The 72,089-nt window shown below is 42.4% G+C and overlaps 2 long non-coding RNA genes across 3 annotated transcripts; one reads left to right on the top strand and one right to left on the bottom strand.

Annotated features, from left to right (window-relative positions):
* Positions 1-41,779: 41,779 nt before the first annotated feature.
* Positions 41,780-57,656, bottom strand: LOC116667963. Of its 2 annotated transcripts, none has more exons than XR_004324968.1 (5): positions 57,524-57,656; positions 55,554-56,962; positions 53,480-53,541; positions 48,661-48,743; positions 41,780-41,818 (listed from the first exon to the last, which is right to left on the bottom strand). It is a non-coding gene; the product is annotated as an uncharacterized LOC116667963 (long non-coding RNA). The 2 variants fall into 2 exon arrangements; XR_004324970.1 differs by lacking the exon at positions 41,780-41,818 and adding an exon at positions 45,578-46,976.
* LOC116667962 lies at positions 56,799-60,422 on the top strand. Its single transcript, XR_004324967.1, has 2 exons — positions 56,799-56,931; positions 57,609-60,422. It is a non-coding gene; the product is annotated as an uncharacterized LOC116667962 (long non-coding RNA).
* The last annotated feature ends 11,667 nt before the right edge of the window (positions 60,423-72,089 follow it).

Raw genomic sequence — 72,089 nt, 5'->3', positions numbered from 1 at the left:
GCTGTCTCAGGACCACATTTTGGCTTACTATCCCTTCATCTGAATCTGCCTAGGTCCTTTTAAAGGATGTGATGCTTGCATCTTTGTAAGACAGATGTAGGAAATTCTAAAAACTCAACTTAAACATCCATCAGTGGAACACAATTCAGCAATTTAAACAAATGAACTTGATTTAAATGCACCATCACAGATCTTTTAAAAAAATCATGTTGAATGAAATCTAATTACAGTGAGATGAATATTATATGATAATATTTGTATAAATTTTTTCAAACTTCAGCACACAGTTTATGGATTAAAGATAGAAATATGTGATGGGTAAGTTATACATCAAATTCATCCTGTTTTGATGTACACATCAAGTTCATCCTAACAAATAATTGTATCTTGGGAAGGAGTGGGTAACATGGCATTGGACTAGGCAGGGAGCTTCAGCTTGACAGTAAGATTATTTTATTACCAACAACACGTGAAGCAAATATTGTAAAATGTTAATACCTGTTAATTACACATGGCAGGTACACAGATGGTTGTTAAATTACTCTCTTTCTGCTTCTGTATCTTTCAATTTTTGCTTTTCCAAAGAATAAAAGCATACCTGTTTGACAAGTTCACACTGAGCGCCAAGCACAACTGCTAGGGGAGCCTTGCTACATCCTAAACCCCAGATCAGGGAGGCCTTCCTCCACCTGCCTGCCTCAGGCTACCCAGCTTTGGCCACCCTCAGGTTTGAAGCAGTGCCCCCAGGGAGACCTCGGTGCTGGGAACCATGGAAGAAACACCAGGGACGTGGGAGACTATTGAGTCTTTGTCTGACTCTCCACAGAGAAGCCCAGAAATATTTCAAGGTGATTTGAAAGCAGTCAGGTACCTGTGGTGACTGCTCAAAATCAACAAGTTTCCTGGAAGCTCCCTCTTGTAGAATCTATAGAATAACAGGTAAGGTTTGGTCCAACCCATAGGTTAGACTCTCAGCAAGTACTTATTAAATTCTTCAAAGTAGTCATTGTTAACAATACACCAAATTTCCTTGATTCTGAACCCAAACTACCTTGTGAGGGGAGATGTGTATATTGAGAAACTAAAATTGTTAGGTTGTCATTAATGTTTTTGAGGAAAACTGTGTTGTGGGAGAGGGATTCCCATTTTGAACATTTAGATGTGTATCTGCCACTCATAAGGGCGCAGTGGGACATGCCATCTTCTCCCTGGCAAGTACCACTGCCCCATCTTTATGCTCGCTAACCTGTCTAACTTACACTCTCTCTTCAAGCCTGTGTCACCACCTCCAGGAAGCTTCAGCCTCTCCTGCCCAGCCCCGAGGTTTGCTTTGAGGAGTCATCCTAATGCTCTGTGAATATCTCCCTCTTAATATTTCTCAGATGACCTCTCTTTTTCCCACTGGCAGGGAATAGGTCAGCGGAAAGAAGTTTTTATCTTTTGAATATTAATGGAATTTTCCAAAGTTATTTCACAGTCATATATGCACACATTGATTTTATTGAATTGTCTTCTAAGTCTATGCTGAATAAAAGGAAATCACATTGTGTAACCTCTTGATGCCTTGAGTAGATGTGGCTACAGAAAGCCTGGTCTGCTGACACTCTTGTCTAAGGGGATAACCCATGGCCTCTCTTGACTAATGATTGTGACTGATGGGCCAGAAGTAAGCACTTGGCAAAAAGACAGCCTATGCTTAGACTGACCTCTGGTCTATGACCAGAACTGACACTAAAGAATAGCATTTCTTTATGGTTCAATATATACCACGGACTAGACTAAGCACTTACCATACATTATTTGATTCAGCCCTCACAACAGTTCAACGGAGGTAAGAGCCATAATTTTTTCTGTATGACTATGGGGAAATTGAGATTCTGAGGGTTTAGCAATTTGCTTTAGGTCACAGAATTAATAACTGTTGGAACTGGATTTTGATCTCAGGTCTGTGGGACTCCAAAGTTAAACTTGCATGGCCTGGTGTGAAAAAGATGAGCCCTGACATCAAATTCTTCTCTTACAAGTGTGGAATTGAGCAACATGGTGAGACTACAACCATTATGATGGAGTCAGAAGCTGAGAGGATGCCTTGAAGCGAAGCCATGTCTAGTGAGGCCATTGGGAATCAAGAAACAGTAGTAAATCTGCGCAAGCAAAGAAAAAGTTTAATTCTAAAGAGATAAGAGCTGAGAAGATGTGCAGGAAGGGTGCCAAGCTGGTAACAAGTGAGCATTAAGGAGATCCATGAGTTTATCCCACTAAGGATCCTGGGGCCATCTTGGATGAGGACTCAGCCCTGTCTGATTTCATCTAACATCTCTGTGTCACTTACTGTCCACATAGATGCATCATTCCAAAGACAGTTACCTTCAAATAGAGTGAAAAGGGCGTAGAGGAAATTCATACATCATTGCGTCTAACGCCTTCACGTCTGTGAGGTGGTGTTCACTACCACCACATCGCAGTCAACGAAACTGAGGCTCAAGAAGATCAAGTCACTCACTCAAGGTCATAATTCAAAGTTAAGAGTGACTGACTTTGAAATGTGTTTCTGTGGCTCCCAAAATGCCTTCTAAGGATGATCTAAAGAATAAGATGTTGGGGCACCCCTAGTTGAGATAAATGCTGTGAGATGGAGAGATCAGGGCATCTTTGCCCTGTTCTCATAAAGCAGGTGGAAGCTAATCGTGAGAGACTCTGGACCACTATGGCCAATGAGCACTGGATCGATTCAAGAGTGAGCAGGGCATGTATGAGCAGGTGGGTCCTGCATGTGTAAGCACATGACTGTGTGTGTTTCCCTATAGAAGTGTGAATACATGGATGGACCTGGATGTTTCTGTGGGTGAGTGTGTGTAGGAATATATGTGTGCACAGATAGAAGGAGTGTTTTTTTTTTTCATTTTAATCTATAAAATAAACTTAGTGATTAACACAATGAAAATCTGTTGGAAAAAAATTAAAATTTCACGTCAGTTAGAGATCTGGTCTAAACCCATCTCCCTGTGGTTTTGTAGAATACGTCAGCTATGCATTTGATAAGATCTTAGCCTAGATTAGATGCAAGAATTGCTCATTTCATTGACCTTGAACATTCCAGGGCTTTTTATCTTCTTGCTGAGATGTTCAATTGCAAAGAATTAGAAAATTTTCCAGGGACCCTTTTTGAACATCTAACAAAACGCAATATAGTAGCATCACTGTCACCCACACAGGGCTCGGTGGCCGACAGAGGACTTTCACTTCTACAGTGTTATCGGACCCATATAGCGAATCTATAAAGTAGGTATTTTAGAGTTGAAGAAACTGAGTGCTTAGGAACATTAAGCTGTGCAGCCAATGGGAAGTCTTGAAAGATATGGAGTAGAAATATAAATTTAAATTAAGCCTTCTTTCTCCCAGGCCTATATTCTTAAAAATGGGCCCCCAAAACGTTCTCATATTTTGCTTAATCCATTTCTGGTAATCCACTCTCTCCTTATTATTTTAAATCAGTTACTGCACAAGACTTTTATGTGTCTTTTATTCATGTACAGCTTCCTGTCCTGCATAAGAAAGTCTTTCTTATCTTTTCATTTTGTCATTGTGGCCTGAAGACAGGCCTTCAGCCTGTATATAAACTCCCACTGAAGGCTCCCTGAGAGTTTGCCTGGTTTCTATAGGTAGAACAGAGCTTCTCAAACTTGAGCAATGTACCGATTCCATCTGCAAGGAAAACGTTCTCATGGACCCCCTAGTGCTGGCTGCATAATTTTATTACAATACAACTTACATAGGCAGGCATATAAACTCATTATGATCACCTTATGCTTATAGCTCTTACACTGGTATAAAACCTGAAAATACTCACAATATCATCAAACCAAACTTAGAACCATTATGTTCCAAGGGTTCAACATTAGATTTACACGTTAGTTAACACCAATTTTGCTGAAACTAAAAGTGTTTGACATGTAAGTATTGTAATGGCTACCTTGGCAAAGTGTGTGTGTGTGTGTGTGTTCTATCTTTATTGATTTGATATAATTTAATAATTCAATTCTTCTGATGTATGTCTCTACGCAACTTGTTTTTGTGACTTGTGATGTCATTTAGTTTTTATTTAAAATACATGCATTATTTCCATGTTAAATTCTATTTTGTTTCTTTTTCCATAATAAAGGTAATACCAGTTGATGACAACACAATAAAAACTAAACAAACATGAGAAATAAAATCGCCTGGAGCATGCCATTATGAGGTGGTCCTCCAAGCAATCTAGAATAGACGAAAATTAATTTTGAAAACTATCTTCAAACTTACCACAAAAAATATTTTTTTTTAAAAACTGGTAACAGTCTTTAGAGAGAACACAAAAATAACTGTTGAAGAAAAACAGCTCTATTGAAATGAATACTGAAGTGTGTGGATTCCTAGAACCTCAGATAAGTTGGCCAAATGGATGAAGGCTACGCGAAGTACTTCCCAATCTTTTGCAATGTCTTTTTTTTTTTTAACATTTTTTATTGAGTTATAGTCATTTTACAATATTGTGTCAAATTCCAGTCTAGAGCACAATTTTTCAGTTATACATGAACACACATATATATATATATATTCATTGTCACATGTTTTTCGCTGTGAGCCACCATAAGAACTTCTATATATTTCCCTGTACTGTACAGTAGAATCTTGTTTATCTGTACTGCATTTTGAAATCCCAGCCTTTTGCAACGTCTTGAAGGTTCTGTGACACAGCTGTTTTATCACCACTTGCCTATCAGTTCCTGAGGAGTCATATAACATATCTAACCAAAAAGTCAGCAGATACCAGATCCAGAACCAGAGCCTGTCTGGCCCCAAGAGCATAGCGCAGAGCAAAGGCAGGTGTCAGAGGTCAGTGCAGCAGCTTAACAGACACGGGGTGGGGCTGCAGCCAAGGGCTTCCCGGAACTCTCAGACCCGAGTTAAGTCTAGGGACCAGTCCTTCTGGAAGGACTCCTTCAGAAAGAGCAAGGGCTTCACCCTCCCAAGGCTCCATCCCAGTCCTCCAGTGAGACTCAGGGGAGGCCGGAGAGGAGGCTTCATGGCAGGTACTTGAGGCATTTGTGCTGCAGCCCCAGGGGAGGGAGAGGGGTAAAGCAGGGAGACCCAGAGGAATGAGCACAACGTGGACAGGACTCCTGAAAGCTGGGGTGGGGGAAGTGGGCTACTCAGATTCACCTGGAGAAGAACATAAGCTTAAAAGGGCATGACTCGAGTCCCATTCATGGTTTGGCCAGCTCTCCAGAGTAGAAATCCAGAAAAAGAAGGAGGCTCAACTTCCAAAATGACAGGGGAAGGGCTCCTGAAAAGCCACTCTTCTAAAAAAGCAGTGAGAACATAGACAGAAGCTATCAAAATCCACTTTTTGTTTTCTTTTAGCACTTGGGCTTTTAACAATAAAAGGAGTGTTTATTCAGGAAAAAAAATGGCTGAGTCAAATAAGAACAGGGTGCCTCTGGAATTTCAAATTGCCCTAACACCACCACCCTCTCCCAGCTCTTGGAAGCCAGCAGCTTTGTGACCACAGTAGCTGTGAAAACCAGCAGCCTGTAAGCCAAGGGAGCAGGAGGAACAGGTCTGGCCCCTTTCCTCTATCTGCAAACGCAGCAAACCTGCGTCTCTTCGATCATTCTTTCACAGTCACATTGCCCTCAGAAACCCTGACTCCGCCACCCTCTTCCACTTTTAAGGACCTCAGCTGTGACATCGGTCCCTCCCCATTAATCAAGATAATCTCCTTATCTTACACTCAGCTGATTAGCAAACTTAATTCCACTTACAAACTTAAATTCCCTTCACCATGTAACACAAGCTGTTTACAGGTCCCAAGAATTAGAATATGCACTTCTTTGTGTTGCAATTATTCTCACTATCACACCATATGACTGAGGAGTTCCACTCCCAGGTATATCCAAGATAATTAAAAATATATGTCTGTAAAAAAGCACATGTGCAGGAATGTTTACAGCAGCATTATTGGTAATAGCCAAACAGAAGAAGTAACTCCAGTGTCATTAACTGATAAATGGACAAATTAAAGGTAATCTATCCATACAGAAGAAAATTACTTAGGCATAAAATATATAGTACAATTTGGATTAAATTTGAAAACATTCTAGTAAAATAAGCCATATGCAAAAGACCACTTGGTGTGTAACTCCGTTTATATGGGATCTCCAGAACAGGCAAATTGATAGAGATGGAAAACAGCTTGTTGGTGGCCAGGGAATGAGGGGAGGGAAGAATAAGGAGTGACTGCTCATTGGTAAGGGGTTTCTTTGGGGGGATGATGAAAATATTATGGAATTAGTGGTGATCAATGCACAACTTTGTGGATATATTAAAAATTATTCATTGTACACTCTAAAAAGGTAAACTTCATGGTTTGTTATTTCTATCTCAACAAAGATGTAACAAAAAACAAGATTAAAAAACATAGACACAGATTTGGAACCAAAGCCTAAATCGTTCATAAAAAGAGGGACTTTCTGTGTGGATTTGAGAGGAGGGTTTTGCCAAAGCATTTCTCCCTCAGGAGCCTACTGGAGAAACTCAGTATGGGAGCGCTGGTCATTTGGAGTCTCCCTCCTGCTCATCATCTCATCTTTCCACTTCTGTCTGCATTAAATCTGGCATCGTTTCCCTTATTTTGCAGGAAGAGGTGCCAGGCAGTCCGTCCAGAGCCACACAACTAACCAGCAGTGTCTGGGATTTGAATCTGGACTTGTTTGTCTCCAAACCTGTGCTTTTTTCCACTGAAAGAAGCAGCTTCTGAGCAATGGAATCATCACCTCATGCCAGGAACCCAAACTGAAATCGCATCAACAGGAACAAGACATCACAATTTTGCCACTAAAGGAGCACTTCTTCCAGCCACATGCCACTGGGGATTTGACCGTAATACAAATTAATGATGATGGAAGTTAATCGTATGCAACTCCATTCTGAGCTTAGCCTAAAGCCTTTCATTCGGCTCATGTTTCCATGATTCTCGTGCTAACTGAAGAGAGTCTTTGAGGGCTCTCAGAGACCCAGTCAGCACCGTACAGCGTTCTTGATAACTTTTTCAGCATGTCCCTTTATTGTCAATTAATATTTATAAGTGTCTAGAGGGTTCACATCCTAGTATTTGAGAAATGGTTTATGAAGTGACTTGGGTAGAAAACACAAACTGCATGTGCTTGCATGCAGCTCTTACATCTGAGGTTAATTTCTGAATTTATTTGATTCACATTTCATTAACCCGTTGGCAGAATGTTATATAAGGGTGCAACCTGGGTCCTCAAACCCAAGACTGAGATATTAGTATTCATTTATGATTTGGGTAGGTTGTCTAGGTGGAATGATTCTCTGTTGTCAGGCTGCAGGGATGACAGGCAATAAATGAATAAAACACAGTCTTCCAAGAGAATTCAAAAACGCCAGGCTTTCCCACCAGCAACAAAAGTAATGTGTCCATCTTGGGAAAATAGACGTTATCAATACTTCTGGCATTCCTTCAAAGCTTTTGGAACATAGACATTCTATAATGACTTCGCCTTCAAAAGTAATCTCTCCCAGTGTGATAAACATTCCCATTGCCCTGGACTGCGTGCTCAGTATTCTGGACCAAGTGAATCAGTCACCTGAATCCAGTAATCAGATTTTAGACCTCAAGTGGACATCTGAGAGGACCTGTTCATCAAACATTAGGGATCGTGATGGTCATCCAAAGTCTAACATCCTAATTAAATAGTTGAGGTCCAGAAAGGTTGACACCCATGTCTGAAGCTGTGTGTCTATTTAATGACAGAACTGGTTTATAATCTGTTTATAAACTTATTCCCCAAACATCCGTGAGCATCAGCTGTGTGCCAGAAGCTGGGGGTACTGGCTAGCTTCCAGGGCTCTACAGTGAACTGGGGAGACACCAGGCGAGTCAATATTCACGATGGCGAATCAACACTTCACAGGCTCCGGAATAGCCTGTCTGGGTTCAAATCTCAGTGAGTCCACTTACTAGACATGGTACTTGAGCTACAGCATCTGAAAAATGAGGGTAAACATTGCACCTTAAAATGCTGTATGAACTGATTCATGTAATACCTGTGAGATTCTTAGAGTAGCACCCAGCACACTGCAAGCAACCGGCGTATCTTGACTGTCAGCCTCCACACTGTCATCATCACTATATGCACCATGAGAAATTTAAATGCAAGGTTTCAAATCAGTATTCAGAGAAGAGGTTCATAATCCAGCCTGGAAAGCAGAGAGAGAGCTGGAGGAATAGAGCGACGAAGATGTTCAGGATAAATAATGAAATATATTTATATTTCACCAAATATATCAGGTCCTAATCCCTGGAATGTATAAATGCTACTTTATTTGGATAAATGATCTCTGCAGATGTGATGAAGTTAGGACCTTTAGATGGAGGGTTCATCTCTATTTCACACACGTTGCAGTAAATATAATCACAACTATCCTTCTAAGAGAGGCAGAGAGAGATTTGACAGAAAGATACTCAGAAGAAAAGGCAATGTGAAGATGGGACAGAGAAGAGAAATTGAAGATGCTGGCCTTAAAAATTGGAGCCATGTGATCACAAGCCAGGGGATGCTGGCAGCCACCAGAAGCTGAAAGAGACAGGGGCCAGAGTCTCCCCCAGGGCCCCCAAGGGGAAGGAGGCTTTGCCAACACTTTAACTTGGACTCAGTGATGTGGATTTCAGACTTCAGGCCTCCAAAACTGTATGAGAGTAAATGTGTTGTTTCAAGCCACCAAGTTTGTGGTATTTGTTACAGCAGTCACAGGACACTGATACACGAGACTTCCTGGAATAGAAGGCTTTTGAGATGTAGCCCACAGGGTGAGTAAAAGGTAGCTGGGCAGATAGAAGACGACAGGTTTAGTACACAGAAGGAAAATCTCTGAAGAGACTCTGACCTCACACTTTGGTAAAGCTGGGCTGACGATTATCTCTAGGAGAGGCAAAAGGTGAGGCCAGAGAGGAAGCAGAAGGAAGATGACCAAAATCCTTGAGTGCTTATTTCGAGTTTGAAGTCTGGACACATGGTGTTTGAGCACGCTCATTTAACAAAAGGTGAGGAATTCCCAAGACCGGTTTCTGAAGAAGTAAGAAGAGCCCAGTGACTCTCCTTGAAAAGGGGCAAGTGACCCCTGACCTTATAATGAACGAGGATGGAAGGGGACGTATTGCATATGGATACCTACCTCATCCAAATGACTGTCACTAGGAGGCTTCTTAGAAAACTGGGGCTGTTGGAGTCTCAGCAAAACAACAGCTATAAAAATAATACAGTACCCCAGAAACAGCGGCTTTCACAGCCAAATTTGAGAATAGCATCTATCTGGTGATGCCAAGTTAGGAAGAAACAGCTTTTGGTGCCTGGGTAGAAGGGGACGAAAACCATCAGGCAAGCACAACCAAAACCTCTGGTTAATTAGGAGAAATGGAGGCGATGCTTTCCTCCATGGTCTATTTTAAACTTAAATAGAAACAAAGTATGTGCCTGTTCTGGGTTCTTTCTATTTATTTATTCTTAAAAATTTCAGTTTGATTAAGAAAAAATAGTATTTAAGCATTGGAAAAAACTCACGGGATAGCGTCTGTGCTGTTTATATTTTCAATCTGCTACACTGCAATATTGGAACCCTCCATGTATGTATTTTTTAGTCCATTCCAAAAGCAGCATTTTTTTTTTAGAGGTTGTAATTTCTTTTAATTTAATAGGAACCAACCTTGTTCCCAGAATGACCTCTACTGGACTTGGAGTTGTGTTGCCAGAAGCAGGGGTTGATGCATACGTTAATCATGGGATGCAAAATCAGTGGGAAATCACTTGTTACGTGGCTGAGTTTTCCAATAACTACAGGTGTGACTCAGAAGACGCTAGGTGTTGGTCATGGCTCTGCTGGAAGTGAGGAAAGGAAAGATCACCTGCAATCTGCCAAGCCCTGCATGCGTGTTTCACACACATTACCTTAAATTCTCCCAGAGGTCCTACACTATGCTCATTTTATTATTGTATATTACAGGAATCCCACGCCTAAAGAAACATGCCAGTGTTCACACAGGTAACGATAGAGCTAGAATTCAAATTCAGGTATTATGTTTTGACTCCCACTGGTTGAAAGGAAACTATGGTCCTAAGTTTCTTTTGTCGGGAGTTAATGAAAAAAGACTGTCGAGTCCCAAAGCGGTGCCAGGCTGTGGTCCCTTGAGGTCCCATCACTTCTAAGAGTGCAGGACATTCCTGGGCTTGTGGCAAAAGACAAGAATGGTTCATCATGTTTCAGAACATAGGAGCACACCAGAGGTCTAACGTTACTCGTTATTTTTAGATTTGTTAGAAAGTATTTAAACATATACAAAAGTAAAGTGAATTGTCCAATAAATCTACAAATCTACTACCCAGATTTTTAACAGTTGTCAATTATTTTCCATAACTGATGAATCCGTTCTTTTTAAAAATTTGTTGCTGTAGTAAAGCAAATCCAAGACTCCACTTCATTCCTATATTTTTTTTTTTTTTTTTTTTTAGTATTCGCTGCCAAAAACTATGGACAAAATGGTACAGACTATAATGCCATGGTAGCACCTAATAAAATTATCATTAATTCCTTCTCAGGATCAAAACACTAAGGACATAATCAAATTTCTCTGTCTCCACAATGTCTTTATATGTGTGTGTATATATATATTATACATATATAATATATATATGTATTATTTTTTGTAGAACACATCCGCCAAATATCTGTTAAGCCCCTCTTTTTTCCTTTGATATTGATTTATGAAAAATATTATACTTGTCCTTTAAAATATTTATATTCCAAATAATATACAGTCCCAGTTTACATGGGACTGTTCTGCTGTGTATATTTTTTCAACCCTAGATAAAACCATTTGTAACTCAAGAAAATCCTCGTTTGGGCCATATGATCATCACATATTCTTTACTCATCTCTTTGCTTATTGTGATATTCAGCTGGTTTCTTTAGCTTCCTTTTTCTTGAAAATCAGTTCCAGAGCTCTGATTATATTAGGATTCAACCTTCCTTGGCACAGGTATCTCACAGGCGGTGCCACACCCTCCGTATTGCACGCAGTAGTGAGACGTGCCAAGTTCAGAGTTGCTAAACTGGACCAGTGGGTTCAAGTGGTAATTCTCGATTTCTTCATTATAAAGTTCCCTCATCAGCCTTTCCTCCAATGATTTCATTCTGAATCTTTTATTTTATTAGAGTTTTCAAATGGTGATTTTCTGATTTTATTTCCTCCACTTTTTAGCTTGAATTCATCTCTGAGGAACTTTTTAATGCCCTATAGGGCTATTTGATTAAACTTAAATACAAATCCATACACTAAAGACATGTTAAATGCTTAATTATTTTTTAAATTGCCAAATTTCTGAATAAGTACCGAGTAACCTAGTTTCTTCCAACAGTGTACAATAAACTTGATTGGTGGGGTGAGGGGTGTGGAAAGAGGGGAATGTAACAGTAGGGGAATGGAATTTCTTTATTTTCTGAGTGGGAAAAATTATAATGAACTCAAGAGTTTTAAATATTCCATGTAGCTCAATCAATTGAATTTATGCTCTATTTAATGCTCAAACTGTTCCTTCTTTTACTAGCTGGGACTCATCCTGATTGAGTTCTTGGTTCTTCTGAAAACTCCTGGTGCAACAAAATATTCAATGCTTGCCTTATATTTATTAACCATTTCTCCAAGGAGTGCTGGGTACTTTTAGTGTGAAAAGGTGATAGGGATCACCATTTGGGCAGTAAGTGTGCTTATTGATATTAGCATGTCATTGCTTCGACGTTTTTTGGTTGTAAAGGGTTTTCTTTTAACAAACAAACAAAATTAATGGCTTTATTCTTATATTCCTTTGCAAATGCAATATTTGATTTTTTTTCTTTTTTGCTTACCTAACTTCTTGATTTTAAATTCATGCCTCTTTTCTTTTATGCAGAAAATCTTGGTAACCAACAATATTAAGATAATTTCTTAATGCATTCTATGTATAACACTGCCAGTATCACGACTAACAATTAAACACATGTATGTATTTTAAGATTTCTTGACCAATCTCTTTGTCTTTGGAAAATATCCCATTAGACATGCAGAATTAAAATTTAGTTTCCTAAAATAACTTGAAATAATTATTTTTCTGGATGCAATTACATCACCAACTTGATAATACTTTCCTTTGTCTTAAGTTGTTTTGAAATTTTAGGAACTATTTTTGGTTTTTTTTTTTACTTAGTTTCATATTTTTGGATCTGTGAAACATTTTCTATTTCCAAAGCCAAAACTATACATGAAATACATAAGAGAGAATTTTCACTTCCTTCTATATAGATAACCATGTTTTGATCAGTTTTTAGTTTATCTTTACAGCGTTTAACAAATATAAGAGTGTACACACACACACATACATATGTATAATATTTTGTATTTCACATGACTTGTCTTTCTCAAGCACGCTCAAAACTTCGTAGGTCACCCTGCACTTTGAGCTTCTTGTGCTTAACAGTATCTCATGGAGGAGGCTCCACATCAGTACACAGCTTCCTCATACTTTTTTATCATTTCATTATGACTGTTCCGTTGTGTACACATAACATAGTTTATTCAACTGACACCAGACTGTTGGACATCTGGATAGCTTATTTATTTATGTTTACTTTTTGCTATTATAAATAGTACTTCAACAAGTAATTTTGTACATATGCATCAATTCATTTTTTTTCTGATGTATCTCGGGGTGAACTGTGATGTCACCTTTATCATAAATAAATTTCCCGTCACATGTAATTTTTGTTTAGAAATAAAAAGAAAGCTCGTGAAAAGGCTCTCTTCATATTCTCTGAGAAGTCTATTTCGTCCATTTATTCACACATTCCCTTTTTTGCAAACAGCTCTAATGTGCGCTTCCTGGGTTCAGTCATCATTTTAAGTGCTGTGTCTATACCAACAAACAAAAATGACAAAAAGCCTTCCTCTCCAAAAGCTTTTATTCTAGGTTGGAAAGGCAGACATAAATAAAATCATAAATGATCCATACAGGGCACTGAAGGTGATAAAAGCTATAGACCGAAATTATTTTAAAAAGGAAAGAAATGACGTGCTGGGTGTGTGATTTTACATAGAGTGTTCATGTAGGTCCTCAACCTTGGGAGGTGACATTTAGGAAAATAGTTAATGGAGGTGAGGAATCAGTCAATCTCCTAGTCAGAGAGAATAAAAATTACTAAGGCCCGTGGACCAAAAACACGCTTGTCAGGTTCAATGAGCAGAGGAACGCCAGTGTGGCTGATGTGGAATAAACCTGCGGGGTTAGAGACTTAACAGTGGTCAGATTACGTAGGGTCTAATAGGCTACTTCAAGGAGGTTTTATAAAGCAGAGACATGGCATGATCAGACTTATCTTGTAACAAGATCACTCTGGCTCTTGGGTTGGGGATAGATGGCAGGAGGGTGAAGATGGAAACAGAAAGATGCATTAAGAAGATATTGCAATAAGCAAAGCATGGACTAACCAGGCCTAAGCTGGTTAATATGGTAAATTGGTGAGAGGGAATCAAATTATGGACCTACTCTTTTGAAGGAAGGACTTAGGATTTCCTGATGAACTGAGTAAAATGCAAATATTCCTACAGGGTTTTGAGGCCTCATCAATTTATAGTTGGGGTGTGACTTTTTTTAAAATATAAGTTCAGTTATAATGTACATATCCTAAAATTCACCTGTTTTAATTAAGTTGTGCAACCATCACCACCAATTCAATTTTACAGCACTGTCCTCACGCCAAAAAGGACCCTCCTGTCTACGTGTAGTCATTCCCCGTTCCCACTCCCAGTCCCGGGCACCCACTCATGTTTCAGTTTCTGTAGGTTTGCCTCTTGACATTTCATATAAATGGAATTACATTTAAAAAAGAAAGAGAGAAAGAAAGAAATGAGAGAAGGCCGATACTAAGAGTTGTTTGTTTTTGTGTGTGTTTGTTTTTGGCCTGAACACCTGAAAAGAGTGAGTTTCCATTGTCTGAGACGAATAAGACTTACAGAGTCTCAGTGTGCTCAGAGGAGATCAGGAGTTCAGGTTCAGATTTGTTAGGCTGGAGATATCCATTTTATAACCAAGTGAAGATGACCAGTAGACAGTTGGACATATAAATTTAAAGTTCAAAGAAGAAGTCTGGACTAGAGATTTAAGATTGGGAGCCTTTGACACACAAGTGGGATCCAATACCATTAAACTGGCTAAAATCAACAAGTGAGTGAGTATAGACAGAAAGCAGACAAAAACCAGTGGCTGAGCCCAGAGTGGCTCCAGTGTCAGGAACAGAGAAAGAATCAGCAAGGGAGACGGAGGAGGAGGGATCTGGGACGTGGTGAGGAGCATCAAGGAAATGTAATGTCTTAGAACCTAACTGAAGACAGTCTTTCAAGGAAGAGGGGGTGACTACCCCTACTGAATGCTGCTGGTAAGTCAAATGGGAACTGGCCACAGGACTGAGCATCACAGAAGTCATTGATGAGCTTATGAAGGAGTTTTGGTGGAGTGTAGGAATGAACATCTCATTAGAGCTCATTAAAAAAAAAAATAATAGCGGGAGTGGAGAGACTGGAAACACTAAGTACAAGAATCTCTTTTGAGAAGTTCTCCTATAAAGAGGAAGAGAGGATTGTAAGAGCTGGGAAAATAAGTCAAGTCAGGAAGGATATATATATATTTTTTCAGTTGTAGAAACTATGATGTTTTCTATCTTGATGATTATGTTACAGGATAGAAGGAGAAAATGATGCAGAAGAAAGAAGAGGTAAACCCATGAAGTAGTGTCCTTGGAGAGGCACAAAGAGACCTAGGACACAAGGGGAGGGGTTAGCCGTGGAGAGGGACAGGGACAATTCACCTGTACAAGTTAGCAGGAGTGAAAACAGAGCTTATGAGTATGGATGATGGTAGCCGGATGTAATAGTTGAGGCAATTTGTTCATGAGTTTGTTCAAATCTTCTGAGTGTTCCTATTTTCTCAGTAAAATTAGAAATGTGATTAGCAGCTGAATGTCAGGAGGAAGAGATGTTGGAGGAATGAGGAGAGAGGAATTGGTATGAATGAACACCAATAGGATGCTTCTGTCCTTCACGTTATTATGCTCCAATAAGCAGTACGTAAGTGAGTGCATTTGTCCTCATCCAATATGAAGTGTCTCTGTCAGGAGGCCTGTTGCACGGTGACCTCATGAGTGGTTAGTATTGACAATGTCAAGCATATTCATGGTCACCTGAAAACTGTTCCACAGCATAATCAGTTATACCCAGAGTGGTGAAATTAAATGGTAAAAAGTTTGAGAATAGCAGACAAAAATACTGATGTGGTTAAGCCCTCAGAGGATGCTGTGATCAGGACCAAAGCCATGGACCATCCACTTCTAACATGGAACCTGTACCCTTTCTCCTGCACCATCCTGCCTCTCTCTTGTCAGTGTCTTTCTCACAGCTTCTGTTTCAAGACTTTTCATTGTAATGGAAGTCAACTTGAGCGGTTCTAAATGAAGCTTTCAGCTCCAGTGGAACTTGTCTTTGATCTATGGCCTCTTGTCTGAAGTGTCAGTGAGATGTGGTATCTGGGCATGTGGTTGAGCCTGCTGGCCTCCGAGTTCATGTGTGCTGGCTAATTAGGGAAAATGTTGAATGCACTACGAATCTCAGGTGGAATCCATGTCCAGTTCCATTGGCTCTCATTTGGCCTGCAGGTTGGAAGTTGGACTCCCAGGGTCTTAGAATGTGAGCTCCCATGGATTCCAGGTTGTCCACTTTCCTTTTGTTCCATTTATTTTTGCCAAAGAAGAAAAGTGAATCACACACTCTCAGTAATAAATAGAACCAGTCTATGACCCTGGTTAGGGAAGTTCCATCAATAATAGTTTCCAGAAAGTACATTTTGCCTGTTAATCTTCCTGGCAAAAAATTAAGAGCTTCCAAAGATGTGTTCAGAGATGAAATAACACACTGTGAATTTCAGAAGGAAACCATACCAGGGATGGAATGGCGACCAGGGAGAAGGGGTGGTCTAGTGCAAAGAGGAGAGCGGCTGGAAGACCTGGGGTGTGATTTCATGGAACGAGTATGTGACCTTAGTCACGCTGTGCAACTTTAGTTTTCTCATCTGCAAATAAGGATAATGCCTTAAACACCATCATGAGGACTTGTAAGAATCTTTTGAGATAATGCATGCAGTGAAAGCTTTCTCTAAATGTTTGTTCTATGGCCTCTATCTAAACTGTAAGCCATTGTCTTTGAAATTTCTTAGGAAGAAAGAAAGTACGGCAGGGGGGAGAGATCGGAGAGAGAGGAATAAAGATGATCAAAACGTGCTGTTACAACCAGCTAGATTTATAGTAATTTGTTACACCAGTAATAGGAAACTTATACACTAACCGAAGAGATCAAAACCATCGATCTATCCCAGGATTTTTCAGCATCACACATGGAGAAACAAATGCTTAGACTGGCCGAGAAACATAGTGAGGCATCCCTATGAGTGAATATCATCCCTTGTCACAGGAAAACAAATTGTATGGAAATAAATCAACTGAATCAGGAGCTTGGCAGGACCCCGAAAAACTCTGAAGAAGAGATGCTAAACCAGGATGATACTGGGGGGACGCTGGAGAGATAGGTCAGGGTTGCAGACTAACCACGTGGTAAAGCCACCAAAAACTCAGAGAGGAGGGAGAAGGTAAACAGAACACAAGGGACAGAGAAAGGAAAACCAATTTCAGTAATGCCAGGGAGTTGGCACGGATAGAATCTGGGGGCAGATCACAATGAGGACAGTGGCTAATCATTGGCCCTCAGGTGTGCTGGGCTCTGGCTAAAGCCTTCATGGGCATTAGAGCCAGGAATCTTCACCATCGATTCATCACCCGTGCTGTACCATGAATTCCGCACAATCACGCAGTGGGGTTAAGAGGAGGGCTGATGGGGCCATGTACTGACCTAGGAAGGAACAAGTGGTGAACTGAAACGTGCTTTAAGAACACCAACGCAAAGTTAATTGTTCAATGGAGAAGCTGCTTTCCTCGAAGGAGGACCTGGTGGGCTTCCGGTGGTGGGCAGGGAGTGTCCCGTCTCCCACTGCCTGCGTGAGTCTTCACTGCCACTTGGCTGTCACCTCGTTTTCACTCTTCCCACGTCTACCTCTTCTGCCCTGAGTTCCACTTTTGAGTTCTCTGCTGACTGACACTGTGTGTAACCTTCAGGAAGCTAATTAAACCCCATTTCTCAATTTCCTTGATTGGCTTAAATAGCAGTTAATTGATCAGAGGTTTCTGGAGATTAAAGAAAACTACCCATTAGTCACAAGGAAAAGGCTCCGTGATTAGTCTGATGACAGGAGGCTTTCTACATGTAAGGCACGACTCAGTTCCCTGACAGTCTTCCTGTCAGACGCCACGGCCGGCCTGGTGCCTTGGTGGACCGTCTCAGGACTGATTTGTGCTGACAGCCCCGAGTGCGGAGCAGGTTGAACAGGGAGGCGTTCCATGTGTGTCATTTAAAATACAAAGCCTCTCTTTTCATGACATCATTTCACCACTGAAACTTGGCTCAAGGGAAATCCATCTCTTCCTTCCTAGCGAATTCCTGTACATTTTTTTTTTTTTAGAGTCCCTTACTTGCATCATTCCAAGACTGTAAGGTGCTGTAAACCACCTTGGGTTGTTCTCCACTGAAAGTTTCCAGACCTGCTAATTCCAAAGCGCTGTGGCAACAGTAAGAATTTCCAGGATGAGACACGGGGTTTCTCAAAAAAAATAAATTAATTAATTAAAAAAAATAAATATAATAATTAGCAAAAATTTGTCCACCAGGCCTTGGTTAAGAACCCAGTATCACAGAAAATCCAACGGCTTCAATCTGAATAATTTATCTCTATCTCTGCTTGTATCTCCCTACTTATCTTGATGGTGGAGAATGAACACTGAACAAGAATCTATGTGCCATGTACCAGATCTTGGACTACAAATTTTAAGTGCTATATTTTATATTTAAGTTCATTTAATTCTCCCAAAAAGCTCTGAGTAAGCCCACAATGTAAGTGTCACTCTGTTTGTTCTGCATTTGTCAGACTGTGGTTGGGAAAAGTTAAGTCACTCATAGTCACGTTGCTGATAAGAAGCAGGTTTTGAGATCACATCTGTCTGATGCAGGAGTCTGGCCCTTTCCGCAATATCAGGTTGTTTCTAAACCACTGTCTAAGTCTGATATCAGAGTCGTCTGGGTCTTCAAAAAAAGAGAGGACTTTCCCAGGTCAGGGACTGAGGAAGAAAGCTGAATCATTCTTATATAAGATCCCGAGTAATTCTCAGAACAAACCTAACATGACAGCAATCTCCTAATTTTGCATAGGAGGAGGCTGGGGCTCAGAGAAGATAGGTTGTTTGCTTTTTGGGGGATTTCATTTTGTACAGAATCACCGAGAAGTAAGAGTGAAGCATGGAGTCCTGAGTCCTGAGTCCTGTGACACTGTCACTAAATCCAGGAAGTTCAACATCCCAATCCTACCCTAAATCAAGAATGGCTCATGAATTTGTTTGTTTGTTTGCTTAACTTCTTCCGTACCACTCCACATAAAATCTCTCTGCAGGCCCTGATTGCTTTACCTTCCGAATGCATCTGGACTCCACCACTTCCAACACCTCCACGCACGACCACCCTGCTCCAGGTCTCTGGTGTCTCTTTTTCAGAAAGCCCCTCCCTGATCGTCCTCTGACAGTCAGCGCTGTTCACCTGTCCAGTCTCTGTCTCTTCTCACTTCTCTAACAGAGGGCTAGTTTTGTTTGGACCAGTAGCACGTCCACAGGAAGACAAACCCTCCAAACCCCAATTCACAGCCTTCCCTGACGGTAGGCGTAGACATTCCATACTGTTCTGAGCAATGAGACATGAACTGTGGTCTCCTGTTGAGCTTTAAGAAAGCCTTTTTCCTCCAGCTGTAGGAACTTGCCTTCTTCCTTATCACCGCTTTCTTTCTGCCTGGAGCATGGAACCAGCGGCCAGGTGCAGCACAGCCATCTCGTAACCCGGAGGGTGAGAACTGCGTGCTGCGCATTGTGGAGTAGAAACTGGAAGAGCCTGGGTCCTGCGTGGCTTCACTGAGCGCCTCCCCACGCTCTGGGCAGCTGAGGAGATGCCAGTTTACCTTGCCTACATGTCCGACAAAGGGAGTATAAATACAAGATAACTTCATGGTCTCCTAATCCTGACATGAACCCATAGGACTCCTCCCCAGCCTCCTGGTGATCCCTCCTCACTGACTGTACTCCCTGTAAACTTTGAACTTCAGGATCAGATGCGGAGCCAGCCTTGCATACACAGCTTAACAGCTGCACAATTGCATACAAATCTCTCTCCCTCTCTTTACTTTTTATTTTGAAATAACTTCAAATGAACAGAATAGTTGCAAGACATGTATAGAAAAGTTACGTATATCCTTTTTACCAGATCCACTAGCTTTTAATATTTTATTGTATTTGCTTTATCGTATTCCCATACTCTTTGTCTCTCCCGGTATCCCTCGTTCCTCCATTCCAAGCTTCCTCTCTGTCAGTATCTGCGGATTGAACCAACCAGGCGGTGTAGCACTACAGTATTTACTGCTGAGAAAATCCACACGTAAGTGGACCCGTGCAGTTCAAATCCACATTGTTCAAGGGTCAACCCAGACCGACACGGCCGCTACTGAGCTGTAGTGAGTAACCGTAGCTCCTTCTAAGCACCGGGCGCTGCTCGGAGAGCTTTGTACCCGTTTACAGCTCCTGGTAGCCCGAGAGGCAGGGACTAACGTGTTCCCCTTTGCACCTGAAGGAAATGGAAGCACAGGGAGGTTAAGTAACCTTCTCAAGTCACACAGCTTGCAAGTGGTGGGGCTAGAGTCACACCTGGGAAGATGAACTCGAGACCACGTGGTGACTGCTTCCCGAAATCATCTCGTGTCACGTCAGCTAACAGAACCATCTTCCCACTGAGACCAGGTCTTGCAACATTTTCTCAGAACAAAAGTAGGCTTTATACCTGAAGCGGAATCTGTATGAGACAGATGGCAAAAGGCATGGGGCTCTCTCCGGATGCTAAGAACTTTGCTAACTGATGTGGCGGGTATAAGATAGTGAACATATCCCCCTTTCTCAGGAGTTCACAGCCCTGCTGAGGTGCCATGCTTCCACCCCAGGCTAGCCCAGCCCCCGCACCTGGCCGGCCCCCGTGCAGTGGAGTTCCGGCCCTGGTCCCAAACGCCCTGGCCTTGAACCCGCTCTCACTCACGTCTCCTGCTTTGTTCTGTGTTAACCCGGCTTCTGATATTTTGCTTCAATCTTCATTTCTGGTCCCACGATTCTGCCAGTGGGTTTGGCAAGCCTGCTATGACCCTTGACAGTCTCCCTTGGGCCTGGTTTTGCTCTCGGTCTCCAGATCCACCTGCCCCTGGTTGGCCTGTGTAACCAGTTAGTGTGTTTAATCTTTTGATGCTTATCACCTGGCGAGGGAGAGCTGCCCCTCCAGCTCTACCCGACCAGAGAGCTTCAAACCCGTCCACTCACGAGCAGCCCCGGGGAGCGAGGCAGGCAGGAGGTGGGCAGGACCACAGAGCTCTGCGCTCACACTGACGCCAGTGAGCCGACCTCAAGGCTCCGTATGTGAGTATGTGTTCTCCAGCCAGTTATGAAGTGAGATTGTGGGCCAAGAACAAAACCATGAGAAGAAGCTTCTACAAGGGGAAATGGTGGGTAAAAATCAAATAAAATCTAAGGGACTAGAAAAAGAAGAGGTAAGTAAATTGGCATACCGGGTTCACAGGTACGGTATCTAGTGTACACACCATATACACATGCGTGGCTTATGATGTGTGTGTACATATGAGTACATATACATATATATATGTGTGTGTGTAACGTGATAAAAACAACAAATTAAACCCCCCAACAAAAAGCAAAGGCAGAAGAGAAACTAAGAGAGAAGGACTCAGCACAGAGCGTGGCAGAGTCCAACTTCTCGGACAGACTGTCTTGGTACCTCTGGACCACCTTTAAAGGGTCAAATGCACACCTCCAACTTGGAGGCAGTGTCTTCTTAAACAGCCCATCATGCATCCACCATTCTGTTATTACAGCCTTTTTTTAAACTCCATGGCAGTGGTTAGAAGGATGGAGAATCACTCTTACCCACAGGTCAATGGGCAGGTGAAAGCTGAAGGGTCACTTTGAAGTCCACCCACAATGACATGGTAGAGAATTGAGTGCCCCATGTGAATTCAGGGGAATGGTATAGTAGTTTTGCCAGTAACTATTTCTCAGAAACCTTTTTTAATAAGTTTTTAAGGTTGTTAATTCCATCTCTTTGATCAGCATTCTGTTTCCTTGGGCAAGAATGCATGTCGCACAGAACAGCGTGGTCAAGGAGATAATGTCCTGGGCTGAGAATCAGGAGCATGGAGTCTACTTTCTTCTTTCACCTCAGGTTCCCAGTGTGACCTTAGACAAATCCCTTAAGTTATCTGTGCTTCCTATACCTTCCTTTATAAAGCAGAGGAAACGTAGCCTATGTTATGAGCTGTGTGAGAAAAAGGGAGATAAGGCCGTAAGGACTTCAGGATTAGCAAGGAGAAAAATACTGCAGGAAAAAAAATGCCATGCAGACACACAAAATGTAATTTATGGTTAAGCCTGAGAAAGCTGGGTGAAGTTCCCCTTCATCTTATACACAAAGGTACAGACTGGAAGATGCTTGACCCAATTCAAGATTTCTTTCATTTCTATATTTAAGTATTAGCCAAAATGTGACTGAATTGTAGTTTTGCTCAGCCTTATTTAATAACCCAGTTACAAAGACAGGAGAACTGAAATTGCTCCTTCCTTACTTGGGAGGTAAGAAATGTAGAGGTCAGATCGAAGCTTTAGATCTGAGTTTCCCTAAGCAGAATGGAAGATTTATTCACTGTTCCGTCTTGCCATGTTCATTCTCTCAGTGTGCATTTGCCGCACACCCGTGATAGGACAAACAGGGCACAAGGGGCAGTACAGCATAGACTCTTAAAGTCCTCAAGGAGTGGTCCAAGGATGGGCAGCACCAGCCTCACCTGGGAGTCAGGTAAAAAGGCAGACTCTCAGGCCCCAACTCAGACCTGCTGAGTCAGAATGTGCATTTTTAACAAGATTCCAAGGTTTGTTGACTCTCAGCCTATATTCAAGCCAATGCTTAAATCACTTGGAGGCTTGGAGTCAACAAATTTAAATTCAATTTATAATTTGGCCGTTTTCTTGCCATATGATCTTGAGGAGGTAATCAACCTTATAAGCCTAAGTTTAATCATCTGAAAAGGGGAGACAACAACACCTGCCTCTGCAGTTTGTTCTGAGGATTAGTAGAGCTCCGCATCGCACGGTGCCCGGCATAGAGGTAACCCTCAACTAGTGTTGGTTGTTTCATCGTTTTTGTTATTCTTATTATTGACATACGGCTTCTATTCTGTGAGAACCTAGCAGCCTGGAAGAGGGAGACGCATGTGGTCAAATTAGTATACCAGTCTGTGACAGGCACCGTAAGACACTTTGTTCCAGATACTTCTTCAGGAGATCCATGGCCTTTCGCCTATGAGACATCACCTCTCCCATCTGGGCACCAGAATCAGAACAGACCCTAAGATTAAAACCGAAGTCCCCGCTTGCCCCAAAGTATACACAGAAGCCATCTGTTGGATGAAAAAAATGGATGAATCTAAAAGGAGAATTTCCAGTTTTCACAGACAGTCTTTTGCTTTGTTTTGTCTCCTGTCCGGTATGTGGAAGCCTGTGATTCTGACCCTGGCGATGCATCTTCAAGTATCTTAAGGCCCTGAATCTTCAACGTAGGTGATTCAGCATGAAGAGCCCAAATCAGAAGTGGACCTAGAAGTTTACAGGACTATCAACCAAGATGGAAACCCACCAGAACTAGGAGATCTGGGCATGCTGAACTGAGTAGCTGAGATTGGAGCAGGGACAAGAAGAATGCGTCCTCTACATTTTTTTCCTCTGTTCTTTTTAGCTTTTCATGCTGTCTCTTACCCCTCCGCCAGATCCTTAAATTTTGGAGCATCTAGAATTCTGTCTGCAAATGTCTTTTCTTCCCTAGCTGCACTCTTTCTCAGGTGATGGCATGCAATTTCCTGTCTTTAAATACATAGATTCAAGAAGGTTTGCAAATTTACAATTCTAGCCCTGATAACTTCTCTAGTTCCAGGCTCATGTGTATAACTTCCTACTTGGTATGTGCACTTAACAACCCAGTAGGGTCTAAAACTTGGCCCAGAACAGAACCCTTGTTTCCCCACATCACTCCTGCCCCTACCAAAATCCACTCTCCCCTAAGCCTCCATGACTCAGCAAATGACACCAGCATCAATCCAGTTACTAAAGCCCCAAACTCGGAGCAATTCTTGATTTTCTTCCTTTACCCCTACCTCAGTCTGATCCATCAACAAGTTCTATGAGCTTTTCTTCCAAAATGCTTCCCCAACCCTGTGTTTTTCTTGTCACCTTTACCACTGAATCCTGAATCCAGGTCAGCATTGTCCATCACCCAGGTTCAGAGTCATCATCTGCATGGGTAGCCTCACCTCCGCGCATGTGGCCTGAAGGCTGCTCTCCACACAGGAGCCAGAGGGAGCTGTGGACAGAGCCAGCATAATAATCTTCCCTGCATAACGCCATGGCCCCAAGTTCTTTACTATGTCCTACAAGGCCCTTCCTGATGTGGCCCCTGCCCCTCTCCTGATCTTCATCTCTGGTCACATTCTTCCTTATCTCTAGCCTCCAGCCACACTGACCTTCCTACTGTCCTCAGAACAGCTTATCAAGGGCATTCGCTTCCAGACCTTTGTATTTGCTATTCCTCTATTTGGAATCCTCTGTCTCAGATCTTCCCATGCTAATCTCCTCATTCTGTCTCAACACAAATGCCATCTCAGAGCAGCCCACTTCTAGCTAAAGCAACACCCTCAGTTACTTTTTAACACACAGATCAATTATCTCTTTTGAATAGCACGTATTATGACCTAACACAATCCTCATAACATTTTTCTTTACATGTTTATTTTCTGTTTCTTCCTCTAGAATGTAAATTCTTGAAGGATGAAGATTATGTCTCTCTTGTTTGCACCAGTACCGAGAACACTGCCTTGCACATAGTAGGCTCTTACTATACATCAGTTGACCAACTGATCTCTTTTTAAATGTGCAGGCTCCAGTAATATCTATGCAGTTTTATGACTTAAAGCAGCTGCCTTGTGTGATTAGTTTAAGAAACAACACTTCATGGGAAATAGGCAGAGCTAAGGTTTTTATGAACCATTTGAAATATGAAGACAAAGCTTCTTGTTTGCATGCTTTAGTTGTTCTTTGCTTTGAACCAGTATATACAAAATTTGTTTGCACAAAGAAAAGATGTTGTGTTCAAAAACGGATTTTAAAAGTGCTGTTACGTATTCATCAAAAGAAGAGAAGCCATGTATTTCATCTTGTTGGGTGTTTAAGAACCATTTCTGCTGAGTGACACCGCTAAGGGCAAAGGAGGGAATGATAATTGTTCTTGGAGTAAAAGTGGTGAAGGGAAAAATAGTAAATTACTATTCCCAGAGCAGGTTTAGAGAAGCCAGCCTCTGAAACAATCTATACCATGTTAATCTGGGAAGTGTGAGCTTCGTGAAGTGTCAGCTCCATGAAGGCGAGGATGCCTGTCTGTTACTCATCACCGTTGTATCCTCCAGCCACCGCTCAGGGACTGGGAAATAGGAAGGGTCTAATAAACCCTTGATGAATGAGTAAGTGAAGTGGAACCGCGTGATAAAGGGTACTGTTAGCATGAAAGCATCCATTTCACAAGCACCTGCTACATTCCAAACACTGTGTTAGTGGCTAGTGATTAAAAAAAACAAAAAAGCAAAAACAGAGCATCACTTCAAGACGGACACAGAACCTGAGGGACTCCGCAGACCTTGTCCATTGCGCGAGTTCTGCCTCTGTGTAACTTTGGACAACTCCCATAAAGCCCTTTGTGGTGTAAGCTTTGACTGTCGAGGCATTTACTTCAGCATCCATTTCAAAGAAGACTTTCTTAAAACACACGGCCAGACACAGGACTAGATAAAGAGCCGGGCGTCCCTCCCCCCAGCCAGGCTCCCCTGTTGTAGGACCTCCGTTGAGTTAAGTAACTGACCTTGTGTGCCCCGTGTTTTTCTCTCCTTTTGCTTTAAATTCACCGATCAACAGTGAGCCCAGGAAACCCCAGCACCCCCCCCATGAAAGTAGAACGCGAGGCCTTGCTCTGTCCTTCTCTACCTGCGGCCTCACTGTGTGGCCCCTGGTGTGCCGTGGAATTTCCAGGACCTGCAGGGAGTAAACCTCGTTTTTTCAAAGCTTTCTGTTATTTCTGAGGGTGCCTTGCAGTCCTAGTAGGAGAAACACAACACTGGCTGTCAGGAGGCTGAGACCAACACCCAGCCCCCTCGGAGCCTCCGCACCTTCACAGGAACGAGGACGAGTAACTTGAGCAGCTGCAGCCCACCTGGGGCGAGCCGGGAGGCTGACCCTTCAGCGAGCTCTCCACACGTGCATTTGAATTTAATCCTCGCCATAGCCACACAGAATGTATGTTGTATCCTCATTATTGATACAGCCTTGGAGACGTCATGATATTTGCCCATGTCTCAAGTTCAAGGAGTCTGGGATTGAACCCAAATATTCCTGACTACAAAGCCCAGGCTTTGGGCTCTGCACCTCATAACCTCTCTGCCTCGGCTGACCACAGTCCCACGTGTGCTAGGGACAGTCCCAGCCCCACGGGGTCACCGTGTGCCTAGCAGGCTTTTCACACTGGGACTCGGCAGTCCCTCTCTGGTACAGACAGTCGCCATGTGTGCCCTGCTGCTCCTCTGAATTCTGCCGCAGCCTAGACACTGAGGGACCAGACGGCCACGGAGATGCTCAGGCGGGACAGGATCACTTGCCTTTGGTTAAAGGAATCTGAGTGGTACCAACTCTTGTGGAGAGTCAGGTGTCCTTGAAATGAACAAATTCACATTCCTTTGCCTAATGGAGAATGAGGGTGCCAGACTGGTGACAATGACGATGACAGTAGTAGTAGCAGTGATAGTAAACACAGCAACCAGAAGATTAAACATAGTTTTCTAACCTAGACTACGTAACCAATTAAGTGTTTATTCATTAAAAAGCCCTTACTGAGGATTTGCTTTTAGAGAAACTGAGGCAATTTATGTACTTTCGTTTTACCTAAAATTCCTAATCTCTGAGCCTTTATTCTCTTACCTTTAAAATGGGAATTAACAACCCCAACCTGCTAGAGTGATGAGGTTATTATTCAAAGAGAAAATGCATTGAAGGGACCAGCCTCTAGCCCACTAAACGTCTGCCCCGTCCCCTGGAGTCCAAGTACAAGGACAGAGTTACTGATAAAAGTCAGTTTGTGTATGCATTATTTTATTCAATGGGTATTATACATACAGGGACCCTCACACTCACTCGACAGACTGTCTGTAGCCCACGCGCTATATGTGAGGTGTGACGCGGTCAGTGCAGGTGAATCCAGCTGTTGCTTCCTCCTAGACACGTGCCTTGAGGGAGAGGAAGACAAAATCTACAGAAAGCCATGGTCCAGGCATGGGGGGGGGGGGGCTCGTGTTTCACAAGCATGGTTTCATTTAAATCTGACAACAGCCCTATGGGGTAGAGGTTTCAATTTGCACTTGGCCAGCAGGGAGCCTGACGTGGGGGGAGGGCAGGCGACTTGCCCAAGGTCAGAGGAAGCCTTGGCTCCCGGACATGAAAGCCTGTCTTTGTACACAGCCCCCACTTACTCATGAACCTGTGTGAACTTCCTAGCTGCCCCTTTCATCATTCAGGGGCACAACTTGCCGAAGAGCGATTTAACGACAATAGTAACCGCTTGTCCCAACTGCAGGGGCCGTGACAGGTTTTCCAGTTCTTTCACATTTACTGTCTTTGCTTCCTATGAACGGTTCACACCCTTGCTGCCTTTTATTTTCGCAGGCTTGGCAAGCACAGGATGTGATAAATTCCCTGAACAAGGAAACATTTAGCCTAAGCTAACTATTATCAGCAGCATCTATGACGAATGACTTAATATAACCCCGAAAAGCCCGATGTGATGACTAATTTGTAGTTAAAGGTAGTTGGAAATTTACTCTGTAAAAAAAAAAAAAAAAAAAAAATTGCATGGAAGTTAACTCGATTAACTTTGAAGGAGAGAAAAAGCCAACAAAAATACCGTCAGCAGGATTTACTCCTCCTTGCAGGCGTAGCAATAAAGATAAGAATTACAACCCCGAGAGCAGTTAGAGAGCAGAACGAACATGCTTCATTTTGCATACTGAGCACACTGGAAGTGGATCAGCGCAGGCGGGACAGACGAGAGCTCTCGGAGTCCACGCACCCGAGCAATGCCTCTCTTCAGCCATCGGGTCCAAACTCTCCACTTAACAGGGGAGGAAAGTGGCGTTTGTGTGGGGGTGACTGATTTGGGGTCCAATGAGTCGCGATCTTCCCCTTGGCCCGAAGGGAAACACAGCTTAGTTCCAGGGAAGGACAAGAGTTCTGGGCTCCTGCTAGCCTGGGCTTACCGGCTCCGCTCTGGGTGACTTGGGACAAATCACCTAACCCCTGAGAGTCAGATTCTTTGGGTGCAGAATATCTATAATGAGGCCAACTTGCTAGGATTATAGAAGGTAAGTGGCTTATTGTCTATAAAATATCCAGCATAATGCCTGGTATGCAGGAGGGTCGACCAAAAATATTCATTGCTTTCTTCCTCTGCCAAGTTATTGTCATCCTCATGGACAACCAGGGCAAGTCTTTGCTAATTCTCACTCCAACTCTGTCCCCCACGAAAGGCAATCGTAATATTGACATTGACCCCAGAGGATAAGCATGAAGCCATACAATCACTCTACCCGTGTTTGTAAATATACACGCCCCGGGATTCTATTTTGAATTTTCCAAAGAAGTGTTAACCGGTCACATCTTCACCATTACTGTTTGGCCATCGTTGCTGTGCATGTCTCCACTTTTACTTAATGCAGTTTAGTTAGTGTCTTGGACACAGCATCATGCTTACGTGGGGGCTTGAAGAGTGGCCAGGAGAGACCAGGTTGTGACATATCTCTGGGCAGATGGCAATCGTCCCCAGTCACGAGCACATCTGGGGAAATAAAGCTGCTGTTTCTCTGTGATTCCTGTTGGCTCTACCAATGCTGATTCTGCATTTTCAGGACTTTTCCCCAACTTAGACTCTCTTCCCCTTTCCCTTTTGAAAGGACTCCCTTTGTTCTTTATTTTTTTAATGGCATCATTCATTTTAAATTTTTTAAGTTGAAGTATAGTCGGTTTATGATGTGTTAGTTTCTGGTGTACAGCACAGTGATTCAGTTATCCATGTATGTATTCCTTTTCAGATTCTTTTTCATTATAAACTGTTACAAGGTATTGAATATAGTTCTCTGTGCTCTACAGTAGGACTGTGTTATCTCTTTTATATATAGTGGTTAGTATCTGCAAGTCCCGAACTTCCAATTTGTCCTTCCATGCTCCCCGTTTCCCCTTGGTAACCACAAGTTTGTTTTCTATGTTTGTGAGTCTGTTTCTTTTTTGTAAATAAGTTCATTTGTCTCATTTTTTTTTTAGATTCCACATATAAATGATATCCTATGGTATTTTTTCTCTCTTTCTGGCTCTCTTCACTTAGTATGACAATCTCCAAAATTCAGACTCTGTACCGTGGCCTCCAAGTGCCTGGTAGCTGTCTCCAGGCTCCTCACAGGCTCTGACCCCACTCTTCTTTCCGTTCCTTGAACACATCTCACCTTCCCACACTCAGGACGTCTCTCTGTGCTATCATTGCCTCCTAGAATGTCTTCCCCAGAACTGCTTACTTTCACCCTGCAGGTGTCTGCCCAGATGTCACTTCCTTAGAGGCTGATACTTCTTGGAGGATCTCCTTCCAAGCAGTGCCTGCCCCTCCCTTCAGTCTCTATCATATTCTAGGGTTAGCTCTTAAATGCCAGGTATCAAGGATCAGTGCGTATGTTGACATTTATTTGTTTGTTCACCTGTTTCCTCCTGTAATGTGAGCTTAGAGGGCGTGTTACGTTCCTAGGGCCGCTGTAACAAAGTACCGCACACTGGGTGGCTTCAAACAACAGAAATGTATTGACTCCCAGTTCTGGTGGCTGGAGTCCGAGATCAAAGTGTCAGCAGTGCTGGTTTCCTCTAGAGGCTGAGGGATACTCTGTTCCTGGCCTCTCTCTGGTGTCTGATGGCTGCCCCTATCCTTGGCTAGGTGAACTCCAATGTGCATCTCACGTGGCCTTCTGCTCTGTGTCTGTGTCTCGGTGTCTCAAATCCTCCCTCCTTTCTCTTACCATTAGGTTTAGTGTCCACCCTAGATCCAGGATCTCTTTCCGAGAGTTTTAAGTAAATTACATCAGCAAAGATAATATTTATGAATAACTTCATCTTCACAGTACCAGGGATTAGGACATGGACACCCTCTTTGGAAGGAGAAGCATAGGACAACTTACTACAGAGAGCAAACGCCTTCTCTCTTTTGGGGACCACCCAAGTCCCTGAGCCCAGCTTAGTGCTTTTCCCCTAACAGGCTTTCTTTAAATGTTTTGAGTGAATGAACACTGTCACTTTAAGACTTTCCTGCTCTGATCCCAAAGCATTGGCAGGTGGCCCCTCCAACTGTGAGAGCTGCTACTTCCCAACTGCCTGAGCATCTCACTGCCTCTCCCATCATGGAAGGTCCTCCGGGAGCCAGCCCTTGACGGGAGCAGCCCAGCAGGACCAGTGGGTGTCCCCAGGCAAGCTGTGTGGAAAGGAGCTATGCACGCCGCTCAGAGAGGCAAAGCTGGCTGTTTCTGCTGGGCTCCATGGTGACTAATGTCAGGGCTCTTGCTTCCTGCTCCAATGACCTTCCTTCCCACAGGGACATTGATCATGGTAGATTCATGGTTACAAATGCCTCCTCCCATCTCCACCCTCCTTTCCTTTATCTTAATCATCAAATGTGTCCCCATAATAAATTCCCTCCCTTAGTAATGACCACCCAAGTCTAGCCCATTCTACTCCTTGTCTGATTATATGTTATCATAACACAGTTCTCCCACAAAAGACTTAAAATAGCAGTAAATAATTACTAGCGTAGTTGCATGTACAACATCTGACTTCATGAACTATCTCTAGGCTCCATGAGGGCAGCTCTGTCCATTTTACAAGGATAGTGCAGCCCCGTGCCTGCCAGCTAGTAGGTGCTGAACACCTGCCACTGAGCACCTGAAGGTGTGCACCATGCTCTTCATCAGAGCCTCCACTTCTCTCATCCACTCTTCAACTTCCCAACTCCTTGCATTCTGGATTCAGCCCACCACTCACTGTAAACATTTCCATGACCCATATTCCCATACACAACAATTGCTTCCCAGCATCCAATTCATCCCCATCGGGTCCTATTTATGGTACCCATCCAACATCCACTGACTTCCTCCATATCTCCGCATCTTCGTCATTCCACTCTGGTGGGTGAATTCCTGCCTGCATCAGTCTGCGAGGGCTGCCATAACCAAGTACCAGAAACTGTGGGGCTTAAAAAACAGAAATTCCTTTTCTCACAATTTTGGAGGCTAGAAGTCTGAGATCAAGATGTTTGCAGGCTTGATTTCTTCTGCAGCCTCTCTCCTTGGCTTGTAGATGGATGACCGTCTTCTCCCTGTGTCTTCCCACGGCCTTCCCTCCGCATGTGTCTCTGTCCTAATCTCTTCTTCTTAAAATGATACCAGTGGTATTGGATTAGGACTCACTCCAATGACCTTATTTTAAGTCAACTGCCTCTTTATCAGCACTGTCTCCAAATACAGTCACATTCTGAGGTACTGGGGGTTAGGATTTCAACCTGTGAGTCCTGGGGGATACATTCAGCCCATAAGACTACCCATCCTTCAGATTTCAATTCAAATTTCACTTCTTTGGAGAAGTCTTTATTGATATGTCAAATGAAGTTGGACTTCCCCAAAGCAGTCTATTATAGCATCCTACACCCTGTTTTCACAGCATTTACCACTGGCAGTAATATTACCTATGTGTGTGTGTGACTGTTTGATTCGTGTCCATCTCTCCATTCAGCTGTAAAACTCCATCGGGGCAATGGAGATGTCTAAGTTTTGCTTGCCATCAGTATCTCCAGTGCCCAGCATTTGAAGTTCTGGACCATCCACTCTTTCTTAATTCCTTCCTTTTGATTTCTGAGACACCACCTGCCTTTCTGTCTCTTCCTATACCTCAGACTCCTTCAGAATTCTTCACTCTCCTCTTGCTTTTGAACCATGGATCTATCTTGGTCACTTTCTTTTGTTATTCAGTGAGTTCTATATGGAAAATTAACCCTCTTGGCTTTAGCAAGTGTCATGTTCTGCCAGTGACTTAAATGTCTATCTTTAGTGTGGTCCTGCCTCCTTTGTTCCATGTCTATGTTTTCTACTTATAACCACTTACATCTGGCTTTACCAACCTCAAAAACAATGTTCAGAAATTATTTTTACCTTTAAATCTACTCCAGCTCTATTCCTTAGCTTAGTCGATGGCACCAACATACACCCAATTGCTCAAACACAATACAATGTATCACAGGAGCCCACTATAAATCTAAAATATAAATCTATAAAATTATCAGAGTTCAAATTTGACTTCACATCTCAAACCCAACTCTGTTGACTCCATGTATCTTTTGATTCACTTTTTTCCTCTCCATTCTTTGTGCTTGAAATCAGACACCCATTCTATCAATACTGCTACAAGAATGTTTAACCAACACAAATCCAGGTTACTCCTCTGCTTAAACCTCCCAAAGGTGCCTGATCACAATACACATCTGTCTAGTCTGAGACGCAGGACCCTCCATGAGCCAAGACCCACCCATCTCTCTAGACTAATTTCTTATTAATCTTCTCTACCTTTCTGCATATCCTCACCTGCACTAAATTTCTCACTTGTCTTTGACTAGGCCAGGCTTCTTACTGCCTCTGTGTGCACCTCTCAGACCCCACGTCAGAAATGTGTATGAAAGAAGCAGCTCTGAGTGATTATCCTTCATTAGGAATGGTCTCAGCTTCAGAAAACTGCCGCACACAAGGTCGTGCCTCCTTCCACAGGGCAGCCTACATCCACTGCTAATCAAGGATATGAAGTCCCAGCTCCACTGCCCCAACTCAGGACATCTTGGGTGAGTTATTGTCCCTTGGGCTGGCTGAACACTTTGCTGGGGCTGGTTCACAGCTCCGTTTCTCCCTCTGCAGAGGCCTATTTCCTCTCTCTCCCATCCACAGCTGTAGATCCCAAGCACACTCCTGAAACAAAGGAACAAATTAAAAAAAAAAAAAAACACAAAGCAAAAATGAAAAATAAACCTCCCGCACAGCTAATCTCCATCTCCAAGTCAGCTTTCCAAGAAGCTCGTCTGTGATATTGGCTATTCGCAGATTCTGTGTCTTCTGCCTGGACCATATTTCTGTTCTATCTTTGCCTCCAAACTCTATGCGTTCTTCACATCCCAAGTCAAATGTCATCTAAATGCATATTTCAATTTTCTTCAATATCAACATACATCACACTGCATTCTAATTTTCACCGAGATGTTTTCCTTTCTTGCTAAACTAACTCTGTGTTCTGCAAGAACACTGCAGTAGTTATTAACTTCTGTGGGAAATTTGCCATAAACTTAGAGGCATCAAATAACACCTATTTATTATCTGACAGGTCTGTAGGTCAGAAATTCGGATGAGGGCAATTAAGTTCTCTGCTTAGGGTCTCGTAAGACTGACGTCAAGATGTCAGCCAGCCTGGCTCTTCACTGGAGGCTCTGGGGAGAGTCCGTTTCCACATCATTCAAGCTGGCAGAATCCAGTTCCTTGTGGTTGCAGGACTGGGTCCCTGTTTCCTTGCTGGCTGTCAGCGCAGGGCCATTCTTCTTCTAGAAGCTGTCCACATGCCTTCTCACATGGCTCTCTCCATCTTCAAAGGCAACAACAGTGCTGTCAACTCAACTTCTTCTTATACTTTGAAACTCTGGATTCTACCTCAATCTCCTGCCACCAACCAGAGAAAGTTCTTTGCTCATAAGGACTCGTGTGATTAGGTCAGGCCCATCAAGATATTAGCCCGTTTTTGGAGTTCAACTTTGCCATGAAACACAACCACAGGTGTGGTATCTCACATTGACAAGTCCTAAGGATGGGAGAGGGCATGGATCCTGTTGGTCTTACCTAGAAATTCTGCCTACTGCAGATGGAAAAAGAATCTTGCTCACAGAGTATGTTTCTCAGCACCTAGCAGAGCTTATGATATAAAAAGTAATTGATGCTTATACTAATTTTTAGGCTGAACTGACTTCAATTTCAATGATGTACGTATGCTTTTAAATGCTCTGTTTTATTTGCATGCATGGTGAAGAAAATATCTCAAATAAGGAATTAAAATAACAATAGAGAAATGGATTACAGCCCTTTCATTGATGAATATTGTTCCACAGATGAGATTAAAAATGAAGAGAGCTGTCAAACATGGAAAGAAAGAAACACCTCCTAAAAAAATGAACGTGTAGTTTTGCTGTTTTGCATATTTCACAGTTGAGCCTATCAACACCCAAGCTAAGTAATTCAGTGGTTGTTACAAGTTACCAAAGTCACGTTACTGTTCAGGTGCCTTGACTAGATGAATGGCAGCAGGCTTTCTAAACCTCAGTCTGCTTAGACTTCAAGTAGAAATCCGGTTAGGAACTGTAGGGAAACAGCAATCCCTCCTCTGCCCCGGGAGTGCGCTGTGATGAATTAGTGGCTTGGACTTGGAAACGAGGTTATTTTCATGCACGTGCTTTGTGTGTTTGTTTATGTACCCCATCACAGTGTCTTCAGGACTGGCTATGTTTCTACATACACATATGCCAAGACTCATATACTTTTTGGTGACCGGGGCCTCCTCCCGTTCTGCTGATTGCAGCCTTCATTTCATTTTGAACTAAGGCATCCAAAGCGATGACAAAGGTGGACAGTTGTTTCTGGCTTCAGCTCCCCTAAATAAAACTGCTTCAATTGATTCAGGACACGGATGTCAGCCAAGACCCTATACTCCTTGACACTGCATTTTTCCTGGTGAGTAATAAATCACGGTGTTTCCACCAACAGCCTCTCTCCCTCTGCCTTTCTCTTCCACCATTAGTCATGCTGGTCGAGCTCACCACCTGTCACTTGGCATGTTTCTGCAAATACTTTTACCCACGTAGAGGCGGACTTGGCTTCACTGAAGCTGGGAACACACCTGTGCTGACGGGTGTGCAACTCACCAGCTGTAGTCCTTTTGAAATTAATTTTTTTGGCTGTTTGTATATATTACAACCTGCTATCTCTTAGTATGAATTTTTCAAACGTTTCTATCATTAGAATTCTGAATTTCAGGTGATGGAAATATGCTTCAGGACAGACTATATCAGCAGTTAAATACATAGTGGGTAGTCTTGAAAGAGAATTAATGTTAACTCATTAACTTGCATTTGATTCAGATACCATAGCTCTTTTAATTCTCCCAAAAAACCTAATGAAGGGAAATTATGCATTATCCTCATCAAATAGATGAGAAAGTTAGACTCAGGAGGAGTAACTTGCCTACCTCATTTACTAACGAAAAGTTCCCAGACTCCAAACAAGGAATGTCTGACTGCAGAGCCCTGGGAACTTACCCTGTGTATGTTGTATTCCCTACTTAGTAGCACTGCTTCCTATCATGTTCATTCAACATTCAAAGAATCTCTACTATGTCCCAGACACTGTGCTAGTGGCAAAGGTTTGTACAGGCAAACACACAGTCCTGACCCACAGATGCTAATAAGCCAGCAGAAAAAAAATATCAGTGTGAATAATTAGGATCATTTTTTTTAGAGTTCCATAACAAAAGTAAGTCTCCAAGTGGATCTGTCCTGAACCTGCTCTCCCAAAGCTGTAGGCACCACTCATATATGACTATTTAAATAATCAAAATTATTTCACACATCAAGTTAGGAATTCAGTTCCTCAGCTACACTTGTCACACTTTCAAGGGCTCAACAGTCATGTGTGGCCAGTGTCCACCGGACTGGACGGTGCAGATAACAGAACACTCCCATGACTGTACCACGTCCTGCTGGACTGTACTAGGCTAGAGGATCAGAAAGCTTCACCCGAAGCAGTTCTTGAGCTGACATTTGAGACTAAGTAGGAGTTTTCAGGCAGACCACCAGGGGCAGGAGATGCCAGGCAGAGGGAACAGAACGTGTGAAGGCAGGGGGATGACATGAGAAGACACAGATTATCCAATGAGATGCAAGTAAATCAGAATAATTCTAAATGTCTAAACATGTCCTGGAATTGGGGGCATAACTGGACTGATGGAAGGCAGGGGCCTCTTCACTGATAAGCTTCTATGTTATTCTATGACACAGTATGATGTAGGATGGACTGTATGTTGCAGGATGCAGGCCGTACAAATCTGTTCTGAGATGGAGTGTGAATTTCCTCCTGTGGGCCAGTAGTTTTCAAATCTTTTCAGTGACAGACCTTTTTAATTTTCAAATAAAATGTTATTTACTATCTACTAGCAGAAGGCAGGTAAGAATAGAACTGTTCTGTTAAAAGTTGGGTGAAGCGCTTTCCTCTCAGGCACCCCTGGGCCCCAAAGACATCCTCCCCAAGACTTGGGGCTCTGCAGAGCTGGTGGACACACCAGAGACCCACTAGAGAATTCTGAACATGAGATGGATGATCTGAAACTATATATTGGATTATCGGTCCCTCCAGTGTGGGGGACTGAGGGGTGGAGTAAAATGGAAACAAGGATGGATGACTACAAAAGCATGGAAATAAGTGAAGAAAAAGAGAGGAGGCACCATTTTTAACTAGGGGAGAGAGAATGATCTCAGATCTGAAAGAATCTAGACTACAAAGAAGAGAAGAAACAGACCCACTCCCATTCTCCCCCTTGGGCCATCTGGTGATTGGCAGTATCATTTTTCACGGTGTGGAATTCTAGAGGGGCAGTTTACTTATTGGACTATCGGTTTAAATTCTCTAGTCTTCAAAAAGCAGCAGGATGGGGACAGTGGTGGTTTACATTTAGGACTTGAGTTATTGCTCTGTCATTATGTCAAAACCCTTCTACTCACATCAATGAATAATGTATGTTTTATTTCTTTATTCTTCCCCATAGCAAACACCAATCAGAAGCATCCGAAACAAACAGACCACAGAAACTAGAATCAAAACCAGCATTTTGTCAACTGATTAGATAGCAGTTAGTTTAATGCTAACATTAATCAAGGTCTGATTGCTCCATCGTGAGGAACAAGAACTACATGGAGAGATTAATACGTAGGATCTGTTTCAGAAGGTTTCTGCAGAAACCCCCACACGGTAATTAAGAAGAACATCAAATGAAGGTTATTGATCCGTTGTGTTATTGAGAAACAACGTAATTGATATTTCAGAACTTAATTGTTGGTTCCAGAGTAAAAGAGACATTCTGTACAGATCATTAGTAGCAGAGTCTTTCTGTGTGTGTTTGTTTTTACCATTTAAACCAAAACATGGAGTTCAAATGTTACCCTGCTTTAAATAAACATTGATTTAATTGTCAAGAAATCTCTCTTTCTAAACATTTAAAATGATCATCCTTTGGACAAATCTGAGCTTCTTGAACAGTTTCCACTCCTGAGCTTTGTGGAATGAGGATCTATCATTTAACCCATCTGGGTCTCAAAAATTCTTTTTTGCAAGGTGGCATTGATAATACCTACCCCACAGGTTTGTTGAAAGGATTCAGAAGAAAGTCAATGTTGGAAAGTCAGTATAGCATATTCTTCAAGAGCAAAGACACTACATTCCAAACTTTTGTGTTTCAAATACAGCTTTGCCACTTATTTACTGTGCAAATGTGGACATACTAGTTAACCTCTCTGTTCCTCAATGTCCTCATCTTTAAAGAGGGATAATAGTAATAGGGCTCTGTGACAGGGTTGTTGTGAAATTAAATGCATATGTGAAAAGTTCTTAGAGAAGGGCCAGGCATATTATAAGCATGATATAACCATTAGTTGTTTTTATTGTTATAATTTGAGACTGTTTAGGTTTAATTAATTCTTAATAAATATTAAAACTGCATTCTTTCCCCTCTACAGCTATTCAGTAGAAGACCCAAAGCAGAGGGCTTGTCTTGCTTCCTAAGCAGTAGTCATCATGCAAGGGGGTAACTTGAAGAAAAATGATCCACATGCCTTACTCGTCTGTACACAGAACTTCCAGAAATCATCCTTCTGCCTAATTCCTAAATATGACTGGACAACATAGAAACACCTGAAAAGTGAAGAAACCATGATGGAGAAAGGCTAAGATTAATTAATTGAGAGATAATGACTCTAGGAGAAAGATTACTGTAATCAGGAAACAGATCCTAATTAGAATCTTGACAGAAATCTAAGGATGCATTGCTATCAAAAAATTAGAATCAGTTGCCATGAATAAGAAACTATAGAATAATAGAGAAGAGACCTTAGGGAGTTAAAACAATATATGGCATACAAAACTAAAGGAAAAACATATACATGGGTTGAAGATAAAGTCAAATGAATGACAGAACCTAGAGCCAAAAAGAGAAGAATCTGAGAGAAAAGATGAAAGATAATACAGTGATCCCATCATTGGACCTAAAGGAATTCTGGAAAGGAGTAATGATGAGGATGGGGGGGACAGGGCAGATATTGCCTAATAAATAATATAAGAAGGGTTTTCAGAACTGACTGGAAACTGTGAATCCTCAGAAGGATAGGTTCCAAATCATGAGCTACAACTACACATAGACTAGAATGTCTAACACTGGAAAATAAATAAAATAAAAATGGAAATTACCAAGTACTGGGGATGATGTAGATCAACCAGTACTCTCTACACTTTGGAAAACAAGTTGGCAATTTCATATAAAGTTAAACATGCAATTACATTGTGACCCAAGAAATCTTACTTCTAGTTATTTACCAAAGAGAAGTGAGAACGGGTGCCCACGTGAAAGTCTATACACAAGTGTTCATGGCAGCTTCATTTACATGACGTCAAAAACAAAAACAAACCCCAAGTTACCATCAAGTCAATTTCTAGAATAGAGTAGAAAAATTCCAGAGAAACAAAAGACCATGAATAACTAAACTGACCCTGAAAAAAGAACAAAGTTGAAGGGATTACACTTCCTGATTTCAAAATATATTACAAATCTACAATAATCTAAACAGCATGGTTCTGGAATAAGGACAGACATATAGAGAACAGTGGAACAGAATACAGAGGCCAAAAGAGATCTGTGCATCAATGGTTAACTTATTTTTTTATAAGGGTGCTAAGACTATACAATGGAGAAAGGACATTCTCTTCAACAAATAATTTTAAGAAAATTGAATATCCACATGCAAAAGAATGAAATTAGACTCATCTTACACCATATACAAAAGTCAACTGAAGATAAATTAATGATTTAAACATAAGACCTGAAACTGTAAAATTTCTAGAAGGAAACGTAAAAGGGAAAATCATCATGATACATGTATTGACGATGATCTTACAGATATGACATTAAAAGCAGAGACAACAACAGCAACGAAAGAAACAACTGGGATTACATTAAACTAAAAACTGTACAGCAAGGGAAATAATCAACTCGGTAAAAATAAAACCTGTGGAATGTATGGGAGAAAATATTTTCACACCATACGTCTTACCACAATAAAATAAAATTAAACAACAAAAAGAGAAATTTCAGAATACTAGTGTGCAAACAAAATGTCAACAACCTTATAGAGAGAAAAAAAAAGGTTATCTACAAAAAAATAAAGGCCAGAGTATCTTCAGACACATCAAGAGCACTGAATTCCAGAAAACAATACGGAAAGGACTTCAAAGTTGTAAGGGAGAAGTACTTGTCCAATCCAGATTTTCACATGTAGCCCAGCTCTCTCTCATTCATTCATATGAGTGAACAAAGAGTATAACCCACACCCCTACTTTTAGGAGGTTACTTGGGACTAGATACCAGCAGAGGTGAAAATAGAAACTCAGAGGAAGACATGACTCCAAGAAAGTAGAATTTAAACCAAGACAGCAGTAAACAGAAGCTCAGAGAATTGGGTGCAGTGAGGCCGTTTCAGGGAACATACAGTCCAGACTCAATCAGGATGATGGAAAGCAGGATTCTGAGGAGATAAAGAGTAAGGAGAGAGCTTGACAATTTAAAATGGGAGGAGTGACATCACCAAGATGGTGATGTAGTTTATTCCCGACTTCCCCTCCACGAGAAGAAAAACCACCTATTCATGGACAAGACACCACTGAGAAAATCTTAGAATTCGGGGGTGAGGCTGAGGCACCCCCTTGCTGCACAGAGATTGTGAATTATGGAACATAAGATAAGGGCATGGTTGAACACTGGAATTTGACACAACATTGTAAAATGATTATAAATCAATAAAAAATGTTAAAAAAAATGATAAGGGCATGGTTTTCAAGGAAAAACTTTTAAAAAGAAAAGAAAGCCACTGAAAACTTTCAGAAAAATAAATGGGCAGTAGGGCATCATCACCTGTATTTGAAGCAACCTTGTAATTCTGGAACAGAAACTGAGTAGGCTTCAAGAAAAATATTCAAATGGATTCCCAACGCCCCCATCCCCAGAAATGTCCAAACACAACATGAGAAAACAAGGCAAGATTAAAGATGCTTCAGTTTAAAGAGGTTAACGAAGAATGATGCTGAAATCACATAGAGCAAATGTCCAAACTCACTCAGAAAACTCACTGAGGCAGGAAATGAAACTTAGCAGAATTACACATTGGTAAAACAAAAATCAAACGTGAGTAATTGCTGTAGAAAATTGATCTGATGTGTAGGAGTTGATGTTTTTTCTTTTATTATCAAAATGTAAATGAGGCGTGGAAACTAGATTAAATATGAAATTGTGTAGAATTAAAACAAGGGTTTGGTGGAGATGACATAAACTTTGGAAAGCGTAAACATTACCTGTTTCCCCACTTCTCCCATCATTCAAGTTAAGTTGTTATACAGAAAGACACCAAGTTTATCCAGAAGCCTCATGTACCATGTCCCCCAGGCCTCCCTTCCTCCGCACCCAGCGCTGCACCTCTCGGTGTAACAGAGTCGGAGACGCTCATCTGAACATGGTCTTCATTTTCTGACTTCACCCCTTGCCAGCTGGCACTGATTCTGTGAGTACCTATGCTCTTTTTTTTCCCCAAAATCCCTAGCTGAGTCTCAAGGTATCATGTTGGCTCACCAGAATAAAGATTATTTTAAGACCAGAGAAAGGTTCTTTGTCTTTTATTAGGTTCTTTCAAAGAGATCTGTTCTATTGGAAAATGAAATTCTTACTGAATCAAGCAGCCTTACAGGTCTCTGGTACTGTTCACATGTGTCTGAATCACAGATACTCGGTTCCTGGATCCACTTGAATGGTCTACATCCCAACAGTTATCTCAGGTAAGGAAAATGAAGGTGAAATTTACCTCAGATGCCGTAGTCCACTCATTCTACCTTTCATCAGCCATGCCATGATTAGTTACAGAGCATCTAATATTGCCAGGCATGGTGCTGCGTAGTGACACACAACAGTGAGCAGATTGTTATGTGATAAGATTTATGTTTGAGGGGAAAAAAGTAGTTGGCTGCAGGATGAACAGGTTGGAGAGTAAAAAGAGCAGAGAGTAGAAGGTGATTGGGTGCCTAATGGACAGATGATGGAAATACGTAAAACCCCAAAGATGGGATGCTGGGGGAGGGGAAGAAAGGAGGTATCGAAGTCGCCCCCCATGTGCCAAACGTCTTATCTGGATGCTGTTCTAGACGGCGTTTCTAGCAACCATCCTGTTGGGGTGCTGAAGGAAACCCTTTTTCAGGAAATCCCTGAAAAGCCTCTCCTTAAGATGGGATATTGCCACAGGCACTTGGCTTATCTCAAGAGTCTGCATGCTCATAAATTCACTCAACTTCCATACTCGCTAATTACACTCTGAGTTTAAACCTATCATGGAAGAAATTCAAACCACATGGGTGTTCGTTCGTCTGCAAGCCAAAATTTGCTCAAGATAAGCCAGTAGGAATAACTTAACCTCAGGCCTCATGGCTCTGGAATGTATTCAAAACTTGATGATTTAAGGGAGAAGGTGGCTGAGGGATATTTCAGAGTTCTTTCCAGATGGAAAACAAACATCTTCTTTTTCTAATTGCCCCTTAAACTTGTCATTACTTGTCAGAAAGAGTCAAAATAAATGTACCATGCTTCAAAAGCACCAGTACCTAAGAGATCAGATCGTGGAAAGATGAATCCTCACTTGTCTCTGCAGACATATGCTCTGAACAGATGTTCGGGAAATGAAGGGTCGGCACTTGTGATCATGTATTGCATCATTTCTTTGACCTCAAGATACAAGAAAACAAGAGAAGCCAAACGCACCACTCACCAGGCTATAAAAATGAAACCATCCACGTGCCTCTGATCTATGGACTGAATTCCGCCTTGGCCTGAAAGATGGAGGGTTTTCACAGAAAGCCAGCTGTTCCTTGTTCTGGTATGCTTCCTTGTGAGAGATGGATGAAATCAGGGAACAGGAAAGAAGAGTTTTAGATTTCATTTAATTTAGCTAGTACATCAGGCCATGTGTTCACTGAGCTGACCCAACCTGCTGAAAGGAGAAAGAAAACTGAACACGTACCCAGCTTCCACTGTGACAGACTTTGGGAGTACGTCTTTACTACTGTTCTCAGCAAACCTGTGAGGGTGCAGTTATTTCCTCCACTTTCAGATGAGGAAACCAGAGTCTGGCAAAGCTATGTAAAGTGCCCAAGGTTACACTGTCCCCTTTTGTAGGGCCAGGACCCAAATCCAAGTCTAATTCTGAAGCTCATATGGTCGCCTGAGTTTCACTCTTTCTCAGTAGTAAGTGCTGTATAAACACAAAGCTGTACAGTTATGATGAATATAAATAAAACAACACCAGAACGAGGAAGATGGCTCACATTTGGACACTAAGCCATGTGATGCTTCGTGTAAAGCTACAGAATTTCGGAGATGAAAACCCAGGCATGTGAAGTGAAGGGATATAGTCTCTGGGATCAGAAAGACCCAAGTTCTAGTCTCAGCTGTCACTCTTACTTGCCACATGACCTTGAGCAAATTGCATAACCTCATAGCTGCAGGTTCCTCATCTGAAAAATAAAGTTTTCCCCACCTCCTACAGTTTTTGGAAGGATTAAATGAGATGGTGTGACACGGTGAGAAGGAAAAGTCAAAGAGGAATTCACTAACCAAGTTAATATCTCAATGGCAAGTTGAAAAAGTGCTCATGATAGAATTCTTTTTTTTTAATTAAAAATAATTTGGGGGGTGGGGGGAGGTGATTAGGTTTACTCATTCATTTATTTTTGGAGGAGGTGCTCTGGGTTGGACCCAGGGCTTTGTGTATGCCAAGCATGCACTCTACCACTTGAGCTATACCCTCCCTCTCTCATGATGGAATTCTGCAGAGACGCACGTCAACGCACATTTAAGTTTTCTGTCTGCTGGAAAACAAACTCATTTCAAAACCCTACTAGAGTTCTGTCTATCAGAGACCTGCTTATCCAGCGCTCTGCCAGGAAACAATAACCGTAAGTTTCCTATTAGTGTCAACAGCACGATGGGCGACACACACATGTGCATTTTCAGTCCAACTCCCAGTAAGAATGGAGGTAAATGCAGCAATTAGCAGACGGTTACACTAGGCTTCAAAACCTTATCTGCTGTTCTTATGATCACAAAATTGACACCCACACACAGTTTTGTAGGGAAGGAGCTTATCTCTGGTTAAATAAAAGCTATTTTCCATTTTTAAAAAGTGATAAACTAATTATTAAAAAAATAGAACATACTTTTTTTCCGAAAAAAGTATCCTAGTGCTCCCAAGAGCTATCACCTCTTCCTGTGACGGTTGTTATGCAGAGTTTGTTTACATTGTTATAATTTTATTATAGAGACCTTACCGTTTTACCCAGGCTTTTCCTGTAATGTAGCAAAGATACTTTTAGCAGAGTGCTTAAATCTCTGAAAACAGAATGTGAGATCCAGGACATCCTGCTAACCTGCTCTGTGTCCTTGAGCTGGACCCTCAAACTGCGTAAGCCTCAAACTTCCACATACAAAGTGAGGACAGTAACAGGCAACAGGTTATTGCAGGGCTGTGTGAGGGCAAAGTGAGATGATCTGTGTAGAACTCTTAGGAGGGCACTGGGTAGAAAGTAAGAACACAATAAAATTATATTGTTTATCACTAAGAGGACTTTCTATGATTGCATATGACAAAAAGAATATCAACCAGTTTCGGCAAATGGAAGCACATTTACTTCCAAAATAGAAAGTCCAGCTGTAGACCCGACCAAGAGATTCAGTCAATGGAGTGACTCTCGCTAGGAGACGAGCCCTGACCATGGTTTGGCAGGGGGGCTGCGGTGAAGCAGGTGCTTCCCAATGCCCCCAGCCCAAGGCCAGGGGGGAGAGCCTCTTCCTGTTAGCGCCTGCACAAGTCCCAGGAGTCCCTCTGATTGGAGTCACTTGTTCACCCAAACGACAACAATTGCTGGGAGAATTTGATGCTTTGATTGATAAATTGTGGTAGGCCAGTTAACAGTGCCCCAAAGACGTTCAATAGTCCCAGGAAACTATGACTATCATAACTTCCATGACAAAAGAGACCTTTCAGATGTGGTTAAGTTAAGGATCTTGAGATGAAAAGATTATCGTGGATGATTGGGGTGCACCCAAGGTAATCACAAGGGCTCTTATAAGAGGGAGGCAGAAGGGTCAGACGTCAGGCAATGTGATGATGGAATCGGTAATCAAAGTAACCACAAGCCAAGGAATGCCAGCAGGAAGTGCAAGCTGGAAGTGACAGAGAACATGTTCTCTTCCTGGAGCCTCTGCAAGGAGTCAGCCTTGCCTGATGACACCATGATTTTAGCCCCACGAGAACCATTTTGGACTTCTGACCTCTAGAATAATAATTCTCTAAGCTTGTGGTAGTTTGTTACAGTTGTACCAAGAAATCGAACACACGAGTCTTGGGTCACAGTCCTTCCTCCTGATGTGCTCAGATCACGTGGATGAGACGGGAGGAATGACTCCCAGAGGAAAACAGAGACGCTGTCATCGTGCAGAATGAGTATCAGGGAAAAGTCCACAACGTTTCCGTATCAACACTGGTTTTGTTGCTGCAGCTTTTTAATGTGGTTATTCTTTTTTTTTTAAATTCTGCATGAACAACACTACCATAGCTGACTGCATTCTTGAGTAGCTTTGCCATAGTACACGTCCTCCAACCTCTGTGCCTGTACGTAGGATCCTTGAAAGGAGGGATCTTTCCTTTTTCACCCTGGACACGCATGATGTTGAGATGACAATACAGTGTGGTGATCTGTGCCACAAATCCATATGTCATTTTTAAATTAATATTGATCACATCACAAAAAGATATCTGACAGCAGTAATGAATGTCACACCAGTCAGAATGGCCATCATTCAAAAGTCCACAAACGATAAATGCTGGAGAGGGTGTGGAGAAAAGGGAACCCTCCTACACTGTTGGTGGGAATGTAATTTGGGGAAGCCACTGTGGAAAACAGTATGGAGATTCCTTAAAAACTAAAAGTAGACGTATCTCATGACCCAGCAATCCCACTCCTGAGCATATATCTGGAGAGAACTCCAATTTGAAAAGATACATGCACCAGAATGTTCATAACATCACTACTTAAATAGCCAAGACATGGAAACAACCTAAAAGTCCATGGACAGATGACTGGATAAAGAATTTGTGATATATGTATACAATGGAATACCACTCAGCCATAAAAATTAATGCCATTTGCAGCAACATGGATGGACCTAGAGATCATCATACTAAGTGAAGTAAGTCAGAGAAAGACAAATGTCATATGATATCACTTATATGTGGAATCTAAAAAAAATGAGGCAAATGAACTTATTTACAAAACAGAAGTAGAGTCACAGACATAGAAAACAAATTTATAGTTACCAAAGGGGATATTGGGGGAGGAATGAATTTGGAGTTTGGGATTAACCAATACAGACTATTATACATAAAATAGATAACCAACAAGACCCTGCAGTACAGCACAGGGAACTATATTCAATAACTTGTAATAACCTATAATGAAAAGAATATGAAAAAGAATACACATAGATGTGTAACTGAAACACCATGCTGTACATCAAAAGCTAACAGCATCATAAGTCAACTATACTTAATAAAAAATAAAAAGAAGTAATGAACATGATCAGACAAAGCAAAGCAAATTAGGTTCCATCAACGTAAGCACTAGGCCTCCTTCTTTCACTAACAGGCTTGTTCATCTTAAAGACCCCACTTTCCTCCTTTGAGTCTTGAGTCATAGTCTGCAGAAAAGCAGGAGGTGAATGAGCTAAGTGATGTCAAAGCCGTCTTCTCCGCAGTCGTGGCACTGATTGCAAGGGGAGTACGGTCTCTTCTTGGGGCGCAAGGAGATTGTGAGGTGGGGTGGGGTAGAGGGTTCTGAGTCTGGGAGAGTTGGTGTAATATTGAAAAGAAAGCTTATAGCACAGGGAACTATACTCCATATCTTGTAGTAGCTTACGGTGACAGGGAATATGAAAATGACTATATGCACATTCACGTGTGACTGAAGCATCGTGCTGCACACCAGAAACTGACGCAACATTGTAAAGTGACTATACTTCACAAATAAAAAACAAAAAATCAATCAAAAAACTAATCAAGAGGCCCGAGCACTAAATTCCAGGGCCAACTCCACCAGCACCCAGTTTTCTCTCCTATGTAATGTAAGAACACTGTAATTGAATCCATGGCCATGACAGTAAAGGGGGTTTCCAGGGAGGAATGGGCTGGGGGAAAGTTACGTTTCTGAGTGTGGTAATGATATTGAAGTCATCTGGGAGATCCGTTTAATTGTAAATCGAACAACCAGAGAGAAATTAATCCTGACAGTCTCCTTGAATATCAGAATTCAAAGCAGAGGGTCTTGGATAATATGGCCAAAATCCACAGGAGATTTTGACCCATCTTCATTCTCCCAATCTACCCCAGGCCCACCTCTGCCCATTGAGAACCCGGGTCTAGATTATATTCAACTTCTTCTGTGGTTCTCTGTCTTCATTGACCTACAATTCTATGCACTGTTTTTCCAGGTGCTGGAGCTCTTCAGACACAGGAGAAAGACATGGAACTACCACCATCGCCATATTTTCCACCCGCTGTTTTTTCTGGGCCAGGATGCAGACAGGGCTTTATGCCAGTGTGCCCAGGATTCAGGACACTATCCCAGCACAAAGCCACCTCGGCCTGACGGGCTGAAATGACACAGGCCACCCCAGGACTCAAAGGTAGGATCCTGAGGTTCTCAGGCGAACACACGCAAGTGAGAAGTCAAATCTGGCAGCCACACTGGCTGCCTCCCGCGGTGAGATGCTGGCCGCTGCGAGATTCTCGCAGGTTCCGAAACTCAGTCTTTCCTGACAATTCAGCATCAGGCTCTGACAAGACAAGCTGCTTCATTATCCATCTGGGAAAGAGGGACAGGCAATTTTGCCGAGGCAGTAATTGTCGATGGGGGAGGTTGCTCTATCCAGGGAAATACGTGTTGTCTAGCGCCATGTTGGGGCATTAGCAAGTCATTTCCAGGACGGCTCTGAAAAATGAAACCATCTTTATTTGATGCGGTGTCATTACCACTATTTATGACTCAGACCAAACATTCAAATCACGGGGAGTTTGAGCAATTCAGCAAATGAGAAGAGACTAGAAAACTAAAGAAAAAGAACAGTTCGGCCATAGGACATCTCTGCTTTACCAAAGACAATTAACTTTTAAAAAGGAGCATGATTGAAAAATTAGAAGGCGACCTCATGACTTTTACAAGAAAAGGAGGGTCAGAAGACATATACTGAGTGTTACTTTTTGTCAAAAATGAGCTATATTCTTCACATTTGGGATCTTTTTAAATCTGCAAAAGAAAACTTAGAACTGTGTTGATTTTATCGATGAAAGTATCGAGGAACAAAACACCAGCATACATTGTGTAAAATGATTTCTCCAAGCTCTTCTAGTGTATAAGTGGGAAGAAAAAACCCTCCTCCTTTTCTTTCCAGAGCAACCCTGGCTGTGTCTCCTGGTCTAAACTGAAGAATCTTTGTCCTCCCAAGCAAAACATTCCGTGGCCGCCTTCCTGGTTGACTTGGGGTGATGGTGGTGTCTGGAACAGAGTCTTAGTCACAACCACCAGTCACAGTGCACCTGACCAGATGCTCGTCTGGGACTCTGACAAGTCATATGTGTGATCTGGGAATTCTGTTTCCCAGTGACGGAAAACCGACATCAAATTGGCAAAAGTAAAAGGGGAATTTGGTGTCCACCAAATACTGAGGCATTTGAACACAGGGTTAAATGACTTAATGGGAGAAACATAGGGCCCATTGTTTTCTTTTAAACAACTTTGTTGAGGTGTAATTTCTTTACAGTAAGCTATGCATATTCCAGACGTACAATGTGATGAATTTTGATGTACACACCTATGAAACCACCGCCACAATCACGATACCTAACATTTCCATCATTCCCTAGAGGTGCAAATTTCAAATTCCCAGTTTATCCCTTCCTACCCTCTTTACCCCCTGGTACCCACGAGTCTGTTCTCTATGTCGGTGAGTCTGCTTCTGTTTTGTAAATAAGTTCATATGTCTTTTTTTTTTAGATCCCACATAGAAGTGATATCATATGGTATTTTTTCTTTCTCTTTCTGGCTTACTTCACTTAGAATGGCGATTTCCAGGTCCATCCACATTGCTGCAAATGGCTTTATTTTATTCTTTTTTGTGGCTGAGTAGTATTCCATTGTGTGTATATATATATATATATATATATATACCAACTGGAACCAGGGGCTCAGGATGCTGCTACAATGTGTCCTCTTTCTCAGTCTCTACCCCTGCTTGTGCCTATAGTCCCTGCATCACCCTCACTCTCTTTCTACAGATGGGCTTGCTCCGTGTAGCAGGAAACATGTCTCCCAATCTCTGGGGACGGACTGACTCACATTCCTTCTGGTCCAGACTTAGAAAACAGCTCACCTCCTATTGGGTGCCCACCCTTGGGCCATCATCTAAGGCCAAATAAATAGCTCTGTATGATCGTGGTAGCTCCTGTCCTGACAACACACATGAAGTGGGAAAAGAGAACTTTCCAGAGCAGTAAGACTCCTGGGCTGACCTTACCATTGGCATCCAAGGCACAATAGAGGAGTACAGCCATTGGGCAAGGGAGAAACTTCCACGAAGTCTAATGTAAACATTTCAATGTCCTGGGAACTTGCTTACCTTTTCAAACTCCAAGTAGACGGCTGTCAAGACTTCAGAGCATGCACGCATTCACTTATTCATTCCTCAGACATGTACTGGTGCTAAAATAGAAGAAAAAGGAAGAATAAGATATGCTCTCTACCCTCAGAGTTTACTGCCTGCCAGGGGAAACAGACAAGTATACTAATGATGTCAGTATTTTGAGCCGAGTGTGTTAATGAGGGTCTGTAGAGGGCAGTGTTTTTCATGCTGTATGTTGAGACCCATCGGCAGGTCATTAAATCAATTTAGTAGGCTGCAGACAGCATTTTAACAAAAAGAAATAAAACAGGCCAGAATATATATCAGTGCGTGTTGCACAGCAGCGAAGACGCAAGCATCCGGTGAAACAAGAGTGCTTCAATTGTGTTGGAGGCTGTGAATGTGGAGGTTTGTGTACCAAGTCACGACGTAAAATGCGTCTCTTGCTTGTGTCAGGAGTCTTTGAAAGAAACTGATATGATGTGAGCAGGAACACAGAGAAGGGACGCCTAGATGAGACTAGCAGGAGGTGGCAGAGGAAAGGTTTCTGAAGAAGAGAGCGCTTCATCTGAACCCCGGAGAAAAGGCAGCAATTCCAAGAGAAAGGGCAGCTTGGGAAGAGCCGAGAGGCGTGAGAAAGCAGGGTGGCTTGAAGGAGACTCGCAGCTGAAGAGCAGCAGCTGGGGACCTCCGACGGGCCAAGCTGTGAGCCAGCTCGTGTGGTTTTCATCTCAAAACCCCTACAACACGTTCTGTCATTCAGAATGAAACCTCAATCCTCCAAATAACCCATAAGACCCCAGGCAACCGGTCCCTCCTTCACAGTTGCCGCCTTGTTCATTCACTTCTTATATTCTAGCTACGCTGACTTCACTCCTGGTCCCATGTATTCCACCTGCTCCTACCTCGGGATTCTGTGCGTGCTCTTCCATTTGCCTGAAGTGTTCTTCCCCGGATATCTGAATGCCTCCATCTCCTCCTCCTTCCTATTTCTGCTCACATGTCCCTTATCAGTGAAGCCTTCTCTGAGCGTTCCATGCAAATGCAGAGCCCAGCACCCCCTTTTCCCTTCCTTGCTAGGCTTGTTTATGACATTCAACATTTAACATAATTGATTTTTGTCTTATTTCTGTCTTCTGCTCCACTAGGGTGCATGTTTCAAGAAGGCAAAAATTTACAGCTACTTTAATCCCTACTGCATTCCCTGATGCTTATTTCAATGCCTTGTATGGGGCAGGAACTCAATACATGTCTGGTGAATAGATTAATGAATTGGGATAATAATAGTACTGACTTCATACAGGGGTTGAAGTCTTCAGTAATTGATGACAATAACTTAATATGGTGACTGACATAATAAGTGATCAGCAACTATGAGTTTGTGCTAATAACAATTCTTAGGCATGGCTGCCTTTGTCTAAGGTGGACACTGAAACGTAGTCTGCATTCTGGGGACAAAAATAAGCAGCAATAATCAGGTGGGAGCCACAGAATCTAGACATAGCTCTATAAAACAATTTGTTCTGATTCTTTAATGGGAAACTTTAGGATAACACACCCCATGTAGTTGAAAGTGAATACAATTCACCTACGAAATGAGAACTCTAAATTGTTTACTATCTTCCTGATCAATGCGTTGTGCTACAAATACTGCACAGTAGATTTCTAATGGAAACGTCAATCTCTTCTTCAATAATGTGGTCAGCTCTAGCCAGATACAACTGAAAGACAAGACTGTAGTTTGCTTTGCCTGGATTTCTTCCTTTCTTTCCTGAAGTTTGGGGAAGGTGTCCTTTTTTTGGCAACAAACGTTTTCGGAGTGCCTAATATATCAAGGCACTGTTCAAGGGAAGAAGGATTCAGCAGCTAAGAAGACAGGCTTGGTTTCTGCCTTCACAGAGCTTTACTCTGGCAGGAAAGAGGGATAAGCACGTAAGAAATTACAGCAGGAAAGCGTTAGCAGGTGGAAGAACGCATATGCCAGAAGCAACTAACTTAACTGGGGGTGAGGAAGGAAGATGGGAGAAGATAATTCTTTGCTTCTCAGAAGAGGAGAGGCTTAAGGAGAGGTGTGACGTTATCCTGGGAAAGATTAACACACAAAACAAAATAAAACAAGAAAATTCTTGGCAGAGAAGCTATCCTGGTAAAGTGAAGGGTGCTTCCAGGCGGGTGGGAAATACATATGATGGCTTGAAGCCTGGAGAGTAGCTGAAGGCCTCAGAGTCTTAAACGTTCTGAAAGGTGCTCTTAAAGGTAACACAAGGCTTACCTGTCATATCACACAAATGGCTTGGCCATAATGAGCACAATTTCTCAGACTCTATTAGTGATGGCAGAAAATTCTTAATCTTCCTTTAACATATGTTCAAAGTTAACATTAAATATTAATAAACAAGATTTGATTATTTTTCTACAGTACACTCTGAAAATATCTCCTGATGACTTTTAAACCCTGCCTAGAATTCTCTGTTTTCCAGGTTCTGGAATTTTCTGTCTCACTCAGTCACAAGAGCCCACAGCTGCCTTGCACTTTGTATACTGACCTTCTTTCAGAGATTCTTACATATTCATGCATATTATGCCTTCTCTTTTTCTTTTTCTTTTTTTTTTTTAATTGAAGTATAGTCCGTTTACAGTGTGTCAGTTTCTGGGGTGCAGCATAGTGCTTCGGGCATCCATGTACATACACGTACTCCTTTTCATATTCTTTTTCATTATTGGTTACTACAAGGTATTGACTATAGTTCCCTATACAGTGTGAACTTGCTGTTCATGTATTTTATACATACTAGTTAATATTCGCAATAGTCTTCCTCCTTTTTATGAAAAGAGTAACTTACCCGTAGAGACTGAGCCAAACGCAGATCCTGACTGTAGGCACCACGTGGGAGCCTTGGCAATTCCTTCCACTATCAAGCCCCAGCTAGGGATGCCCTACAGAGCCCTGGGTAGACTGGCAGATCCCAGGAAATCTACAGTGTAAGTGCAGAGATAAGCCATGTAAGTATTAAAAGACAAGTAGCAAGACAATGCAAACTTTGTGAGGTGACGAGTGATTCATCCAAAAAGTAATAGAAAATCAAGAGAAGAAGAGACCATCACAGTCAGAAAGGCATCCCGGAGCAATAACAGTTTGAACCACATCTTGAACCATGAGTAGGATTCTGATAGATGGGTGCCAGCTGGATAATCCCACCTAGGGCCAGGGAAGGTGGTGGGGGTGGAGGGCAGAGAGGCTGGAGAGAGAGCATGAGTGAAAAAGCTTTGTAGAAACCTGCAGCTAGTGTTCTGGGGTTCCGTAGAGATTCTCTTGAAGTTAGTCATCTCTTTGCTTGCAAACTTAGATTCATTCATTCATCTAAATGAGGGCTTGCTTATTAAAAACCTAGGATTCTGCAAACTTTTAGGACAGGATTTTAAATCGAACCAAGGAAATATGAAACAATTTTTAACGAGTAAAGGCATGAATCATGATAGTCAGCTCTTTTACAGTCTGAGCTATTTAAGTTTGAAGCTCAAGAAATTACACATTTAAGTGCCTAAGTAGTCTTCAGTTGACTTTTAATTAACCTCTTTTGCCATTTCTCATCCAGGGAAATTGAAAAATATTTTTATAGTCCAACAAAAACCTACTTTATGAAAGAGTTACACAAATTTGAAAGTCACTCATAATAATCTTTCAGAACATGTGATGTTTGTAGCTGAATCAAGCCAAACTGTATTTATCCCTTATCCGTCCTAGTTATCTTGGCATCACTCTCTTATTAATAAGATTCAGACAAAGTTCAGCCTTCTGGCACAAAAGTGAAAACCCACGGTGATTTTAAAAATGATTTTCTCTAATCAGGTGGCATCTCATTAGTTGTGATTCCTTTCTTTTAGATTCTGATGTTTGCAGATGCTTTTGAAGGGAACAAAATTTAAAGCATGCTCTCCCAAGTGTGCACCTGCCTCTTCCAGCAGTTGTCTTCTTCTAGCCTTCTGGTTTGGAGGAGAGGATTCTTTTTTTTTTTCTACTCAGCTGAATTTAATCTCAAAAAAATGATACCCATGCCTTTTTCTTTAAATCTCTATATGTTTTTCTTTAAACCTCCACCCCTGTTCAAAAGAAGATGACCATGATCGATTTGCCTTTAAAAAGGATATAAAGGCTATGTCATTCAATTTTTATCTTGAAGATAGTAAGTGGAGTCCCCTAGTTCCCTTGGCACCCAAAATAATAAGGTTCTTATGTCTCCCATGGTAACTAGCCACCAAAAAGGATTCCCTAGTGTGTCAGTCAGGGTAGGCTAGGCTGTGCTCTAGTAACAAGTAAACTTTATGATCACAGTGGTTCAGCACAACAGAAGTTGGTTTCTTCCCCATGCAAAGTCTAATGTGGCTTGTCTGGGATGCTCCTTCATCCAGCAATTCAGGGATACATGCTCTCTTCATCTATAATAGAGCCACTGTAACATGCTGTTTTTAGGGTCCCTTCAGCACAGGGAGGAAAAGGGAGAAGAAACACACCTTATAACTGCCTCCCCTGGAAGTAACGTGTGTCATTCTGTTTCAGATTCTTTGGACAGAAGGAGTCCCTTGGCCTCAACCTAATTGCCAGAGCAAGTGGGAAATGAAGGGGGAGCACAGGATGTTTGTCAAGGAATAACCGTCTCTGGATCAGTTAGATAATAGATTACATCTGGGTCTATGCTAAGCCAAGTTCAGAAGAAGCAGATGGAGAACGTGATGTTTTCAAATCATTGTCTGGAAGTAATCTGGACTGCAAAGTGTATACATTCTGGAGACAGAGTATATATACTGCCTGGCTTACCCCTTTCCAACAGTAAGACCTTCAGCAGATCACACGTACACTCTGAGTCTCAGTGTCGTCATCTGTAAAATGGAAAGAATATTGACAAGGCAGTTGTAAGGATTAGAAATAATCCTCTAAAGCTTCTGGAAAAGGGCCTGGCAAATACTACCTATCCAACTTTAAAAGTAGTAATTATTGGTAACATATTTTATTGATAATAACAAAATGGTGATATCATTATCATCATGCAAAATAATTAGTTTGTTATATTTAATTTACCAAAAATAATTAAAACAGTTTTGAAATGTAAGCATCTCTTGAGACTTCCGAGTTGAGTTCAGAGGTGGCCTGGACCCTGCATTGAATTTACTGTTAGCAGGAAATATGATATGTTATTAAATGTAGAATTTCTCATTTTAGATTTAAAAAAAAAAAACAAGCTTTTAAAGCAATTGCAAACTTTTTAAAGGGACATTAATGTAAGCGGAGATGTGTTTCCATGGCAATGTCTGAAAACACAAAGGGAAGAAGAAGGGAAGGGGCATTTAGTGAGTACACACGTGATGTTAAGCAGTGTGCTTGGCACTCTGGATCCAAAGTCTGTCTAAAACTCAGGAACACACTATGAGATCAGGAGGATGGTCACCGTTTAATGGAAGAACAAGCGGAGTCAAGGGTAGAGAGACTTTCCGCAACCATTTGACTGTGGCCTGAGTGGGACCTGACCCCACCTTTGCCCGCAGCTCCTGCTCAGCTTCTCTGCACCACTGAGCCTCCTGCAACTGCATCTTCTTTGTTTCTCATGCAGAATGTCCCACGTTTTCTCAGCCTCATTCCTCTCTTTGTTCCCACACTTTCTCAGGGCTTCTCCGAGGGTTAACATACGAACCTCCATCTCCAGCCTCATCTCTTACCGGCACCCCAGGTCCCCATTTCCTTCTGACAATAGGATAAGTGTCCTTAGGTGCACCACCTTGCCTACTCACAGACAGTTCTCTCTTATAGCGGAAAGCCTGTGATAAAAACGCGGAGGGTGGTGGCGCACCGCAGTCCCCTTGCCGAGCCATCCTGCGGAGGGTCAGTTAGGCAAGAATCATCAACAGAGGCCCCGTCTGGGGGAAACGTGGTGAGGAAGAGAATACATGCACGGTCTCAAAGGGTCATTCATTGAGAAGGGAAAGACAGTCACTACTCAGTGATGAAAACAGATGACACGCTGGCTGTGTGATCAAAATCTCCCTTAGCAATGAGCAGCGGTGGGGCGACCGCAGCCTCTGGATGGGATGCACTGAGGAGGAAACGCTGCCGCTGATGAATAACCTGAATCTAATCATCAGGAAACATGGGACAAACGCACGCTGAAGGGTAGCCGACAACTGGCCTGGATTCTTCCAAAAGGTCAACGTACGGAAGTGGGAAGGACTGAGGAACCTTCCAGATTGAAGAGGCTAAATAGACACAGCCACTAAATGGACCAGATCCTGCACTGAAGGGGACAGGGCTTCAAGGACAATAACCAGACAATTAACAAATATGGGACATTGGAAGGTAAATCTGATGAAAGAGTTGTAATGATGTCACATTTCCTAAATGCCACAGTATTGTGGTTATTTAAGAGAACATTCTTATTCTTAGGAATTATAGACTGAAATCGTAATAAGTAAAACCGCAGAATGCATGTGATCCGCTTTCAAATGGTTCGGAAAAACAAATCATCATTTTAGAATTCATAATTTGCACACACATATCTGCATAATATATGTATGTGTGTGTATATATTTGTATATCTATTTATATAAAGAGAAGATGATGAAGCGAATGTGGCAAAATGCTAAAAACTGGTGAGTCTGGCAGGCGTGTATGCAGAAGTTCTCTAGAGAGACTGTTTTCTCAGCAATTCAATGAGCTTTAGAAGCTTAAACAAATTGAAGTTTCTATTAATAGTGAGTAATTACTGTGTGCCCATCATTTGCTACAGCATGTCCTCGGCAGGTCACAGGCATTCTTTCTACACTTTCTAAAAAGCTCTGGATGTGGAAATGTGTCTTCATTTTCATGTGTAGATATGAGGAAATTAAAACAAGATACTCACTGCAGGATGTGGCAGGATCCCAGATTTGAATTCAGACCAGGCTCACTTCCCCTCGCTAGAAAGGACAGTTCCCTTGAGGTCAGGCAGGAAGAGGCGGGGCTTCACCTTTCTGGAGCTCACAGCCCACAGGGAGGGTAGAGGGGGGAAGAACAGGTAGGAACCGGATGCCGCAGAGTGCTGTGACGGTGCTGCTACATTCTCCCAGCCACTGTTTATTGAACACTTCCTACACACCAGTGCCGGGGGGTCATGGTGAGCTTTCTGGGACCAGAGCTGTGGACGGCAGAGCCCCGGGCTCCACCATTCCAGAGCTCCCACTGCAGGGGATGTGATGGCCCTGGTGAACACAAGCACTGCAGAGAGCACCTGGATGAGCATCTCACCTGGACCAGGAGGCTGAGGCAGGCTTCTCAGGGAGGACGCTACTGCTGCCCTGATGGATTTCAGAGATGGGTGAACCTGTGAAACCTTGCTCGCCTCTGTGTTCTAAAGCCGGGCACATGGGGAATTCACCAGCTGGTGAACTTGGAGAAAGGATATAAAGGTGTTCTCTACTGTGTGCAGAGGCACTATTTCTCACTGAATGAGTGAATGAATGAGTGAGTGAGTGAATAAATCCCCACCTGTGACTGCAAGGAGCCCAGTGGGATGAGCTGTCCTACAGAGGAGCCTCTCTGTCCTTCTTCCCGGTCACCAGAGGGAGGGGGCCGGTCCCAGCAAGCCTTTCCCTCCCTCACTGATCCAGCAGTGAGAAGAATTTGAGGGCGTCGGCTCATGACTAACCCCAGTCAGGGGGCTTCCTGATCACCCTGGCTTCTGTGATATGCTTTTCAATTAGAGGAAATACTTTACTAAGAAAAGCCATTCAGCTCAGTCTCTTACTCACTTTCTCTCTTTTTTTTTTTTTTCTTCCTGAGTTGCTCAATACTTTCTCAAGCTCTTATTTTCACAGAGGAAAGCTGGGCCACCTTCCCGAAGCTTGCCTTGGGTTTTGTCCTTGCCAATGTCGTGTGAAGCCAGCAGCCCACGTGCCTCTCTCGGTCGGAAGCAACGGCCTTCGGCTCCAGCCAAAGATCACAATCATTGTCATAACAAAACTATGCACTTCCAGTTCTGCTCGGTGTTTTTCCTCACATGCTCTCTTTTCATGTACAGAGTAGACTTACGAGGATGTGAAAGACCCTTGCGGATAAAATGCCTGAGGATTTCTGCATCCCTTTGGCTGATGCCTCAGAAGCCCCCAGGGGAGCCCCCTTGGGGCAGGAAGCCCTGCTGACTCATTTCTCTGAACTTTGCTCAGCCAACCAGGCCAGCCAACTCAGCTCTTGCTTGTCTGTGTTCCCTATAATGGAGTTCCGAGTTCCAAGTTCCAGGTGAGGTATGTTTCACTTGATAAATAGATCTCATAGCTAGAAGGAAAAAAAAAAAAAGGTGGGAGACTAGTAATCAGCAAAGTTACAATATCATCCTATTGTTGGTAAGGAAATACATGCCTAGTAAAGTAGATCGTTTCATTTGCCTAAAATGACAAAACTAATTCGGGGCAGAGCAGAAACTGAGTCCTCATTCTGATTTCTACTCTAGAACATGTGATGGTTGCATCTGGCTAAACCAGTCACAGTGAATGAAAAGGACCAGTGATTGGGCCCAGGAGGGAAGAAAATAACAATTAAAAAAATCCGGAAAGCTGAATTTCTGACATGCCCTCCCCCACCCCCAACCCCCGCTTCCTGTGCCTGACTCTCGGATCTGAGTTCCTGACTCTGGAGAGGTTATAGAAGCCATGGTGCAGCCACCTCTTTCTTCCGGACGGAGCTCCACTTCCCTTGCTAGGAACCCCTCTGGCTGTGGGAGCGCAGGGCCCTCTGTTCCGGCTCCTGCATGTTCTTCCAGGTGGGAGCTACCTTGTCACGTTTACACACACCCCCTCCCCCGTTCTTATGAACTGAAAGACTAGATCTGAGGCTTACCTGAAACCACCCATGGGAACACTTTCTTTCTAATGTAAAATAACAAGGCTTTATAGTGTTTAAGTTGCTCCAATCTTCCTTGCAGGGAGCACAGAAAGACAGTCAGCTTCTGGATGAAGGAAACAAGTCTCCTCCACAACTTTCAAAAATCATCAGAAGGGTCCCCAAGCTGCATAAGGTTCCGTGGAGAATGCGAACTCAGGTGTAGGTCAGCCTCCTCCTGTGCAAGAATGATGGGCCTGGCGATGCTCCCCGGGGACAGGGCCCCCAGTGACACTCTGTGTGCCACCCAGAGGCACTGGGCCAGGAGGCGGGCCATGTCTGCAACTGAATTGCACTTCTAGGAGGTCCAAGGGGTGATTATTCCCAAGCATTCAGCAGACTCAGCACATTTTTAAACACACTTTTTCTTCCTGTAAAGAAAAAGATGTTGGCTTGTAGCTTCCTTACCTGTAATTTCTTAGAATGGTTTTCATACTCTTCCTTTTTAATATCTCTTCCTTCTTCCTTCCTTCCTTCCTTCCTTCCTTCTTTACTTCCTTCCTCTGGTAATCTTCCTCTCTCTCTCTTTGGCCAAAACAATACCATTTTTTTCCTGTTCAATCCCTGAAGACAGCACCAAATTACATTTATTTTTAAATGATGACAACAGTGGAATTACTGAGAACCATTTAAAAAGAATGGTTAAAAACTGAAAGTTCGCAGAGTTGATTCTCCATGAAATGATACTGATTTGATAGATCCAGGGGCTGAGCATTGCCTTCTTCTGTCATGTGAATCAAGTGTCATCTTTTCATTTTAAAAGAAATGGTTATATTGGCATCTCTTTTATGATTGTCTGTGGGCTGCGTCCTTTCTGTGAGGTAGAATGTCCATTCGCATAGTCACAAAGGAACTTAAGGAATGTCGGCTCAGGACATCGTACGGCTCAGGACATGTACTAATTTTCCCAGTTTCTCTCTTACTCTGACTGCCTGGCTGAGCAAAAAATAAATAAAAGTTGTGGTTGTTTGTCCTATTGCAAGGTGATTATATGGACCAAATAAACAAATGGAACGACCCGTCAAGTTTTCCACATGGGCCATAGGTTAGAGTGGACCAGATCACTTCACATCTTTTCAATGCATCTGTTTTGAACTTAACCTGCATTGGACTCTACTCGCTCATGCTTGCTGAATCTGTGAACTTAAATATGTTACCCCACTTCTCTGAGACTCTCTTTCCACATCCGTGAACTGGAGGTACTGCTAGCATCCACAGGGCTGACGGTGGACCAAGCAAGAAACTGTGCAGTCTGCAGGGACATCTTGCACTCAGTAGGCCTCCATCAACGTGGTTTCCTGTAATTTCACCAGAGCTGTGTGCTGACCCGATGAGGTCGGCAAATGCTGTAATTTCTGCTCTGCAGTGGAGGTGCTGAGCTCCGAGAAATAAAATGAACTGATCAAGATCTCACACGTGGTTCAGTATCCAGTTAAACCACTGGTTCTCAAGCAAGGATGATTTTGCCTCCAGGGGACATTTGGTGATGCTTGCATACTGCGCACTGTCACAACAGGGGAATTACGCTATTGGTGTCTAGTGGGCAGAGACCAGGGATGACGCTAAACACCTTGCAATGCACAAACACAACTCCCTACAGCAAAGAATCGTCCAGGCGAAATGTTGATGGCGCCGAGCTGGAGAAGCCCTGGTTTAGATCCGTGCATACTGACATCAAATCAAGAGTTCTTTTCAATTCACTTTACATTTCCCAAAGTACATCAAAGCACCTTGTAAAACTAAAGCACTATTTTGGTTAGTTGAAAGGCAGGATAATAGAAGAGAAAACTTTAAGGTTTGACATATCTGGGTCTATTCTCAGCTCTACCATTATTAACATTTAATCTGTGTGACCTCAGGCAAAATTAACTCATCTGAACCCTGGATTCTCTATTTGTGAAATGTAACAGGACACTTCAAAAGTTAGAAATCATATAACTAAATGCCCCATTCACGGCAGCTACAGATACAGTTATTATGATAGTTGACTTGTCATTTATGGACGTGGGTGTAGATAAATGGGATACCTTTCATTTTTTAAATAAGCATTAATGAATGCACACCTTGTGCTAAACCCGCAGGGGTAACGGGAAAATAATCTGAAAGACTGAACATTCAACTCTACGGAAAATGCACTACCCCAAAAAGACCACCTAAATGACTGGATAGGACTCAGGTTTCCAGTTTGGAATAAATTTAGAAAAACCAAATAAGATGTGAAAATAGAAAGATGCTTTTTTTTTTTTTTGGCATATTTTAGTGTACTTGAAAAGAGTGGTTAACAACTGAAAGTTCACAGAGTTGATTCTCCATGAAATGATACTGATTTGATAGATCCAGGGGCCCCATAAGAGAAAAAAATCCCAGCAATTAGTTGAGTTGCCATCTGTCCAGAAGCTTCCCAAGTTCGAGATGAGCACAAAACCAAAATTGTTTCTTTAAATGAAAGAGGAAAAACAGGTCACCATCAGAGGAGAGGAAAGACTGTCCTCTTGCACGAGGGACAAGCCCTCTAGGAGGCCTGGAGGTGTTTGATCTGGTCCACTGTGCCTGTCTTTTCGTCTTTTTTATCTTTGAGGCTGACCCTCAGTGCCTGCCCCAGACTCTGTCTACTGGTCGGTTAATTGTTGACTCATCGGTTCTCTGCCCGGGAAGGGCCTGACTCTGGTGAGAGCTGCCAGATCTGGTCCTAGGGTTTATGGTTAGGGTGGCTAGATAAAATACAAGATACCCAGCCGCATCTGAATTTCAGGTAAACAAATTATTTCTTGTGTATGTACATCCCAGATGTTGTATACAAATATTGGGACACACTTATACCAAAAATAAATGTTGTCTACCTGCAATTTAAATATAACTGGACATTCTGTATTAGTGTTTGCTTCATCCAGTAACCCTACTCCGAACAATGGCAAATCTAGATCCCGATCCAAGGCCAAGTTAAGGGGAAGAGGGTACCCACATCACCATCCATCCACACTGTGCCCCATCCAGACTGAGGTACAGGAAAGACTTCACCTCGAGTGTTCATGGTTGTATAGCTATAAATGCAAATGTAACTATAAACATAAATATATTCAAAACTGAGGTTTCCAGGGAAGAGTGGCCTGGAAGGTTGAAAATGCCCAGCCACCTGGCTGCATATGGAGAGAGGCGTGCCTTCTCTTTATATTAATATTATTGGATCTCTCATGGGCCTCATGCGTAAGCGTCATTATGTCTATTTCACAAATCAGAAACTAAAAATCAAGGCATAAAGCAACATTGAATCTTAGCCAAAAGTGAGCTAGATTTACAGTCTATAAGGCCAAAATTTGAATTTCAGCCCTACCCAGATAATACTACCAGAAATACCTTAACATTTTGAGTCTCTCATTGTCATTGTTAAGCAAATAATACACAGACCACTGGGTGGAGGGAGGAATTCATGTATTGATGTATACAAAGTACCAAACAGCCCTGGAAGAGGTACCCAAAAAATGACAGCTACTGGCATTCATTTCTATAAGGTAAGTTTCCCTTGAACAGTGATGCTGTGACTAAAATCAGGGACTTGGTACATAGCATAGTCATGGGCACATGGAGTTATTAATAAGGTAGATTTGAATTCATGTCTAGTTACTCAGATAGTTCCTTCAAATTAAGCATTAAGCACTCCCCTACTTTTAAATGTAAATAATAATGTAACACTTTAGTAATATCTTGAATCTTGGACATCTTAAATGAATTAAATTTACTGAATCAATTTTCTCATCAACAGCAGACTCTGGAAGGTTGGGGACATGCCCTGACTATACTGTAAAGTTCTTTCTGGGGAGGAGACCCATTCTCTGCTCATCTCTGAGTGAAGGTGAGTGGAGAGAGTCCTACAAGAAGGGATATCAACACAGGCAAAGGCAAGGAGGTGGGGAAATCTGGAAACACAGGGTTTGTGAAGGTCAGAGAGTGGTCATAGGAATTATTGTGATGCAAATTTCTTTGGAGGGGCAGGTTATCTTCCATCATTCCCAGCTTTTTAAGAAGTGCAACAGCCGTGGTGTTTTCCAGTGAGGCAGAATCACTGTTCTTTGTCATCAGCGGTCTTAATCTTGCAAAAGAATAAAGTTAGTGAAAGATACATTTGAGTGAATATCAGCCTCCTTCCTTTACACTAGAATTAAGAACCAAGAGTCCTGGGAGGGAGGAAGGGAGAGGGCTGAGTGCAAGGGCCACGAGTTCCTGCCCCACGTAGGTGCCCAGGAATGTTGCTGTCATATCTGTTCCCAGCTCCAAACCACCTCTGGAGTCCTGCTAGGAGGGTTCCTTCTGAATGGGGTTTTGTGTATGTAAACCATCAAATTTACCACTTGCTCTTTTTTTATTTTTCAGTGTAATTAGAATGATAAGTATATTAAGTAAATTTTCTCCAAACATTTAAATATAAAATTGTGCAACTCATAAATCAAAATTGAAACTTCGCAAATCCTCTTATACATTCAATCTAAAAAAATGATAAAAATTTGATTTACAAACCAAAAACAGACTCGCAGACATAGAAAACAAACTATGGTTACCGAAAGGGAAAGGGCAGAGAGGGATAAATTAGGAATTTGAGGTTAACAGACACACATGACTATGTATAAAATAGATGAACAACAAAGACCTACTGGATAGCACAGGGAGCTGTATTCAATTTCTTGTAATAACAGAGAATGAAAAAATAATCTGAAAATAAAATATACTTATGTATGTGTATATATAACTGAATCACTTTGCTGTATACCTGAAACTTACATTGTAAATCGACTATACTTCAATAAATTTTTTGTAAGTGATAAAAAAGTTGATTATAAATCTTATTCAAATGCTCTATCTCAATAAAAGCATAAGCCTACAGTGACACATTTCCTTAAGTGCTTTAACACCTTAAAAAATACATTCACAAACATGTAATATTCACAAAACATCATAATGCTTATAAAATGTATTGTTATATTCATACTCAACCTGTGAGAAAATTAGTGATCCGGTAGGTTTAGTTAATTTCTCCATTAATCACATACTTATATATACTTTAATGTATCTTTCCAGGTTACAGTGAGCTATTGAACATAAAACAAAAAGACTGTGATTGATCAGCTGGGATTGTTGAAGTATCAGTGAATTGACCACACCCAGGGCCATAGTTTGAACTCCTGAAGTGAGTCAAACCCTAGCACATATTCCTCAGCAAGACTGATTCAGTGTGTCCATGAGTGTTCACAGCCACCTCTTTTCCTGCGTTGGGTGTCTCTGCTCTTTGCCATCATTATGTCTGTGTCATGGGATGTGTTATGAGCTGACTCATATGCCCCCAAAGTTCATATTTTGAAGTCCTAACCCCCAGTACCTCAAAGTGAAACCATATTTGGAGACAGTGTCTTTAGAGAGGTAATTTAATTAAAGCAAGGCCCTTTATGAGTGGGCCATAACCTGACTTGTGTCCTTACAGGAAGAATAAATTGGGATACAGACACATACAGAGGAAGACAGGTATGAACACACAGAGAGAGGACAACCACCTCTATGCCAAGTAGACAGGCCTGGGACAGATTCTTCCCTTGTGGCCTCCAGAAGGGACCGGCCCTGCTGACACCTTCATCTTGGACTTCCAGCCTCCAGAAGTGAGAGACAGGAAGTTTCTGTTTAAGCCAGTCTGTGGTACTTCGTTCCAGAAGCCCTAACAAACTAGTACAGGATGTTGAGCCTCAAATTAAAGTTTCACTCAACTTACAGGTTTTGCATCTCAGTAAAATTAGTTGAGTCATCCAGACCCTTCATTTTGTAGGAGATGAGAGGCTGAGTGGACCTCTCAGGACTTCATCTTGAATTTGGGCCAGTCTATCATGTGTCCACCCACTGGAATGCTTTCCACTTAGTTTTTGTCCATAATCTCTTGAGCCGAACAGCCTTTGCTGCTCTAGGTATAATTTATCTTTCCTAAGGGGAAAAAAATGCATATTACTTATACAAACGTACTTGGGAAAACAAAATGTCACTGTCATATATGTCAATAGTTCTCTACCAATCTTAGTCAATTTAAAAATTTCATTCACCTTTCTTTTGTATTATAATTATCATCTTATACATTTTAATGAACTTATTTCATCTTTGAATGTCATAGCTTCCTTACAGACTCAATTCATTCCAATTAGCGAGAGTTACTATTCTCGTTTGATGCTTCAATTGTTATAACTTGGCAAGTAGGAGTTTCTTAGCACTATCTCCTTTGTCCTTGCGATTTGACCCTCGACAATTTTTTAAAGTTTCTTTGTCTTCCGGCATTCATTGTAGCTCAAAGCCCATCCTAATTTTTCTCCATCTTGAGACATGGGATCAGTTGACCTCCAGGGAGTCCTGCTTCTCCCTAGCCTCCCCAGCTCAAGAACCACCTAGTGTTGCAGGATGACGTGGGTGCTGAGTATCCATGACCTGACCATGCTTTCCACACAAGTGCCGAGGGACAGGAAGACACCACTGCTGGACCACCCTGGGGACAGGACTGAGAACATGTATTTCTTATCAAGATCATGAGGTTCACAGTCAATCTCTAATTTAACATTAAGATCAATAAGTTATAAAAATATTAATGAGTTACTTGATTTCCACTTCAATATGCCTAACTTAAATTTTAACCCATCACTCCAATCGTAATCATGTTTCCTTTTTTACTTACTTTTTATGTCTCATCGACCACTGCTTTGCAATCACTTTACTGACTCTAAAGAACCCAGAGCATCTCATAAATTGCCTCTATTTATCCTCCCTCACTGTCAGGATAGACACAAAGCAATCCAGCCCCTTTCACACGTGTTGTGAGCACATTCAGGTCCCATAAGGTGATATTTCACAGGCTTAAGGCCTAATTTTCTAAGAATGTAATTTACTGGTGGAATGACCTTTACCCACTCTCTTCCCCTCTCTGGACCTCACTAACTCATCTATAATGTATTTTTTTAATACTAAAAAAGAAAAAGAAAAGGCCAGGTCTTAAATTCTTTGATTCAGGAATACATCCGGTCCAGTATCAAATCTGCTTCATTAACTAAAAGATCTTTACAGAATGAAGATGGAAGGAAGGATGGGAGCTGACAGCTCTCCCAGTCTGTAAAACCAAACGCTGAAGGCCACTTAGCTACTCTTGCCAGATGTGAACCTGCAGCTTAAAAGGGTTAACCTGTGCGAAAGCATTTTATAAATTTAAAAACCATGCGTAAATCGTCTGCATTTTTATTACGAATTACCAATCACGATAATGATTGAGTTCTTTCAGGCATGGAGCTGTGAAAGGGCTCACCTGGGTGTCAGCAGCAAAGTCCTTGCAAGGTCCCCATATCCTGGATTTCCAATTCAGTGCCCTCTCCACCAGATTATGCAGCATTTCAACTAAGAAAATGAATTCCATGGATGAGAAGCAGTCATTCACCCACGGGCCAGACTCTCATCGTTCCCTGCACACCTGTCGGGAAGAGATCCAACCGAAAGGCCCTACTTACCTGAGATAAAGGCCAGTCCGCTAAGGACGGTGACGCCAGGTGTTTGCCCCGAGCAGTGCCACACGCCAGCCCCATTTAGGTTGTAAGGCAGCAAGCTTCCTGGCCTATTTTACTCATTCCAGTTCCCAAGGATAACACTCCAGACTCTGAATCAGAGGCACACTTTTGTTTCCATCCCAATATAACCCAAGACAGAAGGCGCATGAAACAGCCGTTTAATTAGAGTATGCAAATCACTGTGCTCCCATTTCTCTCTTCTGTGGTAACATTTGTGACTTATTTACAGGAGAGAACACAGCTCAGAGAAGGGGGCGCGATCAAAGGAAAACAAAGGAAGCAGTCCGCACTCCTCCACGTCTGCAGATGGTGAGGGATGAAGGGCCGCATGTTTGCTGCCTCAATTCCCATCACGTGACCTCATCCTATACGTCCAGCTTGTGAGATGACTTTGGTTGAGCCATGTCTCCTTGGCCAGGCTGAAAAGTGAAGATCATGCATTGTACACGAGACATGATTTGCGTACTTTTATTTTTCATAGACATACACTGAAGTATCCTTTTTGATGTGCAATTTTTAGAGATTAGACAAATGCCTTGAGTAGTGGAACCACCGCCAAGATCTGGAGACAGAGCAGCTCCATCAACACACAGCTGCTGCCCTTTGTATTCAGATGCTCCTGCTGCCCTGAGGCCCAGTGACCATCCTCAGTTCTTCATCCTTATGGTTCTGCCTTTTACACAATGTCGTACAAACGGGAATCCGGCTTCCTTCACTTGCATGATGTGTAATATATTTTAGATTTACCTATGTTGTCATGTCATTTGGGATTCTCATGGCCTGGTTGCATTCTGTTGTGTGGATACACCAGTGTTTGTTCATTTATTCATCAGTTAAAGCCATTTGGGTTGTTTCCAGGTTCTGGGGGTTACCAGTGAAACTGCTATGAACCTTTGCATATAGGTTTTTGTATAACGTAAGTTTTCACTTCCTTGAGTAAATAGCTGGGGGTAGGATTGCTGAATCACAGAGTGAGTGTGCATTTAACTTTCCAAGAAATTACCAAACTGTTTTCCAAAGTGATTTTGCTATTTTGCTTCCCCACCAGCAATGTACGAGATTCCGAGTTAGTCTGCAACCTTACCAACCCTTAGCGTCGTCAGGTACTGACAGGAGCAGTGATAGTAGCAGTGCTATTAGCATAGCAATTCAGAGAGGTGTGTGGCAGCATCTCGTTGTGGTTTTCATTCGCATTTTCTTCATGACTAATGATGTTGGCCGTCTACTCATGTGCTTACTTGCCGTAATAAATGTTCTTCGGTGAAATGTACACAGAAACCCTTCACCTGACTTTCAAATGTTGTTTCCTTGTTCCTGAGTTCAATAAATTATTTTTACACTTACAATTTTTTATTAACTAAGAAAGAGCTAAATGGCCAGGATTATTATAGACAGGATTTGAATCAATGGTAGCAACAGACAGCTGGATGTTAAGAAGTCCAAATATCCACAATTCTAGAACAGTGCTTCTCAAAGCTCAGTGCACAGGTAAATCGCCTGGACATCTTGTTGAAAAATGCAGATTCCGACTCAGGAGGTCTGGGGTGGAGCCTGAGAACTGCTGTTTCTAATAAGCATCCAGGAGATGCTAAGGCAGCTTGTGTCTGCATCACATTTGATTAACAAGAGTCTGATAGGTTCTGTTTAAATTTCCTTTTCTAACCCCAAAGCTGAGAAACACTCATCATGTAATTTAGTCTTCCTTTTCTTCTGGAAGAAAATGAAACATGAAATTAACAAATACCTTAAAATAATTGCATCTCTTCTCTAGAACACACCACATACTGTTAGAACTTGAATGAGTATGTCACAGTCTCTGGAACAGGTATCTGTCCAAAATTATGTTGTCTTTTTGTTTTTTTTTTTCAATTTTATTACTAAAGGCCATAAAGAGATCTCCCCATGGAAGTCATTCTAATGAAGAAATAGTTATAAGTGTTCCTTATTGGGATCAATTTTTTTTTGACCCTAAAATACTTTGATGTAGTCACTGGTTGAAGTAAAACTTTCTGTGTGTGTGTGTATGTGTGTGTGTGTGTGTGTGTGTGTGTGTGTGTGTGTTTTCCCCTATTACCAGTGAGATAGGAGTGGGTGAATAGTGCCCCGATATCCAAGGACCTCATCTATAAACCTCATAAACACAGAGTAGGAGTTAGTGTAGGTACAATCTAAACGCTACTTGATATTGCATTGGATATAAAATAAATTGACAGTAGAAAAACCCTTTGATGCCTGGGATTTCTTGTTTAAAAAGAATCAGAATCCAACTAGCCCAGAGAAGGAAAGCATCTCTGAGCTTGGAAAACGCAAACCCTTGTTGTCAAGGGGATTGCACGTACTTCAGAGAGTAACCAAGATGAACCGTTGAGGTTTGGGGAGAAAATATTAGAACCTCTTCTTCCATTCATTTTTAAACTTAGGAGGATAAGAAAACCACATCTGACCAATGTTGACTGTATCAATGGGCACATTGATCTTCATTTCATCTCCGTGCACAGCAGAGAGACAAGGTGGGTTGGACCCAAAAGCCAACAAAGTGTCAAATAGAGACAGGAGTGGATGGGATCCCTTCAGTAACCAAAGAAGGTGTGAATGGGAGGTGATTGTAACATTTCGAGTTTAATCAGGGGAGGAAAAATAATCAAAGTAAACTGAGAAGGAGGCAAAAAGAGAAGCTTGTTCTCAGGAGAAAATGGTGTTTCAGAAAGTAGTAGACAAAGTGTCAAGAGAGACTGATTAAATTAACTACTGTATATATAAAAAAAAGATTTATTCTGTACAGCACAGGGAACTATATTCAGTATCTTGTAGTAATCTGTAATAAAAAAGAATCTGAATACGAATATATGTATGTATGTGCATGTTGAAACATTATACTGTAACCAGAAATTGACACACTGTAACTGACTATACTTTGGTTTAAAAAAAAAAAAAAGAAGACTGATTAACAACATTAAATGTTGCTGGAGTAAAATGAGGGTAGAACATGCCTACTGGATTTGGTTCCAGAGATGGATGTCACTGGTCATCTCAGCAAGAGGGTGGCCATCCCAGAAGACCCCAATGCAAAGTGCAGCACACAGAGCGCATGCCCAAGGAAGGACATTTCCTTGTTGTTGCTGACGAAAGTCTGTTAGATTTTGGTGTAAAGAAATACATGCATGTTCTGGGTAAAAGTTGGGGGAATTCAAGAAATGCAAGAGGTGACAAACAAAACCTTTTTTTAAAATAATCACCCATAAACCTATCATCTAAAGGCAAGCCCTGTGATAATGTTGTCTGATAATGTTCCTGTGTTTTCTCCCTTAGTAGGTTTTGTTCCTTTAATATCCTCCATATAATTATGATCAGATTTTATGCACTGATTTTTTTCAGTTCACTTTTTAACAAACTTTAAATGTTTTGTAAGCATAGTATCCCATAAAGTGTGCATACCACATAGATATTCATCCTTACTTAGATTGTTTCCAATTTGAAGGCTGTTCCAAATAAAGCTGAAATGAGCATCTTTCTGTATAAGCCTTGTCTCCAATTATTTAATTTTTTTTTTTAAACAGAGGAACATCCACAGGGAAATTTCTAGGTTAAAGATTAGGAGCACTCTCAAACTCTAAGGAGCTATTTTTAAAATTAATATAAATGTGCTGTGGAATGACAAAAAGGACCCCAAATCAACCACAAAACAAGATAATAAATTCCTGCTAGTTTTAATTCAGCAACTTCCATGAACATGATTCCCAATCTTCTTTCTCACAATTCAGAGTATTGCCTTTCTACCTTTACCTCCAAGGATATAGAGCTTTTCTGATACTGAGCAGAAGAACAATGCTGCCAGTGAAAGGAGACGGAGGTGGGTGCGGGGAGAGAGAGGCACTGGAGGGAAGGGTTAGGAAGCAAAGGGAAGAGAAGGCCATTTGCTACCATGAATTTCAAGAAAGACTTGGAGTCTCATGTAACTTATGTTTTCTCCAAATATCTGCATTGTCAAAAGCCAGAGGATCAGCAGAGCAGACACTCACCGGTTTCAGCTTCTGTGACAACCAGCCTCCCCTGTCTCCCACCCCCTGTCTCCCACGTGGGAAACCCCGGTTAGCTGAAGTCATGATGAGAAGCAGCCGCCTCTCACTAGAGAAGGAAAAGCAACACAGGTCTCGCCTTGTCTTGGGTCGGCAGGAGGCTGGCTCGTGGACTGGGCTCGGCAAGTTGGTACCAGTTCCGGGGTTTGGATCTTGAGAGAACGATGTGGTAGTGTGGGGACAGAGGTCGCTGTCACCACCGCGGCAGCCAGAGCAGGCAGCCCGCACCCCTTCAGTGACCTGTGCGGCCGTCTCTGGTGGCCAGCTCTCCCTGGCGGTGACCTGTTTCTACATCTGCTTTCCCGGCCTCTTGTTAGTTTCTTGTACCCTGACAGCCCTTCAACAACCGCCCCCTTCACCTAAGTTGCCGCAAGTCAGGCTTGGTGCTTGTGAGGATGTCTCTGCCTGAGCCCAGTGGGCAGGGCCAGGCTGCGTGTAGGATTTTGGACTTTATCTTTACAACAATGGGAAACAACTAATGCGCAAAATTTCTTTCAGCACGGGACCCATTATCCAGGGAGGATGGAGGCCTGGAGAGTGAAAAAGAGTGGGAATCAGAACAAAGGACACACCGCAGTGGATGCTGCCGGATGGCAGGGAGCAGGAAGAAGGCTGCTGAGCATGGCTGAGGCACCGGGAGCAAGGACATTCTCACCTTCACATCATGCAGAGGCTCAGGACTTCAGGGAAGTAAAGACAAGGGACACAGAGGCTGCAACTGTACCTGCCCAGGGAATTCCAGGGACAAATGCGGATGCCAGGACAGACATTTTATGCAGCTCCTATGCAGACTCCACTGCTGTGTTTTTTCCACTTCAAGCGGCCAAAAAGAATGAACAACTTGATGACAGTCTGTTCCTCCGACGGCTCCTGACCCCTCAACGCTCATCTCCAACATGTCAGATGACAAGAGTCCACCCAGCGTGCAGCCACCACCCCACCTTCAAGAAGAGTGTCAGAAATTCCACTGATAAGATTCAGCTGCAACTCTGGTTGAAAACGTAGCTTCCCGGCTGCTGCCTCCAGTGACTGTGATTCTGAGGGTCGGGGTGAGAGCTGAGAACGAGTTTTTTAGACATGTTTTACCATAGGATTTGTCATCATGGAGGTTTGAGAAACACCACTGTAAAGTCTCTTCCCTGATAAAGGTAAGAAATAGACGCCTAGTAGGGATTTCCCTAGACATTGGGGGTGTCATCACAGAAAAAGGTGGTTTGAAGGCCTCAGATAGTGGTTCTAGGTACTGAACACACCAGCATCTCCTGGAGGGCTTGTGATGGACAGATATACGTTGCTGATCCCACTCCCAGAGTTTCTGATTCAGAAGGTCTTGGGTGGGGTCTGAGAATTTGAATTTGTAACCAGTTCTCAGGTGACGCTGGATCCACCATTCCTGGACCACCCTTGCAGAACGGCTGACCTAGAAGGAGCACGATGTCCACAGGTGTTCATACTACAGATCAGGCCGTGGTAACTATCGCTCACCAACCCACCAAAAGGGAGCCCCTCTCCCAATCAACAGCCCCTCAGAAAAGGACAGGAGACCCTCAGGCCACAACTGCCTGCCCTAGGGCACCAGGGACCATGATTCCGCCTCCCCCCATGATACGTCAGACAATAAAACCTAGACTCCGCAGAGCGGCCACCAGGTAGACTCAGAGAGGCCACTCAAATCCTAAACCTCCTTGCACTGAATAAAGAGGAAAGTAAGCTGTTGGAAGGAGGGCCTGTACGGAGGGTCTCTGTGACACAGCGTGGGGAGACCCACGCAGAGGCAAAGCAAGGAAACTGACTTAAAAGCACCCAGGACCTGGGCCACCTCCCTTAGTGTGTCAGGGAGAGGACAGCTGAGATGCACGGGAGGTTGTGCTGAAACTGTCAGGGGCGGGGACTGGGGAGAGTTGCCAGAGCCAGGCCAGAGCTTCCAGCCTGACGCAGCCATGCTCTGGTGGGACGTCGCTGCACACGTAGCATTGGGCCATGGAACCCAGTGAGTGCGATCTACCTTTGGAAGGATTTGTGAATGGCGGACAACGCAATGCTCTAGATGCTTCTCATGAAACATCTGCCTTAATATTCACACTAACCCCAATGAGCAGGTACTATTAATATTGCTGTTTACAGATTAAGAAAATCAGGCCCAGAAAAGCCAAGTATGCTGACAGAAGCTACAGGCTGAGCACTTTACTGGAGCCACATCAAATTCAGGTCATGTGACTGCAGAGACTACAGGCTTAACATCAATGTGCCACTATTTCTCCTTAACAGACTGCATATGTCATGATTATCTGCCACCATCAAGTCACTATTTTAGCCACCTTGGGTGGGGGCCAGAGGAGGGTGATATTATATTAAAAATGCACTTTCCCTGACTTGAGAAAGATTGTCATCTAGCAGGATGGGCAGACCCACTTAGAGCTAACCAGGTGGATTACAAGCACAGACATCCGTGTCCAGGTGAAGGCGACGGGGATTTGGAAGAGAGAACTGATGGGGTGGATGGGAAATCTTGGAGACTTGGTAATAGAAGTGGCCTTTAATCTGGGCTCTAAATGGATTGTAGGCAAAGAACAAAACAACAACAACAACAAAACAACAAAAAATACAGTCTTCCACGGTGGGCGCTTGAAAGAGGGTATCTTGGAGGAAGAAGCACCTGATTCTGAGACTCTGACCTCATTTTTCAGATTCTCCTTTGCTTCAGCATCCCTCTCTGGCTCCTGCTATCACCATCCTGCTAGGCCTCAGAGGGTAGTAATCTTCTTCAGATACTCTGGCCCAGACAGAAAAGACCTTTCCATTAACTCCCCACTGTACAGCTGAGGCTGGGCTAGAAATAAAAATAATGAAAATCAATAGGCCTTTTACTAAATGCTC

The sequence above is a fragment of the Camelus ferus genome, chromosome 2 (genome assembly GCF_009834535.1).
Source record: "Camelus ferus isolate YT-003-E chromosome 2, BCGSAC_Cfer_1.0, whole genome shotgun sequence".
Taxonomy (NCBI): Eukaryota; Metazoa; Chordata; class Mammalia; order Artiodactyla; family Camelidae; genus Camelus; species Camelus ferus.
Note: the sequence above shows the minus strand (reverse complement) of the source record. Positions and strands in the feature narration are given on the sequence as shown.